At 38.6% G+C, this 68,181-nt stretch overlaps 2 protein-coding genes across 2 annotated transcripts in view; one reads left to right on the forward strand and one right to left on the reverse strand.

Moving 5' to 3' along the window:
* The window catches only part of SIMC1 (SUMO interacting motifs containing 1), a 36,180-nt gene extending 35,482 nt beyond the window's left edge, over positions 1-698 (reverse strand). The window contains exon 1 of the mRNA XM_044664430.1: positions 116-698. Coding sequence (XP_044520365.1) covers positions 116-487 — 372 coding nt within the window. The 5' untranslated portion in view covers positions 488-698. The remainder of the gene's footprint in view (positions 1-115) is intronic.
* A 28,332-nt stretch (positions 699-29,030) lies between these two features.
* THOC3 (THO complex 3) lies at positions 29,031-39,812 on the forward strand. The gene is made up of 6 exons (XM_044661646.1): positions 29,031-29,297; positions 30,141-30,297; positions 32,549-32,753; positions 36,375-36,536; positions 36,853-36,953; positions 38,512-39,812. Exons 1-6 carry the CDS (start codon positions 29,031-29,033, stop codon positions 38,673-38,675), a joined length of 1,056 nt encoding a protein of 351 aa, XP_044517581.1. The 3' UTR covers positions 38,676-39,812.
* Positions 39,813-68,181: the final 28,369 nt, after the last annotated feature.

A 68,181-nucleotide genomic window follows, 5' to 3' on the forward strand; every position in this document is an offset into this window, starting at 1 on the left:
AATGGGGGGAGGGAGAGAAGGGAGGGGTAGGATTGAGGAGAAGGGGAGAGGAAGGAAGACAGGGCAAGTGAGGGAAGCAAGTGCGCCAGCGGGTGGGGAAGGGGTACGGACTCACCACTGCAACAGCTCCTCGGGTCCGGTGTCCGTTTTGGGGTCGGGTCTTCCGGGACATGCAGGCTTGGTCACCGCCGGCGGCGATTCTGCCAGGCCCGTCAGGCTCGTCATCACTGTCATCCGAAATCACAATGGGCTCCGTCATGAGATCGGTTTCGGAGGTGCTCGGAGAAGCCACAGGCCCCACTCTCGGACGCCTCGGGCTCCGGCTGCGGCTGCGGCCATCCCAGCCTAGCTTGGGCCTCTCCTTCTTGGCCTCTTCCCGCTCGTACGGCTGTCCGAACTTCCGAGCCAGCGGAAGCCAGGGCCGTGGCAGGCGCGGAGGGGCCCGGTGCGCGCTCCGAAGCAGAGAGGGAAGTCCTGCTCTTGTCATGGGTGTTCGGGCCCAGGGCCTGGGTTCGTCTTCGGCCCGAGGCTGGGGAGGAAAGGGAGTGCGCTTAAGGCGAGGGCGGAGCCTCTTCGTGCCCGGGAGAGTCAGGATTTCTCTGGCTCCTCCGCTGGGGTTCCTACGGATAGGGGTAGCCAGGAGAAGAAGGGGGCAGAGGAAGGACGCTCCCTGGCGAAGGCGGGCCCCTTCTGCCAGCTGAGCGGCTGGTGTTAGGGCCTCCCAGGCTCTTTAGCAGGGGTTTCAGGATGTAGGGGGGTTAAAGCGAGGCGGAGCCTGGGCACGCGCTAATCTGGCGGGGCAGCGACTGGCGTCAGAACCTCCCTGTAACCTCTACCTCCCATCTCGAAGAGGAGATGAGAAGAAAGGGTTTCTGCCGGGGAGGCTTCCCTCGAATTGGGGAAACCGTATCGGGAAGCCGACAAAAATTTAAATTCTCAGCGTGTGTGTGTGCGTGTGTGTGTGTGGGGGGAGTGTTGAGGAAAGTGGGGAAAGTTGTGCTGCTGCTGCCCCAGCCATCAAACTTTCACATCGCGTCAGCTGTGCGGTAGGAGTTAATTTCTAACTCAACCAGCATTTTTTAAGGCGCTTATTCCCTTGTGTAGGGCACTATGATAAACTTTGAGGATGGAAAGGCAAAAATACTTCCTTAGCCCTCAAGGAGCTCACAGTCTAATTGAGGGAGACAGCGTGTAAACAAGATATATACAGGATAAATTGAGGTTAATAGAGGGAAGGTATTAGCAAAATGAAACAGATCCTGCCCTTAAGGAACTCAATAGAGATTACATCAGTCCACTGAGGGCACTGAAGATGAAAAAGAAGCTAGTCTCTCTACCTTGGAGGAGCTTTCAATCTAATCTGGGTGACAGGTAAACAAATATATACAAATCAAGCTATGGACTGGCTAAATGGGAAATACTTCGTGGAGGGAAGGTACAAGAATTAAAAGGAGTTGGGGAAGGCTTCCAGGAAAAGATGGGGTTTTAGTTGGGACTTAAAGAAAGATGGAGAAGTCAGTTGGATAGAACAGAAAGGGGAAAAGAACATTCTGGTCCTTGGGGACAACAGCCTAAAGGCCAGAGACACTGGATGGATGAGTAGTGAGAAATAAGTTCCTTGAAGGCAGGGACTGTTTCATTTTTGCCTTTGCATCCCCAAACTTTGGTGCGAAGTTATTTAAATAATGTTTTTTTTTAATTGCTAATTGATTGTTTGATGTATTCTAGTACAAATGAGATAAACGTTGTAAAATACTTAGCCTGGTAACCTAGTAGGGCTTAATAAGTGCTTGTTCCCTTCAGATTTCGAATGTCATGCATATGCTCTATTTCTGCAGTGTAAACAACTTTATCATGTGTGCTATGTATCTCATGAGATTTGTTGTAAAAATTCTCTTGCATGTTGGGATTTTGTACCCTAATGTCTATGCTGCATTTTTAATAAGTGGTATGAAGTTCTAATGTGGAAGTCATGTCTAAAATATCTGTTTGTGCTTTGAATCAAACCTGAGTTAACAATGTGATTTGCAAATTTCTATCCACTATTCTTTTGCTCCCATATATCTTTGTACCCTCATATGATTTGCCATGGAGGATGTAAGTGTAAGCTCAAAGACCTTTTAAGATTCTGCTTCTGGTGATGCATGTGAAAGGCCAGGTGTGTGACTAGGCAAGTAGGATGGATAATGGCCCTATACCAGTTTTGTTTTCATCTCTAAATGGTTTCCAGGTGAAAAAAAATGGAGAACTACAAATCTGTGCTTTTGGTCAAATATATATTCCTCATATGGGCTATTCTTACTTTCAGGTATACATTTTACCATAATTTAGAGTATAGGACATTAAAAGGAAAATTGTTTGGGCTTTCTCCTTAATGAGAATTAAAATAAGCTTATATTTTAAAATATTTCAAAATTTACCATGAAGGATAAGTGTAAGCTCAAAGACCCCTTAGGATTTTACTGACAGGCCGATCACTAAAGATCAGCAAGGAATTTAAAATGGGGCCAACTTTTATTGATAACTCTCATAATGAGATAGATAAAGATTGTTTGGATAGATCCAAGTCAGTAAAAGGAAATAGGAGATTGTTTCTCAGCTCCTTCCCAACTGCCAGTATGTGCTGACTGACATAGTGAGTGGCCAGCTCCATTCTGGATAGAAGATGATAACCTATAACTCCTGAAAAATTAGGGCAGTTAGAAGGAATATTCATATTGGGCATGGGTATGAGTTGAATATGATGGGATGATGCTAAAAAATTAAGAGGAATATATTGGGAGAAGGGGGAAGGGAGAGGTAGAATGGGCTAAATGATTTCATAAAAGAAGTATGAAAGAACTTTTAAGGTTGAGGGGAAAATAGGTGTGGAGGGGAGCGCTTGAATCTTTCATTGGAATTGGCTCAAAGAAGGAATAGCATATACATTGAGTTGGGAGGGAAGGGGATAAGATAAGGGGGTTCAACAGAAGGCATTGCAGATTGGGGGAGGCAATGGTCTAAAGCAAAACATTTTTGAGGATGAATGGTGAAAGAGAATAGGATAAAGGGGGTAAAAAAGAAATAAAAAGTAATCATGTCTATGAAAAAATTTATAATATATTTCTCAAATACATAGAGAAATTAGTCAAATATATAAGAACACAAATAATTCCCCAACTGATAAATGGTCAAAGGATATGATTATGTAGTTTTCAGATGAAGTAATCAAAGCTCTCTATAGTCATATAAAAATGCGTTGTCACTTATTGATTAGAGAAATGCAAATCAAAACCTTTCCCACCTATTGAATTGACTATTATGATGGAAAAGGAAAATGGAGGGGATATGGGAAAATTGAGATACTAGTGCACTGTTGGGCAACTTGTGAACTGATTCAGTCATTCTAGAAAGCAATTTGGAATTATGCCCAAAGGATCTTGAAACTATGCATACCCTTTGACCCAGCAATGACTTTACTAAGTCTGTATTCCAAAGAGATGAAAAACAAAAAAGGACATTTTTATACAAAAAAATTATAACAGCTCTTTTTGTGGTGGCAAAGAATTAAAAAATGAGAGGATGGCTATCATTTGGGGAATGGCTGAACAAGTAGTGATGAATGCTCTGGTGTTATAAGAAATAACAAGCGAGATGATTTTAGAAACATCTGGAAAGACATAAACTGATAAAGAGTGAAGAGAGAAGAACCAGGAAAATATTGTACACAGTAACAACAATATTGCACAATGATCAACTCTGAAGGACTTTGCTATTCTCACTAATACAGTGATCCAAGACTATTCCAAAGGACTCATGATAAAAAATGCCAGCTGCCTCCAGAGAAAGTACCAATGGAGCCTGATTCCACACCAAAGCATACTATATTTAATTTCCTTCATTTTTTAATTTTTTGTTCAAATTTTCTTCCACAAAATGACTAATATGGAAAAATGTTTTACATGATTGCACATATAAAAACTGTATCAGGGAGGGGGAAGAAGAGAGAGGAAAGGAGAGAGAGAATTTGGGACTGGAAATTTTTTCAAAATGTTAAAAATGGTTTTTATGTGTAATTGGGAAGAAATAAAATGTTATTTTTAAAAGTCCTTTGTTATTTCTTTTACCCCTTATCAGGCATTTATTTTTCTTTTTCCTATCTCCTTCCCACAGAGGAGGAAAAAAAAGAAAGCCCCTATAACAAATATGCTTAATCAAGAAGCAGGTTAGGTAGCTTAATGGATAGAGAGCCAGATCTGGAGACAGGAGGTCCAGGGTTCAAATGTGACCTCAGATATTTCCTAGCTGAGTGACTTTGGATAAATCATATAACATCAGTTATCTAGCTCTTATCAGATACCTAGTATTGATTCTAAGAAAGAAGGCAAATGTTTAAAAAAACCTACCACCAAATATACATAGTCAAAAAAAAAAGTCCATTATGTTCATGTCCAAAAAATGTATATCTTATTCTGTGTGTTTGATTCATCACCTTTATCAGAGGTGGGTAGTACGTTCCATCATGGGTCATTTGGAATCGCAGTTGATCATTATGTTGATCAGAGTTCTTAACGTCTTTCAAAATTGTTCATTTTTATGATGTTGGTATGGTATAAATTGTTCTTATGCTGCTCATTTGACTTTGTATCAGTTCATAAAAGTATTCCTAGTTTTCTCTGAAACTGTCTTTTCATTTCTCTTATAGCATAATATCATTCCATTATATCTATATACCATAAATGGTGAACCATTTCCCAACTGATAGGCCCTGTCTCAGTTTCTAGTTCTTTGCCACTATAAAAAGAGCTATGATAAATATTTACATATAGTACATTTTCCATTTTGGGGGGGCTGTTTTTGAAAGTATAGGCTTAGTAGAGAGTATTGGTGGGTGAAAGGGCATGCAGAGTTTAGTAACTTTGGAAGCATAGTTGCACATTGTTCTCCATGATTACTATAACAATTCATTGCTCCACCAACATACGTCAATGTTTTGTCCATTTATTTTTTATAATGTTTTGTTTTCACCCAATTACACATAAAATTTTTTTAGCATTCATTTAAAAAAAATTGGAAGTTCCAAATTCTTTCCCTCCTTCCCACTTTCCCTCACTTCCCTGAGACAGTAAGTAATATGAAATAGATTGTATATATGCCTTCATATATTGTATATATGCCTTCATATAAAACATTTTCCCATATTAGTTATTTTGTGGAAGAGATCTTAAAAAAAAGAAAAAAGGAGAAGAAAGAAAGTGAAATATATGTTTTGGTCTGCATTCAGACTTATCACTTCTTTCTCTGAAGGCAGATGGCAGCTTTTTATCATGAGTCTCTGGGATTGTCTTGGATCACTGTATTGCTCAGACTAACTAGGTCATTCCCAGTTGCTCATCAAAAAATATTGCTGTTACTGTGTACAATGTTCTGGTGCTGCTCATTTAATTTTGCATCAGTTCATGTAAGTCCAGGTTTTTCAGAAATTATCTCTAATTAATGGACAATCTCTCAATTTCCAATTCTTTGCTACCACACACAAAAAAGCTACAATAAATATTTTTGTATAAGTATGCAGTTTCAGATCCCTTTGAGCATTATGGTTCCGAATTGCTTTCCAGAATGATTGGGTCAGATCTCAACTCCATCAACAGTGCCGTAGTGCTCCAATTTTCACACATCCCTTACAAATTTCTCACTTTCCTTTACTGTCATATTGGCTAATTTGATAGGAATGAGGTCATATCTCAGAGTTACTTTAATTTGCATTTCTCTAATCAAAAGTGATTTAGATGGGGCAGCGGGTTGGCTGCAGTGGATAGAGAGCCAGGCCTAGGGACAGATGGTTCTAGTTTCAAATTTGGTCTCAGATGCTTCCCAGCTGTGTAACCATGAGCAAGTCACTTAACCCCATTGCCTAGCCCTTACTGCTCTTTTGCCTTGGAACCAATAAGTATTGATGGAAGGTAAGGGTTTGTGTTTTTTTTTTTTAAGTGATTTTCATATGACTACATAGCTTTGATTCCTTCATCTGAAAACTGCCTATTCATATTCTTTGACTTATCAATTGGAGAATAACTTATATTTTTATAAATTTGACTTAGTTCTCTATACACCTGAGAAATAAGACCTTTGCCAGAGATACTTGCTATAAGAAATTTTATCCAGCTTTCTTCTAATTTTGGTCACATTGGGTTTATTTGTTCAAAATCTTTTTAATTTAATATAACCAAAATTACCTATTTTATATCCTATAATATTCTATATCTCTTGTTTGGTCCTAAATTCTTCCTTTACCCATAGATCTGACACTAAAATAAATAATTCAAAGCTAAGCTAAATTTCAATTCTACAGATAGGTAAGGAAGCAGCTCAGCAGGTCTGAAATGCTCTCCACGAGATTCACAAACCAACTGACTTTTTTCCCTCAAGATTCCAAACCCCTAACTGATTACAGAACTCAGCCAAAGCTTGAAAAAACTATCATGACCCCCTCTCTCTATACTACACCTATAATATTCTATATCTCTTGTTTGGTCCTAAATTCTTCCTTTACCCATAGATCTGACAGGTAAACTATTCCATGTTCTCTGAATTTGTTTATGATATCACCCTTTATGTCTAAATCATGTCTATGTTGATCTTATCTTGGTATATTGTGTGAGATATGATCTATCCCCAGTCTCTGCCATATCATTTTCTAATTTTCCCAATAGTTTTTGTCAAATAGTGAGTTCTTGTCCCAGAAGCTTGGATCTTTTGATTTATGAAACACCAACTTTCTATGATAATTTATTACTAGGTATTGTGTACCTAATATATTCTGCTGATCTACCTCTCTGTTTCTTAACTACTACCAGATTGTTCTAGTGATTACTGCTTTGTAATACAGTTTGAGATCTGGTATTTCTAGTTTACTTTTTCTTCATATTTTTTTTTTCATTGATTCCTTTGATATTCTTGACCTTTTGTTCTTCCAGATGAATTTTATTATTTTTTCTAGCTCTTTGAAATAATTTTTTGGTAGTTAGATTGGCATGGCACTGAATTGATAAATTAATTTAGGTAAAATGGTCATTTTTATTATATTGCCTCTGCCTTCCTATGAGCAATTAATGCTATTCCATTTGTTTAGATATGAATTTATTTGTGTGAAAAGTGTTTTATAGTTATGATCATATATTTCCTGGGTTTAATATTTAAGAATGTATCTAGTATTGTCCATGGAATTAACTATTAGAGATAATGTTTGAATTCATGTATCCTTATTGCCTTGGAACCCAGTTTCTAAATCACAATGATGACTTTCTAATGCAAGACTGTATTTTATATTATTTACCACTTATCTAAACAGAATTTCTTTTTCTATCTCTTGTTGTTGGACTTTGTTGGTCATATATAGGAATGCTGATAATTAATGCTAGTTTATTTTATATCCTTCAACTTTGCAAGGCGGTTAATTATTTCAACTAATTTTTTAGTGGATTCTCTAGGATTCTCAAGGTATATATCATCATGTCATCTGTAAAGAGTGTTAATTTTGTATCTTCATTGCCTATTCTAATTTCTTCACTTTTTCTTCTCTTATTGCTATAGCTAGTATGTCTAGTATAATATTTAATAATAGAGGTGATAATGGGCATCTTTGTTTCATCCCTGATCTTATTAGGAAGGATCCTGGTTTGTCCCTATTACAGATTGTGTTTCCTGATGATTTTAGATAGATTTTATTTATCATTTTAAGGAAAGCTTCATTTATTCCTGTGTTCTCTGGTGTTTTTAATAGAGGAATGGTTATTGCATTTTCTTAAAAGCTTTTTTTTGCACCTATTGAGATAATCATATGACTTTTGTTGGTTTTGTTATTGATATGATTAATTATACTGATAGTTTTCCAAATATTGAACCAACCCTCCATTCCTGGTATAAATCTCACCTGGTTATAGTGCATGATCCTTGTGATTTATTGCTATAATCTCCATGCTAGTAATTTACTTAAAATTTTGGCATTGATATTCATTAGAATGATTCGTCTATAGTTTCTTTGTTTTTTGTTCTTCCTGGTTTAGGTATCAGCACCATATTTGTGTTGTAAAAGGAATTTGGTAGGACTTCTTCTTTGTCTATTTTTCCAAATAGTTTATATCGTATTGGGATTAATTGTTTTTTAAATGTTTGGTTAGAATTCACTTGTGAATTCATCTGACCCTGGGGATCTTTTACTAAGGGAGTTCTTTGATAGGTTCATTTTCTTTTTTTAAGATGGGATTGTTTAAGTATTCTATTTCCTTTCCTGTTAATCTGGGCAGTTCATATTTTTGTAAATATTCATCTATTTCATTTAGATTATCAAGCTATTATTTTTGACACTGGTAATTGGATTTTCTTCTTTCCTTTTTTAATCAAATTAACCAATAATTTATCTTATTTTATTTTTTCATAAAACCAGCTTTTGGCATTATTTTTTAGTTCGATCATTTTCTTACTTTAAATTTTATTAATCTCATCTTTGGTTTTCAATTTGATGTTCAATTGGGGCTTTTTAATTTTTTATTCTTCTAACTTTTAAAATTTCATGTCCAATTAATTGATCGTTCTTTAATTTATTGATATGTGTTGAGATATATAATTTCTCCTAAGTACTACATTGTCTATATCCCATATATTTTCAGTTTCATTGTTATCATTCCCTAATGAAATTACAGATCATTTCTATGATTTTGTTGACCCATTTAGATTTAGGATTAGATTTTTTAGTTTCCAATTAATTTTTAATGTCTTTCCATTCTTTATTGAATATAATTTTTATTGCATTATGTTCAGAAAAAGATGTACTTAATACTTTTCTGCATTTGTTGTGAGGATTTTAGACTCTTAACACATAGTTAGTTTCTGTCTAGATGCCATGTACTGCTGAGAAAAAGGGATATTCTTTTCTGTTCCTATTCAGTTTTCTCCAGATGTCTATTACTTATAAATTTTCAAAAATTCTGTTCATCTGTTTTTACTTCTTTCTTGTTCATTCTTTATTTGGATTTATCTAGTTCTGAGAGGGGAAAGTTGAGATCCCCTACTACCCTTCTATTATAGTTTTACTATCCGTTTCCTTCTGTAAGTCTTTCAATTTTTCTTTAAAAAATTTGGATTATACCACTTGGTACATATATGTTTAGTAATGATATTACTTCATAGTTCATGTAATTTTTTAATAAGATATAATTTCCTTCCTTATCTCTTTTAACTATATCTATTTTTGCTCTAGTTTTTTTCTGAGATCATGATTGCTACTTCTACTTTTTTTACTTCAGCTAAAGCATAATAGATTCTGCTCCAGCCCCTTTCCTTTACTCTGTGTGTGTCTCCCTGCTTTAAATGTGCTTCTTCTTGTCAACAGGATTCTGATTTTTGATCCATTTTGCTATCTATTTCCATTTTATGGATGAGTTTATCCCATTCATAATGTGTTTGTTTATTAATGTGAACTAATATACTTTAAGGAATTATTAGGTAATCTAGCATGTATTGGAGTGGATAGATATTAAGACTATAGCACATTAGATTAAAATTAGCCCTTAGACACTTAATAGCTATGTGATCTTGGGCAAGCCATTTAACCCTATTTGCCTAAATTTTTTCATTTGTAAAATGAGCTGGAAAAGGAAATGTCAAACCATTCCAGTATCTTTGCCAAGAAAACCCGAATAGGGTCACAAAGAATAAGACATAACTGAAATGAATGAACAACAAATATATTTTGACAGAACACAACTGAAACAAAAACATTTGGTTTTTCACGATATCAACTTGTTTGTACCGCCATCTAGTGTTCTTGTAGTATATAGATTATTATTTAAGTTTTCTCCTTCCTTTCCCACCTTGAGATATATACATACATATATATTCATGAACACACACATATATATGCATATACAAACATACACATATGTAGATATAAATATAAATGTATGCATATATGTATGTTTTTTTGTGGGGGAGGAGGATGGAAAGCAGGATATTGCGCTGAAACTCTAAATGAATTGATAACTATTATATCAGTGCTTGGAGATGTGTCCTTGGGATGTGCTGAAGATACAAAGAAAGGCAGAAGACAGATTTTGCTCTCAAATAGTTCACGAATAACTTAGAGGGGGAGACAATATGCTGTCAACTATGTACAGCCACGTTATAAATAGTATAAATTAGAGATGATTAACAGAGGGAAGGCATTCACATTATGGGGAGCTGGGAAATGCTTGTTGTGAGAAAATTGAGGGAATTAAGAGGTTTGGGGACAGCAAATGGCTAATTGTGGGAATTGAGCAAACCACACTGAGTCTATCTTGTGACTTCTTGTCAATATCTTGTCAATTCTGAAGCTAGTTTGGTTCTATCTCTGTTCATTTATGGGTCTAGTCTAAATTCTGTCATGTGAGACAATTTTATTCAGTTGTGGAAATTGGGAAAAAATTTTACTGTATTGGCTGAATCCAACCTTGTGTAACTAGGAAATTGGACCTGCTGTTTAGAGACTTAAGCAAGGACTTAGTTTATGTTGACCAGAAGTTCAATCAGATCCCTATATATTTTTTTAATCTTTTTTCCCCCTTTAAGATGATTTCCAATTTACTGTAAGACAGTTCTAACAAATTCATTTCTTGTTCACAAAAAAGAAATTGTTAAATATTTCTGCCAATAAATAACATTTCCCCACTATTTTAATTAGCATAATAAAAAGCAGGAAAAAGGAAGCAATCTCCAGGGAACAGGGATGTAATTCATCCTTTAGGAGAACCAAAAATACCCCAACTACTTGTACCACTACCTAATCTCATGCTTTCTAACCAAGTCTTTCAGGCAGGTAAGTTCAGAATCCTCTTGGGATGGAGCTGGTTGAAAATCTGTTAGAGAGAAATCTCTGCTGATCATAGTGTTTGGAGAAATGACAACAAAGGTGTTCAGGACAGCATCATTGTAAAGGTGGAAGATAAAAATGTATCTTTGTTTCCCAAGCCCCATTGCAAGCTCCCTTCTTATTACATGTACTTTGCTATAACATGCAAAAAGATTAATTTGGGGAATTCTGAGAGAGGCCAAGGGGGAAGAGGACCGACTTCAAACTGGCTTTTATTGGCAATGGCAAAATTGTGGGTAGGTATAAATCAAATCAAATCAAATAATCAAAATAATATCAAACAAAAATCAAAATAAATAAAAATTAAGGAGTTTTCTCATAGTTTTACATCTCAAGCAACCTGTACATCTTATCTGAAAACTGGCCCCATACTAATCAGTCACTTATTGTTTCTATGTTCCCTTGATAGTTGCAGAGGAGTAGGCCATCTCTTTTTCTGAATTCAGTGAATTGTATCTGTTCATTCTCTCCTTTCCAACTTAGAATGTCCCTAATCTTTCCTCCTATTAGAAATCAGATTACCTAATGTTATATTATTTCCTTTTAACTAATTGGTCTTATTTGATGAATTGTTTTTAACGTATTAAAAACACTAAGCTGAGGAAGAGACTTGCTCTTGATTTGTTAGACAATTGACATTCATTGCTTAATAAATCAATATGCTCAGAAGATCAAACTTTAGTTTCCTTAGTCATTTCACTTTTTTTTATTACATTTAGAAGATGGCATTTTAGATGGGACTTCAAGGAGGGCCAGAAATGCTAGGAGGCAGAGATGAAGAATATGAGAATTCCAGCCAGTAAAAAATGCATGAGGAGATGGAAAATCTTATGCAAGGAACAGCAAGGAGACCAGTGTGCTGGATCACAGAGTACATGGGTCAGGGAAAGTGTAAATTGAAAGAAGATTGGAAAGGTAATGGCTTAGGCACTACCTAGCAATGTGACCCTGGGCAAGTCACTTGACCTCAATTGCCTATCCCTTACCTCATCTCTATCGTGGAACCAATACTTAAGATAAATTCCAAGACAGAAAAGGCTAAGGGTTTAAAAAGAAAAAAGTAGGAAAGGCCTAGGTTATAGATTGCTTTGAATGTCAGAGAAAATTTTATCTGATCCTGGAGGTGATAGGGAACCACTGGAGTTTATTAAAAAAGGGGGTGAAATTATCAACTCCACAATTTAGGAAGGTCACTGGAAAATGGACTGGAGTGGAGAGAGACAGAGTAGGGAGAACAAACAAAAGGCTATTGCAGTGATCTAGGCATGAGATAATGAAGGCCTGCACCATGGTGGTAGCAGTGTCAGAGGGGACATAATGTGAAGGTAAATTGGACAAGATTGTATAGGGGATTGACAGACAAGGATAATACCTAGGTTGTGTTATGAAAAAGTAGGCAATCTAGCAGGTCTCAGGCAATTAGGATAGTGAGGAGGGATAAAAGGTGATGAGGTGAATTGGAAGGGGAATGAAGGGGATAGCTGAGTATATGGAAGGGATGAATGAGGTGGTATATAGGAAGGTAAGGGAATGACAGGGAATATACAGGAAGGCAGCTCAAACAGGCTTATTCACTGAGGCTGGAGACAGAGGATAATGAGGAAATAAACTGGGTTCTTCAGGCAGGGAAGATATCTCTGAGATACAAAAGGAGTTGGGCCAGTCAGAAATATTTTAAATCTGGCTGGAGGGCTTCTCTTGTTAATTTCTAAAATCCCTTGAGGGAGGACTCCTCCCTGCCAGTGAAACTGATGGCTGCAGGAAGTCTCAGGTAGGTACTTCCTGCCAAGATGGATGCCTGCGGTACCCTCAAGAAATAAAAAGAAAATAATTCCTTTTCTCTTCAGCCCTTGCCTTAATCTTTGATACAATGATTCACCAGAGGCTTTGAGTAGGTAACAAAGGGGATTTATTAATATCAGGGATAATCAGAAGGAGAGAGGGGTTTAGGGTTTTGTAACAGCTGCCAGGGAGAAAGCTGATGGTGGGGGAAGGGTCACAGGAGGGTTAGACTGAGAGAGCCTGCTATCCCAGTCAGGAAGATTTGACTGTCTTAATGTAAAGTATTTACTAGATCAATAAAATAAAGGATAGCTTGATTTAAGGATGTCCTACTTGCCTACAAAAAACTAAACCCACATTATCTAATCACCAAAAACCCACCCTTCCACCCAGGGCCCAAAGGGAAATTCAGGGAAAATAGCAGGGATGTAATATGGAGAGGTCAGGGAGAGGTCCAGAGAAAACATTTAGGTCCAAACGCCCCCAAAGACATAAACACAGGCCAAGGCAGAGCCAAAAGCAGAGCCAACAGGCAAAGCCAAAACCAGAAGGCAAAACTTCAGCCCTATTTATAGCCTTGGGCTCCAGTTGACTTTCTGAAAATTCTAAGCTCCTAACTGCCAGGGCTGCTTTACAGTTGAACTTAGCAAAAACAAAAGCTTCTGTAGCATCCTTGCATTACATTTGTGACTTTGGATGATTAGGAAGAAGGTGATACTCTTCATAGTAATAGGGAAGTTAAGAAGAGGAGATGCTGTGAGGTATACCATCATATCATCTGCAAAGGGTGTTAGTTTTTTTTCCTCACTGTCTAATTTCTTCAATATATTTTTTCTTATGGCTAAAGTTTGCATTTCTAATACAATATTAAATAATAGTGATAATGGGTATTGTTGCTTTACTCCTGATCTTATCAAGAAGATTTCTAACTTTTTCCCATAGCAGATGGTACTTGCTGATGGTTTTAGGTAGATACTACTTCTTATTTTAAGGAATGACCCATTTATGCCTGTAATGCAGGTTTATCTCCTTTATCTCCTTATCTTTTTTGGCCTGTTTGAGTTGTTTAAGGTCTGCAATGACTGCATCCTTATCCGAGTTAGACTGTCTAGCAGCCTTTTGATCTTTGGTCCTAGAATCATGGATGTACGATGCATGCTGATGAATGTCCTCAAGGGATAGAGTTACCCTTTGAGGGCAGCTTTACCTAAAGTATTGTTGAATAGGCAGGAGTGCACCCTTAACAAACTGCCTCCAAATATGGTCCACAATCTCAGGTGACTGGATGTCTCTTAGGCCTAGGACTATCTCAGCCACCTCAATTAATTTATCCAGAAAGTTGCTAGGGTGTTTGTCTTCCCCCTGCTTTAACCTCTCAAATTTTGACCACAAGTTTGGTCTTCTGGCATGTAGACACATAGCCTTGAGGAGATCAGTCTGGCATTGTAAAAGATATCTCATGTTTGTATGAGATATTAACTCAAGGTCCTGGTGCAGTGTGGGCCATGCCTTCAAGTTAGGGTTGATTCTAGTTTCTTGGAGGAATTTGTCCTTTTCAGAAGGAGAAAAGAACTCTCCCAATAAAAATTCTACATCCACAAAACTAGGGTTAAAGAGGTTAAAAGCTTTCTTCATTTCCTTTATACTTTTGAATGGGCTTAGGTAAAATTTTGGGAAACAGTGCCTGAGGACTTCCATATCATTTGGGGTAAAGGCTTTGTAGGATTTTACATGCAAAATGCCCCCTTTCAGTTGCAAAATTGTCTGATCCACAATCAGGAGAACAGAAATGGTGGTCTCTGTCTCTGTAGCCTTGACCTCAGTTGTTCTAGCATTAAACTTGCCCCTGTACCCATTTGGTTTGTTTCAGTGATCTCCAGCTGGAGGACGAAATGCTCATCCAACTGTTTCCCTTCACAGATCTGTTTAACCACTTGGACCAATAACCTGACTTGCTCTGTGATTTCTTTGACCAAGTAAGCATTAAATCATTAGTGTTGTTATCAGAATTAGCATTGGGATTAGCTGTTTTCACTAATGCCCACACATGTCCACAGACTTTTTTAAATGCCCTAAGACCTTGGGAAGCTGTGAAAATAATAGCAGCCATAATTGGTAAGGAACAGACAAATTTAGCCAAAGTCACTGGAAACCATCTATAATAGTCATAAATCAAAAGCTGCCTTAACAAAAACTGAGGGAACATAAAAAACCAAAATTAGTAAGCTCCCTGTCCATAGCAACAAGCAAAAACTGCTTACTATGAAAGCCATCCTAGCTATAGCCATTTTTATAGATGTTTATTAGTTCAGAAACAAAGTAGGTTATTGAGCTGTGCTCGCCAAACTATAATGCAGGGGCTAACTGCAATACAAGGGAATGGAGTGTAGATGGTATAAGGCCAGGCCGAGGGGCCCTTAGGCAGAAGTTGGTATGTTTAACAGGGGTCCAGCTCCTAAGCTGAATGAAAGGCAGATGAACTCCCTCACCAGTAAAAGCTAAAACCCTTTTAAGATCAGGATTCTCTGCCTCTGCCCCTGGGAGTTGGAAACAATTCTATTGGACAGTTGGTATAGTTTCCAGGAAGGAAGCTGGGACTTCCTGAAACTAAACTGTTTGATAAAGTTTGCTAACTAGAGCTAATAATCTGATCTGACTGCTGGTGATATTTGGCCCTTGATAAAGGTAAAGGCAACGGCTTCAAAGATCTTTAAGCTTGAGGTTAAAAGGGTTTATTGGCAATTAAATTGAATCAGGTAAAAGGGAGTTGGAAAGTGGGTGAGGTAAGCTAAGATCTTGATTAAATAATATCACTAAACTACTTTAGGAAATATTGAAAGGTCTTTTTAGGTGCAGCAGGTTAAGAAAGCCTTGAGAGCAATCTCAACTCTGATAATTTGGTTGCTGACCCAGGACTGCCAAGCCCTGGTTCAGAGTTTTGATGATAGAATTTATCTCTTACTTATAATGAGGGTTGTTGGGTATGCGAAAGAACTGTTGAATTTGGCTAGCTATGGTAGTTGTTCCTACCTGCCTAAAGAATCTACCCCCAAACCACTCTGATCACCCTTTTCCTCCCTAACCCTGAAAATCAGAGCCAGAAGTGAAGTCAGGGGTCTGGGGACCCCCTTTAATACCCTTACTTCAACTGTCACCCTGGCACCCAGCCTGGGTCCCCTGCCAGGTTCTGGGTTCTAAATTGGCAATGGCCAGCTTGCAACCCATGAAAACATGGTTGCAGGATTTTATCCATAACATGTCTATGCTTTCTAGTGTTTTTAACAGGAATAAGTGTTGTATTTTGTTGAAGGTTTTTTTCTTGCATCTTTTGAGATAATCAGAAATTACATAGAGATATTAGAGAAACAGAAATGACATTTCTGTTGGTTTGATTATTGCTATGGTTAATTATGCTGATAGTTTTCTAATATTAAACCAGTCCTGCATTCCTGTTATAAATCCCACCCGTTAATGTTGAATGATCCTTGTGATATGTTGTTGTAGTTACTTTGCTAATATTTTATTTAAAATTTTGGCATCTATATTCATTAAAAAAAATTTTTTTTTAAATTTTAAACCCTTAACTTCTGTGTATTGGCTCCTAGTTAGAAGAGTGGTAGGGGTGGGCAATGGGGGTCAAGTGACTTGCCCAGGGTCACACAGCCAGGAAGTGTCTGAGGCCAGATTTGAACCTAGGACCTCCCGTCTCTAGGCCTGACTCTCAATCCACTGAACTACCCAGCTGTCCCAGCATCTATATTCATTAATTAAATTGGTCTATAATTTTCTTTCTTGATTTTTGCTCTTCCTGGCTTAGGTAACAGTACCATATTTGTGTCATAAAAAGAATTTGATAGGATTCCTTCTCTATTTTTCCAAATAATTTATATAGTATTGGGATTGTTTGATAAAATTCATTTGGCCCTGGAGACTTTTTCTTAGGAAGTTCACTCTTGGTTTATTCAATTTATTTTTCTGAAATAAGATTATTTAAGTATTCTATTTTTTTTTTGTAATCTGGGCAATTTATAGTTTTGTAAATATTCATCCATTTCACTTAGATTGCCAGATTTGTTGGTATATAATTGAGCCAAATAGCTCCTAATAATTACTTTAATTCTTCATTGGTGTGAGTTTACCCTTTTCATTTTTGATATTGATTATTTGATTTCCTTTTTAAAATCAAGTTCACCAATGCTCTATTTTATTTTTTCATAAAAGCAGCTTCTAGTCTTATTTAGTAGTTCAATGATTCCCTTACTTTCAATTTTATTAATTTCTCCTTTAATTTTTGAGGATTTCTAATTTAATCTTTAATTGGGTATTTTTAATATGTTCTTTAGTTGCATGTCCAGTTCATTGATCTGCATTTTCTCTGTTTTGTTTGATGTAAGTGTTTAGAGATATAAATTTTCTCCTAAGTACTGCTTTAACTATGTCCCATAAATTTTGATATTTTTTCCTCCTTATTGTCATTTTCATTAATGAAATTATTGATTGTTTCTATAATTTGTTCTTTGATCTACCCCTTTTTCAGCATTAGGTTATTTTGTTTTTTTATTTGTCTTTCCATGAACCCTTATTGATTAATTTTTTTGTTGTGTTATGATATTAAAAGGATGCATTTATTATTTCTGCTTTTCTGCATTTGGTGATAAAGTTTTTATCAATTTTTGTGTAGGAGCCATGTAATGCTGAAAAGAAAGTATATTCGTTTCTATTCCCGTTCAGTTTTCTCTAGATATCTATTAGTTCTAACTTTTCTAAAATTTCATTCACTTCCTTTACTTCTTGTCTATTTTTTTGGTTTGATTTATCTAGATCTGAAGTAGAAGTCCCCTACTAGTATAGTTTTACTATTTTCTTCTGAAGCTAATTTAATTTCTCCTTTAAAAATTTGGAGGCTATATCATTTGGTGCATTTATGTTTAGTATTGATATTACTTCATTGTCTATAGTACCTTTTAACAAGATGTAATTTCCTTCCCTATTTCTCTTAATCAGATCTCTTTTTTGCTTTAATTTTGTCTGAGATCATGGTTGCTACTTCTCTTTTTTTTTTCAGATGATGCACAATAAATTCTGCTCCAGCCCCTTACCTTTACCCTGTGTTTATCTCTCTGCCCCAAATGTGTTTCTTGTAAACAAAGTATAGTAGGATTCTGGTTTTTAATCCACTTGGCTATCTGCTTCTATTTTATGGGTGAGTTCATCCCATTTATATCACAGTTAAAATTACCAATTGTGTATTCCCCTCCTTATTTTCTCCTTTTCATCCTGCTTTTTCTCCTTTCAGGCTGTCCTTTTCACACAGGTGTTTTGCTTTTAATTACCCCTTCTACTTCCCCCTCCCTCCTATTATCACACCCCTGCCTTTGTCTTATTCCCCTTCTATTTCTCTATAGGGTAAGATTGTATTCTATACATATAAAGTTATTTCCTTTCTGAGCCAATTCTGATGACAGTAAGGTTTAAGCATTGCCTATCACCACCCTCATCCTCCTCTCCACTTTAATAACTTTCCCTACCTCTTTAGGTGAGATAATTTACCCCATTCCACCTCTCCCTTCCTTTTTCTCTCAGTGCAATCTTCTTTTTTACCCCTTGATTTTTTTTCACATATCATATGATCCCAATCAACCTACTTTCACATTCTTTGTCTATGTCTACTCCTTCTAACTGCTCTAATACTGATAAAATTTTTTGAGAATTACAAATATCATCTTTCCACATAGGAATACATATAGTTTGACTTCAGTAAGTCCCTTCAATTTTTTTTGTTATTTACCTTTTTATGTGTTTCTTGGGTCTTGTATTTGGATGTCAGATTTTCTGTTTAGGTCTGATCTTTTCATCAGGAATGCTTGAAAATCTTCTATTTTATTAAATGACCTTTTTTTTTCATTTTTAAATATCCTGAAAGAATATATTCATTTCTGTTGGATAGGTGATTCTGGGTTATAAACCTAGATTTTTTTGCCTTCTGGAATATCATATTCTAAGCCTTCCAATTCTTTTTTTTTTAAACCCTTAACTTCTGTGTATTGGCTCCTTGGTGGAAGAGTGGTAAGGATGGGCAATAGGGGTCAAGTGACTTGCCCAGGGTCACACAGCTGGGAAGTGTCTGAGGCTGGATTTGAACCTAGGACCTCCCGTTTCTAGGCCTGACTCTCAATCCACTGAGCTACCCAGCTGCCCTCCCTTCCAATTCTTTCATGTGGAGACTGCTAAGTCTTGTTTAATCCTGACTGTAGTTCTGTGGTATTTGAATTGTTTCTTTCTGGCTGTTTGCAAATTTTCTCTTTGGCTTAGAGGCTCCTAAATTTAGCTATAATATTCCTGGGAGTCTTCATTTGTTGATTTATTTCTGGAGGCAGTCTGTGGATTCCTTCAATTTTTGTTTTACTTTCCTGCTCAAGAATACTATGGCAGTTTTCTTTGATAATTTCTTGTATTATGATGTCCAGAAATTTTTTTTTTATCATGACATTCAGGTTGTTCAATAATTCTTATATTGTCACTTCTGTATCTATTTTCTAGTACAATTTTTCTTTTAATTTTTGTTTTATTGCTTCTTGATGTCTCATGAAGTCATTAGCCTCTATTTGCCTAATTCTGATTTTTAAGAAATAATTTTCCTCTGTGAGATTTTGAACCTCCTTTTTCATTTGGCCAATTCTACTGTTTTTTTCTTTTTGCATTGCTTTCATTCCACCCCCCCCCCCACCCATTTTTCCTGTTTCATGAATGATTTTTGAAATCCTTTTTGATTTGAACCTGAGACCAATTTCTATTTTTCTTTGAAGTTTACATGTGTTTGCCTTGCTTTCACTGTCTCCTGAGTCTGTGTCTTGCTTTTCTTAATCTCCACAAAATTTTTCTATTGTTATGTGTTTTTTTGTTTGCTCCTTTTCCTAGCCTTTTTCTAGACTTTCACTTTTTTCTTAAAGATGGCTCTATTCTCAGTGTTGTAAGATTTAAATTTAGGTTTTGACTCAATATGAGAATTATAAAAGTGATGGCCATTTATAAAATATTAGCCCCCAAGTCAAATGACTGTTAGCAACTTTTATTTACAACAAGGTAGAAAAAGTTAAAGTGGGAAATGTAGAAAAAGACACAGAGCCTTAACAAGTCTACCATCCCTAAGAGCTTCTCTGGTGAAGTCCAGCTCAGCATCCCTCCCCCCCACCCCCAAGGGCTTCCTCTAGTCCCAATTTCCATGTGGATTTCCCTAGGTAGCCCTCAGCCAGAAGTCCTGGTGGTATCTTCAGCCAGAGTTCCACTAATGCAAGCCTCTCAGTCACTCACCCAGCAAGCCTCTCCAGCTCAAAATGTTCCAGCCAAGGATGATTCTAGGATAATGGGACTGCTTCCAAGAGTCTTCCTCCAGCCTGGCTCCCCAACACAGAATGAATGAATCCATCCTTGGTCTTGGCCTTTTTGCAAGTTACTTTCTGTTTCTCCCCCTCTTCACAGGAACCAGTGTGCTTGTGGCCTTTGGGGGTATGAACTAGTAAGTGACTTGTGAGCTCTCTTACTTACTAGGTGCTAAAGAGGGGTACTTTATTTTCTTGATTTGATTAGCTAAAAATAAATAAGAGGAGAGTTAATTCTATCTTCACATTATAGAGAAGATACTCTCTTAAACTTCAGTTCTTCCTTCATGATATCCTTAGCTTTTTTTTTTTTCCTAGGTTTCTACAAGTTTTACTATTTCCGAGGTAGTATGAAGGCCTGTGGACTGGGAACTCTGAAAACTGCTGATTCAGTCATCCCTTGAGACTGCTGATGGCTTGCACAGTGAACTACACTGTGGTGTGGCTTAAAGTCTAGCCTCAGGCCTAGGTGGGGGCTTTTGGTCCTGTTCTGGGCTTAATCAGGTCAGGCACATTGGGGCCCTGTAATTTTGCCTTGAGCTTTGGTGAGGCCTAGTCAGATGTGGGCTCACACAGGCCAGTGTGCTGGGAACTGGCCTCACTCTGGGCCTACATAAATCAGGTGTGTGTTGCAAACTGCTTCACTCTGGGATTCCAGACCTTACTACAGGCTTGGACTTGGAACTTTACAGGGTGTGTGTGGGGGCTTGCATTGCTGTTAGCTTAGGCAGGGTTTCAGGGTCTGAATGTTGGGTTGGACCTAGGTTCAGAACCTGGAACAGTAGATGTGGGGTGTCAGGGCTTGCTGTTGTCCTGAGCCAAGACTCTTTGGTGTAGTCTCTTGGAGGCTGTTCTCTGCTCTCACCCCAGTGAACCAGACCCTTTCTTTCTGCCTACCTTTCAAGTTGTTCTCTGCATGAAAGTTGTTTTCTCTGTTGGTTCTTTCCAGTATTCCAGTATTCCAGTATAATACTTTGCAGTATTCATTTTGAGGCATTATTTTAAGGTTGGTTGGAAAGAATTGTCATGGTGGTTTGAGCTTTCCCTGCTTCTGCTCTGCCATCTTGGCTCCACTCCTCTTTTTTGTTTAAAAAAGTTCTACTTTCGTGTTTAACTGGGTTCTAAAAATTTATTGCTTTTCTAGTTTTTATTTTTTATTTTTTTTTTTTTACCCTTGTACTTGTATTGTCTCATAGGTGGAAGATTGATAAGGGTGGGCAATGGGGGTCAAGTGACTTGCCCAGGGTCACACAGCTGGGAAGTGTCTGAGGCTGGGTTTGAACCTAGGACCTCCTGTCTCTAGGCCTGACTCTCAATCCACTGAGCTACCCAGCTGCCCTTTTCTAGTTTTTTTTTTTAGTTATATGCCCAATTCATCAATCTGTTCTTTTATTTATGAAAGTATTTAGAGATATAATTAGAAGAAAAATTTCCAAGGACTGTTCTAGCTATATCCCTCCAATTTTGGTATGTTCTTTATTTGTTGTCTTTACCTTTAATGAAATTATCTGTTCTTTCTCAGTGATTGGACCCTGGGCTGGGGGAAGAGAAGATGAATTTAGATGTGGCCTCAGGCACTTTCTAACTGTATGACCCTGGGCAAGTAATTTAACCTCTGGTTGTCTAACAAAAGACTCTATTGGATCAGTGGAACTGTGCTTTTGGATATGGGGGTGTGTGTGAAGGTGGGGTGAAGTGGAAAGTAAAAACAGGAATCATGTAACCACGGAAATTTTTTCTAAAAAATAAAATATTTAAAATAGAAAAAAAAGACTATTGGATCCTTTGGAGAAGGAAATAGCAAATCACTCCAGTATCCTTGTCAAGAAAACCCCATGGTTTTTTGTTATAAAGATTTTTTCCCCCGGGTTTGTTGTTTCCTTTCTGATTTTGGTTGCATTGTTTTTGTTTGTACAAAACCTTTTTAATTTAATGTAATTGAAATTATTTATTTTTCATTTTGTAATTTTTTTCTAACTCTTGCTTGGTTTTAAAATCTTTCCTTTCCCAGAAATCTGATAAGTATACTATTCTGTGCTCATCTAATTTTCTTATAGTTTCCTTCTTTATATTCAAATCATTCACCCATTCTGAATTTATCGTGGTATAGGGTGTGAGATATTGATCTAAACCTAATCTCTTTATAACAAAAAACTCTGACAAAGGTCTAATTATTCAAATATACAAGGAACTAAATCAATTGTACAAAAAAAAAATCAAGCCATTCCCCCAATCAATAAATGGGTAAGGGACATGAATAGACAATTTTCAGATAAATCAAAACTATCAATAAGCACATGAGAAAGAGTTCTAAATCTCTAATAATTAGAGAAATGCAAATCAAAACAACTTTGAGGTATCACTTCATACCTAGCAGATTGGCTAAAATGATAGCAGGGGAGAGTAACGAATGTTGGAGGGGATGTGGCAAAATTGAGACATTAATGCATTGCTGGTAGAGTTGTGAATTGATCCAATCATTCTGGATGGAAATTTGGAACTATGCCCAAAGAGTGCTAAAAGATTGTTTGCCCTTTGATCCAGCCCTACCATTGCTGGCTTTCTACTCCAAAGAGATCATAGGGAAAAAGACTTGTACAAAAATATTTGTAGCCATGCTCTTTGTGGTGGCAAAAAACTGGAAGATGAAGGCATGACCATCAATTGGGGAATGGTTGAACAAATTGTGGTATATGCTGGTGATGGAATACTATTATGCTCAAAGGAATAAATAAACTAGAGGAATTCCATGTGAACTGGAATGACCTCCAGTGTAATGCAGGATTTATGCAAGATCTCTTGCATTTGCAAAATTACCCTAGGCAATCCTGTCAGTTAGGAGAATGGAACTCTGGCCAGGCAGGTGCCTGTCCCAGGAGCTGGCAGTTTGAGCTGGGACTATAAAAACCCCTGCAGAACCAACCTGGGGGGTTCTGATTTCCTTGACCTCAACCAGACACCCAGCTACCCCTGACTTCCCTTTGGGGACTCCAGGAGGTTGAAGGGAGGTTGAAGGGAGGTTTGGGTTGTGGAAAGTGGGCAGGATTTAGATTAGAGTAGCCTAGCAACAGGGACACCCCTATACCAATTAACAACATCAGGGCAATGCTAAACTATCTCTGGCTGAGGGCTGGTTCCCTCAGCCTGGCCTTACCTTCTAGGACCATAGCCAACACTTGCCAGTCGCCCCTAGCAACAGTCTCTCAAGAGCCCTAAACCCTGTTATCTCAGTTTTCCCTTCCATGTTAAAATAAACCCTTAGCCTGAAACTGTGAGCTTCTGTAGTTATTATAACATCATCTTGGGCTAAGGGCTTGAGGAGAGGGGAGAATAGCAACCACTTGACTTTAAAGGAAGTACTGGGCAAGTATCCATTTTATTCAGGAAGTGTGTGAGCTTCACTTCTGTTGAGTTCTGCTTTCACTCCAGCAGGGAGGGGCCCCTCACTCTCCACCTTAAGGGAGCCTATAGGTAGCAGGGAGACTGAATGGGCATCATAGCTCAGGCTACACATCTCTGACAGTCTCAAATCACCTGTTACTGTAGTTACGGGCTCCCAGGCCCAGGTGACTCACTTGTACCACCAGCTCCCTATTAATAGCCACGTTATCCACTTATTACACCAGGAATTGATGCAGAGTGAAAGGAGCAGAACCAGGAGAACATTATACACGGAGACTGATACGCTCCGTGTATGATGTAATGGACTTCTGTACTAGCAGCAATGCAATAACCCAAGACAATTCTGAGGGATTTATGGAAAAGAACGCTACCCACATTCAGAGGAAGAACTACAAGAGTGGAAATACAGAAGAAAAACAACTGCTTGAACACACGGGTTGATGTGGATGTGATTTGGGAAGTAAACTCTAAACAACCACTCTAGTACAACTATCAATAATATGGAAATAGGTCTTGATCGATGACACATGAAGAAACCAGTGGAAATGTACATCAGCTTCAGGGAGGGTAGGGGGGAGAGTAAGAATATGAATCATGTAACCATGGAAAAAATTTTTCTAAAAAAATAAAATAAAATAAAGAAAACCCCATGGATAGCTATGGTCCATAGCAGTGATGGGCAACCTTTTGAGCTTGGTGTTTCAAAATTCACCAGAAAACTGAGCATAACTCGGGTGGTGTGTCACTTCAAGAAAAAAACCATAATTTTGCGATATTTATAGTTTAAATAACAAAAATGTATAATTGTAATATATAACTATTTAATAAACCAAAATAGGTAAATCAATATCGGCAGAATTGTCATCTATAGTGCACAGAGTGTCTACACTGCACTACGGCAAATGTTTCATCCTTGGCATGCGCCCCCATTCTTCTCTGTATGTGGCAGCATGCGGCTGTGTGTCAGTGAAAATGGATATGGATGTCAGTGCTTAGGTTTGCTGTCACCGGTCTAATAGGGCCAGGAAAAATCAGACAGAACAAAAACTTTTCAGCATAATGTAGTCTCCCTCTATTTTTTTAAAGTCTATTTTTGCTGTTGCCTTGTCTGAGATCATAATTATTTGGCCTGACTTTTTGAGTTTAGTTAGTATGTAATAGATTTAGCTTCAGCCACTCATTTGAACTCTGTGTGGATCTTTCTAAAAGCAAATTTAAAAAACAATAGCATTTTTGGATTCTGCTTTTCATCCATTTTTCTATTTTCCCTTTTGCTTGTGAGCTTATCCCATTCACATTCACAGTTATAATTTCTAATTGTATATTTCTTTACATTCTGTTTACCTTATATGTTTGTCTCTCCTTTTCCTCTTAGCCCTCTTTACAAAGAAGAGGGAAGTGAGAGAGGCGTGTGCTTAGCTCTAGTGCACTAAAGTTTTATGCCATCTGCTTCTGCTCTCTTTTCTTACCTTCTCCCAGAGTTCAATCATTTTTCTTCCTTTTAAACTGCTCTCTTGATCTCTCTGAGTTTGTTTTGCTTAGGACTAATTTCCCTTCTCCTCTGCCTCTTTACCTGCCCTTTCATTCCCCTCTTTTCCTTCCCTCCTTTCCCTCTTGTTCCCCTGTGAGATATCTCTCAGGACCCAATCATTTGTGTGTTTCCCCCCTCCTTTGATTACTTCATGTTGTGAGTTTCCTCCTATCTCTTTTCTCCTTGCCTGTATAGTCTTTTACTTGCATACTGACTTTTCCCCTAGTATGTTCCTTTCCTCCTCCCTTTCCCTTCTTTAAGATCATCAAAACATTACAAAATCACTTCTAGGCCCTCTTATTTGACAGCTAAGAGCCCTGATAATATTTGGATTCTGAGAGAATACTTGTATAATTCCCCCATTCAAATGTAAATACCTTATTCTTAATTAGTTCCTTGTGCTTGTTCACTCATTTTTACCTTATGTTTCTTTTGACTCATGTTTATATTTCAAAGTTTCTATTTAGCTTTGGTCTTTTCATCAGGAATACTTGGAAGTCTTTTTCATTTAAGAACTTGAACAAGGCAAATGTTCACATGAAGGTCAGAAAAAAAAAAACAGTACAAGGACACTCTTAAGGTTTCTCTGAAGCACTTTAGTATATTGTAAGACATGAACAATGATAGTACAAGATCATACTGCATGGCATACCCCTCATCAAAGAAGACACTACATAAACAAAGCAGAATTGCAGTAGCCCAAAGGTAACATGAAATGGGAAAATCTAGAGACATCTCTGTCCCAAATGTTCCAAAATGGTAGTGAATAACTACAAGGCCTCCCCCAAGATAGAAGCTAGTCTCTTAGGAAACTAGAAAAGTAGCCAGCCCTTTTCACTCACCCAACAAAGTAGTCCAGGAATCAGAATCTAAATTGAAGCCAGGATTCATGCCTCAGTCTCCAGTGAAGTTCCCTCCAAGACTTATCTCCAGGAGATACTTTCCAGGAGACTCAACTTCACTAGCCTTCTTCAGCCTCCAGATTTCATGTCTTTTATGGTGGTTTCCTGTTCCTGCCCCTCTTCACAGGGGCCAATCACAGTTTCCAAATTGTCCAGCCCTGCACAGAGGCAGTGTCTGTGGGATTGACTTGTCACCTCTAAAAGTGTTAATTCTCCTCCTAGGATTCACACATTTCTAAGTTGTTATCCAGTTTGGATTCAAATATTACTGAGTTATTACTCAGTTAGCATGTAGGTTGCAGACTTCCACCTACTTAACGTTAAGTAGGAGTATCTTCCTTTTGGAGGTGCAAACTCCAGTAGAAAGAGTTTCCCTTACTTTAGTGTTAAGTATGGGTGTATTGCTTTTGATGATTAATTCAAAAGTAGAGAAAGGAGAGAGTTAATCCTGTCCTCACAATCTAGTGAGGTACTAAGTAGGGGTACTTAAGTTATTGTTAACCAAAGCTTTAACTCTAACTAGGCAAAGAGAATAAAGGATTCCCTTTTCACCAGCATAAATCCAGAATAGGCAAAGAGAACCAAGAATTTCCTTTCACGTTAGACAGCACTTTAGCACTAAGTTTGGGAGGCCATTTTAAACAGTGAAATCAATGAAAGACACAAAAATTCAAAAAACAAAATATAATTGTTTACAGTACAAGAACTAAAGAAAGCAGGTCTCCAGAAGGTTTTTGGACTTTGGCTGGGAATATGAGTGGCTCAAATTTTTTGCTGCTTTGTGCAAGTCCAGGAATGATTACAAAAGTCCGAGTACTGATTTTTTGGCTTACAAATAAAAGTTAGCAATTAAATGAAGTCACAAATATGGAATCTGAAAATAATGAAGATCAACTGTAATTCTTGTACAGTACACCCTTCAGGGATTATTGAAAAGATTGCCCCAAAAAATAACCCTTTTGTGCTTTTCAAGGCAGACATCATAGTCTCTCTTGGATAGGGTTAGGCAAGATTTCAGAGATCAATCAGACCTCTGGAGAGAGCTGCATTTTGACAGTCTATATCGATGCCATGTCTTACATTTTATGGAGGAAACATGCCCATATAAAAGTATAATCAAAGTAAATGTGAATTGATTTGTGGAAAGGTGTTTGGAGTTGGAAAGGTTTGGGGGTGATTTGGAACAGAGGTGGAACATGAGGTTGGAAGGAGGGAAGGAATACATTTCAGGCTTGTTAGTCACTGCAAAGGCACTGAGAGAGGATGCCGTGTCACGAATGAAGAGAAACAAAGCAAATTTCAGTCCCTGTAGAACTGTAAAGGGAAGAAATGTGCAATCTATACAGTAGGGATGATAATAATGGCACTTAACTTCTGAGGGTTTTGGGGAGATACAAATTACATATTTATAAAGCATTTTGCAAACCTTTAAGTACTATGCAAAGGCTATCATTACTTTATTATTATTATATTATTGCAAAGCCTGTAAAACAGTCACTAAAGGTCATTCTTATTAAAAATTTTTTTTCATTTTTTAATAACAAATATCCACATAAATTTTCCAAAGTTATATGGTTCATCTTGTCTCCCTCTCTTCTTCCCTTCCCTATTCTGGAGCTGACAAGCAGTTCAATCTGGGTTAAACATGTATTATCATGCAAAAAATTTCCATATTCCTTTTTGTAAGTGAATAATTTTCTAAAACCAAAACCCCCAACTGTATACTCAAATAAACAAGTGATAAATCATAGGTTTTCATCTGCATTTCTACTCCAAAAGTTCTTTCTCTGGTGCTGGATGGCATTCCTTGTCTTAAGTCCTCAGAATTATTTTGGATCATTGCATTGCTGTTAGTAGCAAAGTCTATCACATTTGTTTTCCACAGTATTGTAGTTCCTGTGTATAATGCTCTCCTGGTTCTGCTTATTTCATTCTGCATCAGTTCATTTAGGTCTTCCCAGCTCTATTCTGAAATCATCCTGTTCCTTATAGCACAATAGTATTCCATTCACCATCACAGAACACAATTTGTTGAGCCATTACCCAAATGAGGGACATCCCTTTATATTCCAATTCTTTGCCACCACAAAAAGAGCAGCTAGAAATATTTTTGTATAAACAGGTCCTTTCCCATTTTTTAAACTTTTTGGGATACAAACCTACTAGAGGTATTAACTGGATTAAAAGTTATGCATTCGTTTATAGCCCTTTGGGCATAAGTTCCAAATTGCCCTCCAGAATGGTTGGATAAGCTCACAACTCCACTGCTTAGACATGTGTCCCAATTTTATCACATTCTCTCCAACATTTATCATTTTCCTATACTATAATATTAGCCAGTCTGATAGGTGTGAGGTGTTACTTCAGAGTTGTTTTAATTTGCATTTCTCTAATCTAGAGGGATTTAGAAAAATTTTTTACATGATTATTGATAGCTTTGATTTCTTCATTTGAAAAATTCCTATTCATATCCTTTGACCATTTATCAATTGGGGAATGATTTAGTTTGCTATAAATTTGACTTAGTTCTTTTTATGAAGTCACTCTTAATTCCCTTAACTTCTATTTTCACATTCATTGACAACATAACCCTAGCTGCTTTTTAGCTTCACCCTCTATCAAAATTTCTGCCCCGCTCCCAGGGTCACAGCTTCTTTTCCGACTCTTAGATGTAGTTAATGTCCTTTTCTGTTTCCAGGCTGTTCTAGATTACTCGCTCCTGTTTAGCTTATGGTATAATGAAGACTGTAAGATAGCAGGGGAAATTTAAGACTATCAAAAGCAGGATGTGAGCAGACCCAGAAGGACGATTAACATTAAATAGTGTCAATAGGAGGGATCACTCCGAATGATGGGATTTGTAGTCTTGTAGCGATTGGGATTGTGGGAGTGCGCTTGCGCCACTTGGTTCCTGAAGCTTCCATAAGAGGCTCCCCTCTCCTCCTCTCAGGGCGGTTGGGCGGGGTGATTGCGCTTGCGCTTGCGCTTTTCTGGTCGAAGACTGCGTGGCTTCTTGCTCCTCCCCGCCGTGGCCGTTGGACGGAGGGAGTGCGCTTGCGTGTCTCCGCCCCAGACTCCGCTTCTGCGCGTGGTTGACGGTTTGTCCCGGTCCCGGCTACGCGGCGCGGCTCGGCTCTGTGCGCGGGATGGCGAGCGCATCTGCCCTCGCGGGGAGCTCTGCCCTAGGGCTGGGCGCCGTTGGTGGGGCTGGGCCCTGGGGCAGCGCGGCCGGCGGCCCATCCCGGTATGTGGCCGGGATGCAGGAGCTGTTTCGGAGCCATAGCAAGACTCGTGAATTCCCGGCGCACAGCGCCAAGGTGCACTCGGTGGCCTGGAGCTGTGACGGGCGACGCCTGGCCTCGGGCTCTTTCGACAAGACGGCCAGCGTCTTTTTGCTCGAGAAGGACCGCCTGGTGCGCTCGACCCCGGGGGCGGGGGGTTGGGGCTGGAATCCAGGAGTTGGGGGGCTTAAGGAACTCCTCCTAGGGTGGCAGAAGCAGGAGAGAGAACGCACACTGGACCAGCCAAACTGCCCTACTTGGTTTTTTTTCCGTACACTACATTTCATCTCCCACTTCCACGTCTTTGCATAAGCTGTTCCCTATGCAGATAATGAACTTGACCCTCAAGGTTTCCTCCCTCTTTCCCCAATAGTTAGGCTCAGGTTAGGTGTCATCTCACACAAAATTTGTTTTTTGTGCCACTTCCTACTCCTTCCCCCAATGTTACCGCTTCCTTAACAATTGTATTTACTTACATCTGAATTTGTACTCCAAAGACCCTCTTCCCTTTCCTCCATATAATTTAAGGGCATGACTTTTGTTTTTGTATTTCTCATTCATCATACCTGTTGCACTAGCAATGGTTAATAAATTATTTTTGAGCTGAATTGGAATATCTAGAGCTTTGGGGAGTTTAAAGTGATGGGGATCTACCTAAAAGATGGAGGAGGATTAAAATCGGGGCCTAAGAATTGTAGGGGCTAAGGATTTAGGGGTGGAAGGATAAGGGAAGTGGAATATTAGAGAAGGTAAAGGATCTGAGAGAGGCATTGTGATGAGGCGTTATGAAATACAAGAGAAGATCATGGGGCCAAGGGCTGAAGAAGTGATGGACATCTTTGGAAACATCCTGGGGCCCTTCAGAGGGGATAATTGTGGTGTTCTGTTTCAGCGACCCTACAATATTTTCAACGGATCCATGGAAATATTACATTAATATTATATTCAGTATTATATTTGACACCCTTATTTTAGGTAAAAGAAAATAACTACCGAGGTCATGGGGACAGTGTTGATCAGCTTTGTTGGCATCCAAGTAATCCAGACCTCTTTGTCACTGCATCTGGGGACAAAACTATTCGCATCTGGGATGTTAGAACTACAAAATGCATTGCTTCTGTGAATACTAAAGGTGACTGTCAAGAGGGCATGAGGGAGGAAGGGACTTTTGTGGTGTATAGTATTAAGAGCATTATATGGAAATTCCAGTAGAAGATGTAGGTTAAGTGCCAATTTTGAAATTTAGCAAGTCGACCTTGGAAAACTTAAGTTCACCTGTTTCCTTGTCATTAAATTTGTGATAGTTATTTTCACCTCTATCCCACAGGTTTTATTGTAAAGCAGTATAGAAATGGGAGCTAATATTTTAATGCAAATTAGTCACAAAGAGAAGTAATTACTAAAAGCAATTTTTTCTTTTCTTGTGCATATATGTATTTTTGTATATATATGTGTATATATATATATGTATATCTATATATATATATCTGTCTGTCTGTTTGTCTATCTGTCTATCTGTATATCTGTATATTTCTGCTGGTCTAGTGAAAGGAACACTGGATTTAGAATTCAAATTTTGTGGGCTCAAATTCCAAGTCTATTGTTTACTATGTGTTTGGATAAATTATTTGATCTTTCTGGGCCTCAGTTTTTTCATCTGTAAAATGAGAATAATGTTTGGACTGTGCCTCACAGATAGCGGCAGGGAAGCCAGCAAGACTTGAGTTCAAATATCATCTTACCTGGGGCAAGCTACTTGGCTTATTACTGCCCCAGGCTCATGGAATCAAACTCAGAATCCTTGCAGGTGTCATATTGATTTGGAAAACCATAAATTAACTTTGTTGTCTTTAAAAAATTTTTTTGTTAAAGCTTTTCCTAATTCTATTTTAACTTGGTTGGGCAGCACTTATTTTGTTGGTGGAGGGTTCGACACCTGTTTTAGATAGCTCTTATAAGACTGTAAGTTGCAGAGGAGATGGCTGGTTAGTAGAGGGAATCAATTCACCCCTCTTCTTTTTCTCTATCGTGTTTCCTATGTGGTTGAGTCCTTATTCCTTCCTATTTTCCTCTCAAGTTTGTTATGAGTAAAGTGTTTTGTAAATCCTAAGTCACTATAGAAATGCGTTTGAGTTGCCATATTTGATAAGAGGTCATTAGATTTTTAGAATATTTAGCAGCTTATTCGATAGATTCCTAATACCAGGCTTGCTAAAAAACGTTTTGATCTTGGGTTATTATGATAACCCAACTTGTATTTATACAGTGCTTTAAACTTTACAAAATGCCTTCATCACAGTGAACCTTAGGTGTGATAGTGCAAAGATTACTATCTTCATTTTTATTGTCTAAATCTTGGAAGTTATAATGTTCCTAGGGTCACACAGCTAGTAAATATCAAAATTGGCATTTGAACCCAGATCTTTCAATTATACATCCTGTGTCCTTTCCATTGTCCTACAGTTCTCTTTGGGTTCCCCACTTGATAAATGGTCAAAAGATACGAATAGACAGTTTTCAGATGAAGAAATCAAAGCTAACAATAATCATGTAAAAAAATGCTCTAAATCCCTCTAGATTAGAGAAATGCAAATTAAAACAACTCTGAAGTAACACCTCACACCTATCAGACTGGCTAATATTACAGTATAGGAAAATGATAAATGTTGGAGAGAATGTGGTAAAATTGGGACACTAATGTGGAGTTGTGATTTTATCCAACCATTCTGGAGTCCCAGAAGGGCTATAAAAGAATGCATACCTTTTGATCCAGTAATACCACTAGTAGGTCTGTATCCCAAAGAGAGTAAAAAAAAAAATTATGGGAAAGGACCTGTTTATGCAAAAATATTTCTAGCTGCTCTTTTTGTGGTGGCAAAGAATTGGAAACTAAAGGGATGTCCCTCAATTGAGTAATGGCTCAACAAATTGTGGTCTATGATGGTGAATGGAATACTATTGTGCCATAAGGAACAGTGAACAGGATGATTTCAGAATAGAGCTGGGAAGACCTAAATGAACTGATGCAGAGTGAAATAAGCAGAACCAGGAGAGCATTATACACAGGAACTACAATACTGTGGAACACACATGTGATAGACTTTGCTACTAACAGCAGTGCAATGATCCAAAATAATTCTGAGGGATTTAAGACAAAGAATGCCATCCAGCACCAGAGAAAGAACTTTTGGAGTAGAAATGCAGATGAAGGCCTATGATTTATCATTTGTTTATTTGGGTATATGTGTTAGGGTTTTAGTTTTATAAGATTATTCATTTAGTAAAATGAATAATATAGAAATGTGTTTTGTGTGGTAATACAAAAAAAGATTATTTGGTGGATTTTGGTCAAGTCAGTTTGCTTATTTTTTTTTCCTTTCTAGGGGAGAATATTAACATTTGCTGGAGTCCTGATGGGCAGACCATTGCTGTGGGCAATAAAGATGATGTGGTAACTTTCATTGATGCTAAAACCCATCGTTCAAAAGCAGAGGAGCAATTTAAATTTGAGGTCAATGAAATCTCCTGGAATAATGATAACAATATGTTCTTCCTTACTAATGGCAATGGCTGTATCAACATTCTCAGGTAATTGGTATCACTCAACATAGGGTAATTTCTCTCCTATTTATAGCCCGTATGAACTTATAGAACATTAGAGGGGGAAGGAATTTTAGAACCTAGAATGTCTTGTTGGATTGCTTAATCAGTTCACATTTAAGGTTATGATGGTTAGGTTTGTGTTTTCCTCTTGTTTGTATGGATTTTTATCCTCATCTTTTAAATCAGTACTTTCTCCCTGTTATTACTTTTGCTGCCTTGATGGTAGTCTTACAGATTCTTCCTCCACTCCCATTTACCTGTCTAATTCCAAATTCCTTGAACTTACTTACTTTAGAACATAGAATATCAGATGTGGGAAGGGGACCTTAGAAGTCATGAAGTTCAACTTCCTCATTTTACAGATGAGGAAACTTAGACTCAGAAAATTGATTTGTTCTAGGTCACACTGTTGGTTAATGGTAGAACTGGGATAGTACCCAATGCTTGTTCAGTTATATTCTGTTTCTGAACATTTCTTTGGAGGTTGGGACCCATTGAATATGGAACTAGATAATATATCCCTACCTGGAATCCCTGTAATAATTAAGACTTAAAATGAATGCTGTAGTGAGTGAGAAATATTTCAACCTTATTCCCCTTCATGGAGTTTGTTAAAATAGTCATTACTTGGGGAGAGAATATATTTTGATATTTTTGAAGCATTACTTGTCAAAGTCACTCATTTGTAAATTTAGAGAAGGTAGCATAGTAAGTACTAGATTTAGATTCTGATGATTTTAGATTTGAGCCCTATCTATGCTTAGTTAACAGTTGTATCCCCTTGGACAATTCACTAAACTGATCTGGGTCTTAAGTTAATTCCTCCATAAAACTAGGACTAGATAATCTTAGGTCTCTTCCATTTTGTATCTTGCATTTTGGTTGCTTTTTTCAGAATTCATAACATGAAGATATTCTCATTCATTGTCATGGTAACTTAGATTTATGTGGTACTTTATAGTTTATAAAATACTTTACTCATAACAACTCTGTGAGGTACTTCTAGTGCCAGCATTATCACCCCTAATTTGACATGTATAAAACAGGTCCAGAATGGTGAAGGGTCATACAGCGTCTATGTAAATGAAAATGTGTTGCATTTTGAACCAGACTTTATGATTCCCAAGTCTACTGCTCAGTATACTAGACCATGGCATTTCTCTTATTTATTAAATATTTGTGACCTTATTGTATAAATTGTGCTAGGTTCTGATCCTTGTCCTCAGGAATCTAGAAAATTAAATTAGACATGAACACAATGATAATCTAAGTGTCACGCAAATGATACAAAGTGTGCTTTGGAAGTTAAGAGAGGAAGAATGATGATTTCATATTGATATCATAAAAGGAATATAGGCCAGGTGAATTTCAAAGAAGGTAGAGATGTCACTATAGTGATAGATACATTCATTGTGCTCTTGTGAATGAACAATATACTCCCTGTTCAACAGTTGGAAGAAGCAAAGACAAGGATCTAATAACACATGCTGTGATAGTTTGAGCAAGTCACTTCCCCATGTAGTCTTCAGTTTCCTCTTTTGTTAAATGAAGGGCTTGGGCTAGATTTAGGATGATATATTTAGAACTGGAGGGGACCTTAAAGTTGTCTAGTCTAATTCTTTTATTTTACAAATGAGGCAACTGAGGCCTAGAGCAGTTAAGTGACTTGCTCAAAATAGCACGGGTAATAAGTAGCATACCTAGGATTTGAACCCAAGTCCTTTGACTTCAAACCTAGTACTTCTTCTACTGTACCATGCTCAAATCTTTCTTAACTTTTGTATTCCATGATGCTCTATTTTTTTATATCCCTGTTTGTCTTGAGAGTATCACTATTCTTCCAGACACTTTCACAACATAGGATTCTTTCTTGATTATCTTTCTTGCTTTTCCCTTTTCCTCTCCTCTCCCCTCCATGAGTTTGATATTCTGTTGTTTTGACATTCATAAAATCTTTGACATTATCTACTCTAATCCAACAAGTTTTAAACTTTTAAAATTATGTTTTTATTGCAGCCTATCATATTTACATCACCAATATTTCTCACTTTACTCCTCCCCCTTTCTGGGAGCCATCATTTATATTGAAAAATAAAATAGGAAAAAAAGTCAAGTAAAACTCACCAGCATATTGAAAAAGACTGACATTATGTAGTGTTCTATATCCATAGTCTTCTACCTCTACAAAAAAGTAGAGGGGAAGTATATTTTTTCTTTGGGGTCAGGTTTGGCTATTATAATTTTGAGGATTCAATTTCTGCTGTTTTCCAGCAATCATTTGAGGATCTTAAATTCTTAGTTAACAAGCATTTAAGTGTTATTATGTTCTAAGCACTGTGCTAAGTGCTGTAGATACCGAGAAAGGCAAAAATAGCCCTTAAGGAACCTACATTTTAATGGGTGAAAACAAGTAAATTATTTTATACCTAGAAGATAAATTTAAGAGAGATGAAATTCATTTTGAGAGGGGAAGGCACTAACTGCTGAAGGGAAAGGGAAAGGCTTCTTGTAGAAGATGGAATTTTAGCTGAGTTGTGAAAAAAACCAGGGGAACCACTAGGTAGAGTTTGGAAAGGGAGCTTTCCAGGAATGGGGAGAGCCAGTACAAAAGAAAGGAGCTGGTAGATGGTGTGTCATGGTTAAGGAACAGCAAGTAGACCAGTATGGATGAACTATAATTCTCTTTGTCTTTTCACTCACACCATCATAGTTCAGTTCTTTTTGTCTTGCTTGAATTATTTTAGTAGCATTGATTGAGGCAACTCGGTGGTACAGTAGATATAGAGCTAGATCTGGAATAAGGAAAGCTTGAGTTCAAATTTTGTCTCAGATACTAGCTATATAACTTTAGGCAAATCATTTAGCTTTTCTTAGCCTCAGTTTCTTTACTTGCAAAATGGGGATAATTATGTACCTTCTGGGGTTGTTGTGAAGAATATGATATAATATAGATTGTGATAAGGTTTAATAAGAGGTGAGAACAAAAAATACTGTAGCTCACATTTGCTTTATAGTTTAAAAAAGATTTTCCTTAAAATAATACTATGACAGAGATAATCAACAAGCACATTTTAAGTACCTACTATGACCTGGACACTGGGAATACAAAGACAGAAATAAAATAATCTCTGATCTCATGGAGCTTACAGTGCATTTTGTTGCAGAGACAATATGACATTTAAGTTATATGCAAAATACAAATTAATTGTGGAGGGAGGGAACAGGCTGTAGTGACTGGAAGGATGAAGAGCATCTTCATATAGAAGACGATGCCTAAAACAAACTTTGAGGAGTAGAGAAAAGCATTCATGAAGCATTTACTATGTGTCAGAGTGAATTCTAGAAGGTGGAGGTTAAGAGAATAGTGATGGAAAAGGGAGTGGGACAGGTAGTGTAAAAAGGAAGGGTATTAATGAATATTATTCCTCAGTTTTACTGGTGAGGAAAATGTGGTTCAGAAAGGCCAAATGTAATTGGTTGGGTTGCCCCACAGCCATTTAGAATTTGGGTCAGTTCCCAATCTAATACCTTCGCTAATTTAGATCCCAGGATTGAGAATGTGGATAAATGATTGATATGCCTCTTTCTGTGTTTTTTTCTTCCTAGCTATCCTGAGCTGAAGCCTGTGCAGTCCATCAATGCCCATCCTTCCAATTGCATCTGCATCAAATTTGACCCCACAGGGAAGTACTTTGCCACAGGAAGTGCTGATGCATTGGTTAGCCTTTGGGATGTTGACGAGTTGGTGTGTGTGAGATGTTTTTCCAGGTCAGTGCACTTCCTGATCATTCATCCCTTGTGCCTGTATTTTGTCTAGACCTTCTTTTATAAAGATAGTAACCCCTCCTTTGTGCCATTCTTCTTTGTTCTCTGCATTTCTTAGATGAGTTTCATTTTTGGTTCTATATTTTGTATATCAACTCGGCACTCAGGTTGTTTCACCTATTTTGTTGGTGGGATTAGCCTATTTCCTTTTCTAGTCATACATGTGTGTTATTCATAAAAGAATTTCTTTGAATCCTGAGTAAAAATTCTGCCTTCTCCAGGGATCACTTATGTCTCCTTTGATTATCCTGTACTACAGATTGGACTGGCCAGTCAGAACCCTCAGCTTTAGCCATGATGGGAAGATGCTTGCATCAGCATCTGAGGATCACTTTATTGACATTGCTGAAGTAGAGACAGGTAAAAAAGTTTTGTTTGAGGAGATTAGCATCATGTCTAGTGATACATGTTTAATAGATCCATTTCAGAAAATCACAGAAAGAATAGCTGACAGAGACCTTAGGTCTCTGTCCCAGCTTTCTTTTTTACAGATGATAAAACTGATATGAAATAACTTGTCCATGGTATCACAACTAGTAAGTGGCAGAGCTGCCAGTGAAAGGTTTTTCTAAAGCTAAGAATCAAAGGACCACTTTCTGAGTGAACTGTATTATCTAATCTCTCCCTTCCCTTCAGTAATTTTACACTAACAGAAACAAATTAGTGGGAGTAGAGAAGTAGATTTTGTCCATTTATGTCTTAGAGTTGCATTTTGTATCTATCCAAAAACTTCCTTAGGTAGTCATTTAATTTGTAGGTGCCTTTTACTTCTGCTTATAAAGCCTGAAAATGTTCATTATTTTTAGATAAAAGATTTTATAGTTATCTTTGACACCATTTTAGAGTACTGTTGACAGATATGCAAATTTAGAGTTATTTTTGAAGATGATAAAAGCCTCAATCAAAGGTATCAGAGAAGAAGTTTGAGTAAAGCACTTTGACACAGTTTTGGCAACTCTTTGAAATGCTAATATAATGGTGAATAGCCACTACCTTAATTCATACTAATTCATTGTTAAATCTTTGAGAGAAAGCCACCTTGTGTGGATCCCAAGAAGCCAAATTGAAGGAATCTTTGAGGCAACTTGATTTTATATCCATTGATTCATTTTAATTTGAGGGAATGACTAAACACTGTAAGATTTTATTATTCTTATACACTTTAGATCTGGGTAAAAACCCAAAGCAAAAGCTAATCCTTTTTGATATGCAGATAACTTGTCATATTCCAAGATATAAAAATCTAAATAAGTGACTAAGAGAAAAGATGGCTGAAAAAGCACAGGTTTTACTCTCAGAAGACTGACTCTGGGCAACTAATTGTTTTGTTCTTCAATTTAATCTGTAAATTGAGGAATGATTCATATACTATCTACTCCACAGTATTATGAGGAAACTATTTTTATAAACCTTAAGGCCTTACATATGGGTTTTTATTGACTCATGTTGCCCTTGGTGGGAAAATTCCAATCCTTTAAACATTGTCAAAATTTATTTCAAAGAATTTTAGTTTTCAAGTTCCTTTTTTGTGTCCTTATGTTTCAAAGGAGAGTAACTTACTTTTCTCCAGTGTTTTTTGTTTTTTTATTCTTACAATTTTAATAATGGAGCAAAGATTAGCTAATCCAGTCTATATTTTGGAAACAGTGGGGTAGAGTAGAAAGAGTATTGGATTTTGTCGGAAGGCTTGAGTTGTGATATTTCCTAGCTCTGTGACCTTTGGCAAGTGGTTTTTATCTCTAAGCTTCATTTTTTTTACTCTTTGAAATGAGGATAAGCCTTACATATTATATATCTCACAGGAGTGTGAAGAAGTACTTTTTGGGTCTTAAAGTGCTATAGAAATGTGAAATTTTATTTCTAATCAATCTGTATGTGAATATATCTGACTTATGCTTTCTTTGTATGTTGATTGTAGGTGATAAGCTCTGGGAGGTGCAATGTGAGTCACCAACGTTCACGGTGGCCTGGCATCCCAAAAGGCCACTGCTGGCATTTGCTTGTGATGACAAAGATGGCAAATATGACAGCAGCCGGGAAGCAGGGACTGTGAAGTTGTTTGGGCTTCCTAATGACTCTTAAAAGGAAATTGGGAGGGTCCAGTGTACAGAGGGGAGTACAGACTCCCCAGAGAGGCTGGGGAAAGGCCTGAGAAAGTCAGGTATCATTTTGTCTAGTTTATTTGGTCTGTTTCTCCCTGAGTACGTTCTTCTCCATCCCTAAACATCCCAGTATAAAAAGAAAGTTGTCCCATGTCCACCCATTTGAATATAATACGGCTTCTGTTTGCAGTATTTTTTTGGGGGTGGTAGAGTGGTAGAGTTTCCATTGTAATCTGTTAATGGAAAAGGCACTGAAATTTAGAATCAGAGCAGTGGAAAGAAGACTGGATTTGAGTTTGGAGGTCTCTCTCTGTTCAAAACATATTTGTGCTATTACCTAGAACTTTGCCTCTCTAGGCCTTAAGTTTTCTCATTTTTAAAATGTGGGATTCAGATGACCCAAGTTCTGTTATCTTCCTTTCTCAGGGGATTGCCCTGTGTACTTCAAGAATCTTAGGAGTTAAAAAAAGAATCTTAGGAATTTCTACAGGTAATTGAAGAGTCTAACCAGTTTTCTCTGTTTTTCCTTATTGCCTTTAAGTTTGAAGTGTTGTAAAGCTTTGGTAACCTTTGCTGACTAAAAGTATGATGGTCTTAAGAGGTGACAATTTTACTTCCCCATCAAAGATGTCGTGGCCCATACTAGCAGTAACTGTGTCTTGAATAGAGATGAAAAAGAATGGTGCCTTTGTACCACACTCCTAAAAAATAATAGCTCCTTCCTCTGTAAAAAGAGGGGGTTGGATTAGATGACTTCTAAATTCCTGTGATCCATTTTTATAGCACTTGGTTTACACAATAATTTCCTCAACCCTAAAGGGAAAGGGGAGGTTATTATCCCTGTTTTATAGGTGATGAAACTGTGGCATAGAGAGGCTACATGGCTAGAAGAGTATTTCTACCTAAGTAACTGTAGGTGGTATAGCATGATTTCAAGATCCAAGTTGCTACCTCATTTGGGTATATCCCCATGTGTGATATGTGTCGACAGCTCTTCTCTGCTTATACTCTTTCTACTTGTGGGGGCCAGGGTTGGTAAAGAGGAATGTAACATTTTGGGGAAAGTATTTTTTAAGAATAATTTTGATATTTCAGCTTTTAATAAAAGTTAAAATTTTGGGCATTCTTACATTTAGTAAGGTGGTATTTTCTTTATCTGTGAGGGATGGGTAAATATGATTATGGGTAACCTTGATCTTAGCATTCTGATTTTAAACTCTTGAAGAAGCTGAAGCAAAAGAGTGATCATTTAAGCTATCATTTACTACCTTCCTGGTTCACATTTCTTTAATGAACGTTTTCAGAGTCTTGTGAAGTACAAAGCAGGGCAGAGATTATTTTACATGGGTCTATTTCAGCCAGGAGGTTACCAGTAGAGTACCCTAGGTCCTTCACTTAAAAAAAAAATTTCTTTTTTATTGATATCATTTGTTTTTACATTTTGTAGATTTCCCCTAGTATTCTTCCTCTATCCTTTTGTAGTCAGCCATTTGGATTTTTTTTTTTTAAGCCCATACCTTCTTAGTATCAATTCTAAGTCAGAAGATCAGCCAGGGATAAGCAGTGAGGGTTAAGTGACTTCCCCAGGGTTGTACAGCCAAGAAGTATCTTGAGTCCACATTTGAACCTAGGACTTTCTGTTTCTAGGGCTAACTTTCAATCCACTGAGCCACCCAAATGCCCTGGAAGAGAATATTTGAGAGAGAATTGTGGGGGTGGGGCTAAAAGATTGAGATTGCTGTCTTAAGCATTTAAGTAGCTTTTATGTACAAGAAAGGTTAGACTTTTTCCATTTGGCCACAGGGGGCAGGATGAGGAGCATTCTCTCTCTTGTTGGGAGGGGAATATTGATAAGGGGTGAGCAAGCATTCCTGACAGATTCATACTATGGAAAGAATGATGGATTTGGAGTAAAAGGTCTTTGGTTCAAAATAGTTCTTGCCACTTAGCCAACTGTGTGACCTGTGACCTGTCCTTTCACTTCCCTGGACCTCAGTTTTCTTCCTCTATAAAACGAGGGTTAGGCTGTATGGCCCCTGAGGTCCTTTTCAACTCTGAATCTTTGATCTTATGATTGCATAGCAAATTTAGGATTTATAAAGGATAAACTAACAATTGGAATGCTCCCTTAGTGGAATGTACTGCCTCTTTTGTAAAATGAGAGGTAATGGTTCCCCTTTCATTGGAAGACTTCAAGAAGAGATGTCACATATTTGCGAAGAATGTTATTGTGGGGATTTCTTTGGGAGGATAGGTTTGAATAGGTGTCTCTCCTATCAGACTCTAAAATTATCTTATTCTGTCAGGCTTGAAGGAGAAGTTCTGTGATTTGCCCATGCTAACACAGCAGGATAGAGACAGGGCCCAGATTTAGAATCTCCAAATGTCATAGTTGGGAGACACCTCTGAGTTCATCTGTTTGCTGTTCCTCAACTTTATGGATTGGGGGGATGGAAGCTCAATTTGTGACTTGCTCCTGGAGTCTCATTGTTGGCTGAGCCAAGACTCGCCCTTGGGACTTTAGAATTCCATTCCAGTGCTGTCTGCTGCTGCATACTGCTTTGCCTTATGCTTGTACTTTATGGGTTTCAAAACACTTTTCATATCCAAGACTCCTTTTGAGTCCTGTGGGGGCAGGCAGAGGGGTGGTTTTTACTAGTAATTAACAGATGAGGAAACCAGCTGAGTAGAGGAAATGACATGCCTGCTGCCATATAGCTGGTTAGTAGCAAAATGGGAACTGGCATCTACGTCCTGGGACTCAAATCAGTGTTTTTGCCATGCTACTGCACTGCCTTGTGACCACCTACTCTTGTGAAGTGCAAAGAACACCGAGTTGAGAGTCCTAAAATTTACAGACCGTAGTTTTCAGTCCTGACAACTTGTGTGATCATGGGCAAATTATTCCCCTTTTCTGAGCACAAATCTCCTTACTTATAAAATAGGGATGGTCATTGTTGCACTGTCTACATCATGGAGAATATGGTAAGGAATAGTCAGTCCTTCATTCCCTAGAGAAACAAGGGCTATTACTTCTTACGTCATATCACTGTACTTGAAGAGTGAACCCTCCTATGGCAAATTGTCCTGGCCATTTATATTGCCAGCATAGCCACTCCTTAAATTTCTGGTGGGTACCTTCAAAGAGGAGCTTGCTGGGTCCGTTGATTTTGCACTTCTCCAGAAATATTTTGGGTGACCAGCCTTTCAAGTTGATTTGAAAACTCCCAACTAACATTCAGTTGTGTCTAACAGTGACCCCATGGACCACTGCCACTAGAGTTTTCTTGGTAAATATACTGGAGTGGTTTGCCATTTCCTTTCCTGATGGATCCTTTTGCCTGGAAGTCAGTGATCAGAGTGACACGCAATTTAGGAAGTGTCTGAGGCTATTTGAACTCGGGTCTTCTGACTCCAGGCTCAATCCTTTATTCACTGAGCTACCAGTTGCCTCATGTTACCTTTAGTCAAAAGTAGGTATGAAATGAAAGGTGTAAGTAGTTTGCCAAATTGAGTTGGTCTGAGCCCCTGCTTAAGGAGTCATTACCTAAAGAGAGGGAGGGGAACAAGTTTTACAATTTAATATGCTAATTTTAATGCCAGAGAATTCTCTTCATGGGATATCAGAGTGATGTAATTTCAAACCTGACATGAGGATGCACAAAAGCTAGGTTTCAGCTTAGATGCTAGATCTGGGGTTGGTGGAGGTCCCTATTGTATCATAGCCATGCTTGCTTCAACAATAACATTAGGAGGAACAAAAATAACATATTTCTTTTTTAAAATTCCCACACAAGTTTTCTGAAGTGATATGATCCATATTGGCTCCCTCCCCTCTCCCAGAGCTGACAAGCAATTCAATCTGGGTTATACATTTTTATCATTTTTGTAAGTGAATAATTTTATAGAACCAAAACCCCAAAACATATACTCAATTAAATAAGTGATAAATCATGTTTTCATCTTCATTCCTACTCCCAACAATTCTTTCTCTGGAGGTGGATAGCATTCTTTTTCACAAGTCCCTCAGTTGTTCTGGATCATTGTATTGCTAAGCATAACACATTTCTAATGTGCTTTTAAGTTTACCAAGTACTTGGGTCACTCACTATACACTTCCTTCTTATCTGATCCTTTGGAACATTCTCAGCTCAGTTGCCATTTTCTCCAGGATACCATTTGAGAGTAATCCCTTCTACTGACTAAAAGTGTTCTCTTTTAGAAATTTCCTTAAGAGTATTGGGTCAAATTTTCCTTTGTTGCTATCACACACTATGATCTTTTGTATATAATCAATAAACATGAAGTGCTTACTATGTGCCAGACACTGTGCTAAGGGCTAGGGATCCAAAAAGGCAAAAGACAGTCTCTGCTCTTAAGGACCTTACAATCTAATGGGTAGACAACATGCAAATAAATATATACAAAGCAAACCATATACAGGGTAAGAATTAACTGAAGGAAGGCCTTGGAATTAAGGGTAGGGGAAGACTTCCTATAGAAGGTGAAATTTTAACTGAGACTTAAAGGAAGCCATGGAAGTCAATAATTGGAGTGGAAGGAGGGAAGAAGAGCCTTCCAGGTATGGGGGACAAGCCAGAGAGAATGCCCAAAGACAAGAAATCTTGCTCCTGGAACAGCTAAGAGACCAGTGTTCCTGTATCAAAGAATATGTATCATGAAATAAGGGCTTAAGAAGACTGGAAAGGTAGGAGGGGCCTAGGTTATGAAGGGCTTCGAATGAAATAATTCTATGTTTGATCTAAATGAAGGGTGGATTGGAATGGGGAGAGACTTGGAGGCAGTCGCAATAATCCAGGCTTGAGGGGATGAGAACCCGCACTAGAGGTGGCAGAGTCAGAACAGAAGGGGGGGTTTTGATAGAAGCTGCAGAAGTGAAATTGACAGACCATGGCAACATATAGGTTGTAGGGGATGAGAGATAGTGAAAAATCCAGAGTGATTCCTATGAAATGAGCCTCGGCCCAGGAGGTGGTGGTTCTCTTTAGTAAAAGGGAAGATAGGAGAGGTAGGGCTTGGTGGGCAAGATAATGAGTTATATTTTGGACCCATTGAGTTTTTGATAGTCTTACAAATATCCTTTTTGAGATGTCTATTGGAGATGCAAGATTGGAGACCAGCAAAGACACCAAAAGAGGTGAGGTAGATATGAGAATCATTTGTGATAATCAAGTCCATGGGAGCTGATGAGATCGCCAAGTGCAGTAGTATAGAGGGAGAAGAGAAGAGGGCCCAGGACAGAACCCTAAGGGATGTCTAGGTCAGAGGAGGATACAGCAAAGGAGACAAGAAGCTTGAACCAGATATTCTAGGGTCCCTTCATCCAGAAGCCCTGTGAGCTTGGTCATCAAATGATTCTAATTTTACATAAAGCTGAAGCTCGGTATGACAGCTCTATGAAAGAAGCTTAATATTTTTACTTTTTATAGCTCTAGGATTTATCACTGTGTCTTGTACATGTTAAATATTTCATATATACATATATAAATATGTATTGGATTAGATTACAGATAAAGAAAAAGCAAAAGAATTTGACATGCCAAGGGTCAAAAAACTAGTCAGAACTAGATAAGAGCTCAGACAAAGCTCTTTCACACACTTCCATCTACAAAGCACCTTAAGTTGGCAAGAAGTATGATATGAAATTAATAATATAGTGTAATGGGGAAAATTCCAGACTTGGAGTAGGAAGACCTGGCTTTGAGTTCCAGCTCTGATGTTATTTGTGTAATCTTGCCAGTCCCCTCTGGGCTTCAGTTTTCTTTATAAAATGAAGGGGTTGGACTTAGATGGTGTCTAAGATCTAATCTAACTCTAAATCCCGTGATCCTATTTCTTTACTGACCCCACTTTGCTTCTTTTCTGAGAAGGACAGAGTGTCTTAGTTTTAAGTATTGGTCTACAGTAATTCAAAGAAAATTTACTCGGGTTTCACAGGGATCATGAATGCATATTGCTACAACGAAATGATGTTCTGTATAATACATTATACAGCATCTGCCTAAGGTCATTTTGTAGAGGAACCCTCATCAACTATTGGACAGGATTGCCATGGCAACCATGAATTTTACCTATTATTCCAGTGTTGGCTGCTCTTTGCTAGCGAGGTTGGGGAGGAGACAGGGATGGATTTTTAAAAGGTTCTCTGGTTCACAAAAGTATTTGATATTAAAGTTCCTAAAGGCTTTGTTTATGAAGAAAGTCTTGAAAGTTTAAAAGGGAGCATTTGCTAGATTTATAATTGTATCTTGTCTGGCAGCTACCCATTTTTGACCTAAGGTTTTCTTTATAAGCAACATCCTTAGGAACTTTAATCCCAAACAACTCTTAGAACCTGAGAATGGTTTAAGAATCCATTTTCCTTTCTTCCCTACCCTATTGATAAGGAGAAGTAAAATGAATACATCATAGAATTAGAAAAAGTAGAAAGAGCTGACCTCCAAGGGAATGAGTTCCCCTTCACTGGAGGTGTTAGATCAGAACACCTCCTGATTGGATGTTTGCTTTTTGGGATGCTCTCCAGAGCCAAACTGAATTAAAATTCTGACTCTGACGTAGCTATATAACAACCCTTTACAAACTATTTAACTTCACTGATCCCTGGTTTTCTTATGTAAAATCTGGCTCCTTCTTTGGCCCAGCTCACAGGGTCACAGAATGAAGGGAACTTAGATCAGTCAGTTTGTACCTCTTACTATACTAGTGAGGAAGCTGAGATTCCAAAAAGACAAGCCAGGAAGGGGCTTTGTAAACCTGAATGCAATGTAAATATGGGACCTATTGTTCCTCTTATTTGGGGAAAGGGATTCCTTTTTGGGTAGCTGCTAGTCTAGATAGATGTCTCCTGAGGTCCTTTCATCAGCTCTGATTCCTTGAACCGTGGTGGTGAGGACCACAATTTCTCAACTAGCTGCTGTGGACCTGGCCTGGCTCATCTGCACGGTGCCGGCCACCAGGGGGCAGCATAAGCACAGCAACCAGTACCAGGCTGGCAGGTGCTTATGGATCTGGGGGCCTCAGGCTGTGTGGTCACAGTCCCTGCCCTGTGATCAATGTGAGAGCGACAGCCTCTCATCTCTCCGTGCCTCCCCCACATTCCCCTCGAATCTTGGTGCTGCTGTACGGATGGGTTCTCCTTTGCCCTTCTGGCTCAGGCTTTGCTCAATGCTCTTGGCTGGGGCCAGAGCTTTTTGAATGCAAACAGCTGTGTTTATTTCTCAAGGGCAGCAGAGAAAACAAGGCGCTTTTTGCCTCATCACTCCCAAGTCAAAAAATAACCAACAGTTGCTCTTCTCCCAGTGGAAAACTTGGATTATTTTGTGTTCAGCCTTTATTCCCTAGGGATCAGAACTATTCCCCCCACCCCGCTTTAATTCTTGGTGGAGTGGGGGGAGGAGAGGAGGGACAGAGAGGAAGAGAGAATCCCATCCTACATCCTGAATTGGAATTTTTGGAGTGGACCGAACTACTTTGGTTGTGAAACATCTTTCTACTGTTTTAGTCAGGAAGCCCATCAGAGACAATGGGGAGCAATGGAAAGAGCCCTGAGCTTGGAGTCAGGAGAAATGGGTTTAGTTGGGAACCTGCTGATTGCCTGCTGTATGACCTTGAACAAGCTCTAGGTTTTCTTATTTGTCTCCCTCAGCTAAACATAGGGCCTTGAACATAGTAGGGAATTTGTACATATTTGTTGAGTGAATAGAAAATGATGGGGCAGGATGATAGAAAAAGGTTTTGTTTGTCTTTTTGGGGATGTGACCTTTATGAAGTGAAGTGGTTACATGGAATCTAGTGGGAAAGATAATGCATTTGGAATCAGAAGACCTGAGTTCTAATTCCAATTTTAACACATTTTATTTTTGTGACCTTGGGCAAATCATTTCACGAGCCATATAAAATGGGAAGAATATTTACACCACCTACTTCATAGGTTTATTGTAATCTTAAAACACTCTAGAAATGTGAGCTGTTATTAGATGATCTCTAAAGCCCTTTGTAGCTCAACATTCTATGGCTGCATCTTTTAAAAGCTGAGGGAGAGAGATTTATGGTCCTTTAAGAGTAATGAGAGAGAATATGTACCCACAATCAAATCTGTTATATATGGCATTGTCTGCTCAGGTCTTTCTATATATGATCATTATGGCCATACCCAAAGTAAAATTACTGAACCACAGAATAACAAGAGCTGCAAAGTATCTTGGAGGTCATGTCAAAACCCCTCATTTTGCAGATGAGGAAACATGCCCCAAGAATTAAAGAGTTATCAAGTGAATTAATGGCAGAACTAAGACAAGAACCCAGATCCTCTGATTCCCAGGCCAGAGCTTTTTCTATTCCACCATGACCGTAATGTAAATAAGGTTGAGACCCAACAGATATTCAGTCTTTCTTGTTTGCTACCTTTGGGGGCTTCTTCCATAGCATGGGAGTGCTAGGGGTTCCTTATTTTGCCATCACACCAGGAACTTAGTGAGAGGTAAGAGGTAATAGTCTAAGAGTGCAGGTGTCAGTGGAGGGAGACTGCAAAGCAGGGCAGATGTTCCTGGCTCTGAAAACAATTAAAGCCATATCAATATGGATCCAGAGCTGGTTTGGCAGGTAGCCCATGTACCCAAAGAACAATTTCTCCTGGCTCCGGTTACTAATTTCCTCCATCTCGGGTGAAGCCACTTTGAAGTTTCATCTTTTTCTATTAATTATCCTTCGAACTTTACAACTAGCCTGCTTTTCTTTGCCACAATAAGGATTTAAGCCAGAATGTTTGAACAGAATATTGTTTTTTCCATGTTAACTGTTCCTCCCAGTTGCTGGCAAAGAGCTCCGGCTTAGCTCTGGCTTAGGACAAGTTGTAAGTAAACATGGACTTATTCCCAGCACAGACACTCCCATCCCCGCCTCACCCTCACCCTGTATTTGGATATGCAGTACAGTTTCTAAGCTTAGTATCATACCATCTTAGAACTGGAAAGAATCCTTGATTCAATTTAATTCAACTTGTAGTTATGGCGATGACTAGACTATAAGCTTCTCAAGGTCGTGTCTTAGCTAAACTTGCATCTTCCCTAGCACTTAGCACAATGCTTTGGATATGGTAGGGACTTAATAAATATTTATTGAACGATTGGCCTTAGAATCATCTAGCCCTGCTCTCTTATATACACAGATGAGATAGCCAAGGCTCAGAGAGGGGTAGGAACTAACTCACAGCCAAAGAATCAAGAGTAGAAGCTGTAGTAACCTTTCTCCATTACAAACTCATTGGCAAGTTTGTGCCAGAATGTTCCTGTGACTTCACTTTCTCTACATGAATGTTTCTAAAATTTCTAAAATTCTAAAATGTTTCTAAAATATTCAGCCCTGATCTCTTTTCCTGAACTTAAGATCTGAGTCTTGAAGGATATTGACATGGATGTTTCTCCAGCACTTCAGAATCAACAGGTTAAAATCTGATCTTTCTCCCCAAATTTGCTCCTCGTGACTATTGTTTCTGCCTATGGTACAAACATTTACTCTGTATCCTATTTTTAAAACCTTGGAATTATGTGTGATTTTCCCTTTTGCCAGACTATGTTTCAGTTTCACATCGATCTGGCTACCCAGGCTTTCTCACCTTTTGCCAGCTATGGCTGTCCTGTTCCTTCTTAGCTGGGCCCATACTTTCTAATATGGAATTTCCCATAAAGGACTTTCAGAATAGATACCCTCAGTCCTGAAGTTAATTCACTCATTGATTGGTGACCTTGTACAAATGAATCCATTTAGCCCAATATATCTCCTGGCTGGGTTTAGACACTCAATTATACTTCACATAATTTCACATCCTTTTCACCCATCCAACTAGGTTATCTCATCATCTGCTCCTATTTTAGTCTCCCAAGAATAAAACCTTCCTTGATCACCATTATTCCCCTTTATGTTGTCTTCCCTTGTTAGAATGTTAAGATCCTTGGGGCAAGATTTCTCTCTCTTAAAAAGATTTCCCTGTTTCCAGTTCCCCCCTTCCATTCCATCATTCATGTATTGCCAGTCCAATCTTCCTTGTTTACAGATCTAGTTGTGTCACCTCTTTTCCCTAAAATCCTTGGTGGTTCCTGATTGCCTACTGAATTTAATTCAGATTCCTTATCCTGGTCTTCAGGACTGAGTACAATCTGGTGCCATCCTATTTTTCCAACTTTATTTTATCATACTCCTATATAAGAATTCTATGTACCAACCAAACAGGACTATTGGATTACTTTCTACCTTTTGTCCTCCTCCCACTCTCCCCACTTTCTTTCTATGCCTTGGCTCCTACTTTCCCCTCTAACTAAAATAGCTTTCTCTCTCTTTGTTGAATTCCTGTCCACCCTTTAAAGTGAAATCCAGATATATGTCCTTCAGGAAGCCTTAGTCAATATTTCTAAAAAGTAATGACTTTTCCCATTTTCAATCACAGAAAATGCTGCTTTGTACCTCTCTGCTCATGTTATTCTGCATAATTTGTTATTTGGTATAGTGATCTGTCTGTCATATCCTCCTACAAAACTGCAAGCTGTGTCAGAGCAGAGATCATGTCTCATCTAATTTTGATATCAACACAGTAGGTGCTTAATAGAAGTTTATGTAATTGAATCTTGAATCTTCACATAGGCAGCTAAGTGGAATAGTGGCTAGAGACCTGGATCTAGAATCTGGATGACCTGAGTTCAAGTCTGGCTGTTGACACTTATTAGTTATATCACCCTGGGCAAGTCACTTAACCTCTGTCTGACTCAGTTTCCCCATCTGTAAAATAAAGATGATATTAGCACCTACCCACTTGAGATGTGAGAATCAAATGTGATAATATTTGTAAGGCACTTTGAAAACCTTAAAGTGCTCTAGAAATGTTGGCCTTTAATATTCTCCCAACTGAGCTATCTCGTGTCTAAAAGTAAAAGTCTAGTTCTTGTAAAGTGGGAGAACTTAGATGCCTTATTGGACTTGGTGTAACTGTGAATTTAGTTTTTTGTTTATTCTCTCTAGGCATGTTTCTTTTATTAATAGGAAGGAGTTGGATTAGATAATCTCTCGGGTTACCTTTGATCCTCCTTGTGGGGGCTATAGTATTATGTAAGAACATATTTTTTTTTTACATTTTACATTTTATAATTTATATACAATTACATATAGATACATACATCTATATTTACTTAACCTTTTTTTTTTTTTAAAACTCTTTGCCTTCTGTCTTAGAATCAGTAAAAATATTGGTTCCAAGATAGGACAATGGTAAGAACTAGGTAATTGGGGTTAAGAGACTTGCCCAGGGTCATACAGCTAGCAAGTTCCTGACCCCAGGCCAGGCATTCTGTCCTCTAAGTCACCAAGCTGCCCCTTATTTCATCCTTTGATAAAAATTGTCAATTCATTCTCACTCTCATTTCCACCCACCTCCCCCCATTAACACAGGGGAATAGTACATTCTGGTTCACAGGGAGGAACTGACATATGTTCAAGTCACATTTTTTTTTTAAACCCTTTTAGTAACACGTCCAAGACAGAAGTGTCTTGCCTAGGCAATTGGGGTTAATTGACTTGACCAGTGTTACACAGCCAAAAAGCATCTGAGAGCAGATTTAAACCTAGGTCCTGGCACTAGGTAGCCAGGTTGCTCACTGCCCTGGGAAACACATTTTCTGAGACAATACATTAGGGCAGCAATACAAATGAAATTTTAAACAACCATAGAGTCTGAGTTCTTTCTTTTGGAGTGGCTTTGTGGACTATCTCTATAGTAATGGAGATTTACAACCACTGCCTGGTTGGAGAATTGGGGGTGTTTTGGGGGAAGGTCCAGGAGGAAGAATGTGGGCTTGAGGGCCATGTGGGGAAGGGAATTGTGGACAAGTGCTGAGCAATGACAGAGTTGAGCAGGGGTGTTGGATAGGGAGTAAGGGGGAGGGAAGCTGGCACAGATCCTACCTACTCTGTTCTTTCAAGTTCACATTATAGCCCTTTTAAAATGCTCCTTTCTCCTTCCCCTCCCCCTTCATTAAAAAAGAGGTGGTGGGGGAAGAGTGAATCGGAGAGAGCTGGGAGCAGTGAGTAGGTGAGGTGTTAAGGAGACAGCTTGATTGGGTGGGCAGTACAGATGACAGGCGGGTTTGGAGGGAGAGGGAAGTGGGAGGTGTATGCTCTGCCTTGCACCAGTGGGGGCTGTTTGCAGGCTTGGCCCAGGCTTTGTCCCGAAGAGATGTTCCCCAGTAGAAGGGGATGCAGAAGGGAAAGGGAATAAATTCTTGGAAAGAGGGTGGGATTCAGACTCACCTTGGGAAGGGGTAAGGGAGGGAGAGACTTTTCAAGGTTAAGGACCTTTTAGCACTTTCAAAAGTCACATTTTCTAAATCACATAAGCATGCTTTAAAAGTTTTTTTTTTTGGGGAGAGGGAGAAAGAACATTTATATCATAAAGGGGATATGATTAAGCTATAGATATAAATTGGGGGAGATGATCTATTTTTCTGCCAGTGCTAGAAAATAATGGCTCTCTTATGTGTATAAATGCTGTTATAAGAAGGATCTCTCATGTGAGTGCCTTTATCTCATAGCCTTCTGATTATGAAGCAATCAACCAATACTTTAAGCTTCAATAATTTCAACAGGGTGTATGCTCTGTCCATTCACATAGTCCGCATTACTGTATTAACTTTGTAGTTATTTGAGAGTTTTGAAGCCTGAAAAATGCATTTCTCCAAAGCCAACCTGGTGATGACCCTCTCTGAAATTAGGGTGACTCTCAGCCAATAGTCCTGTGGTTCATCTTTTAATGTTTCAGTACTTTTAAGGTTTCAGTACTTTTAATGAATCAATTAATATTTTTGAGTGCTTGTTAAGTGCTGACTCAACATATAGACCAGTGGTTCCCAAACTTTTAGGCCTACCGCCCCCTTTCCAGAAAAAAATATTACTTAGCCCCCTGGAAATTAATTTTTAAAAAAATTTTAATAGCAATTACTAGGAAAGATAAATGTACCTGTGGCCATCACTGTGCCTCTGGATCGCTGCAGCACCCACCAGGGGGCGGTGGTGCCCACTTTGTGAATCACTGATATAAAGGATTTGTGATCTGCATCACTGGAGGAAATAAAAATCACAGAACTTTATTGTTGAAAGGGACCTCATAGAGTGTCTGGTCCAGCCTCTTACTTAAATAAGAATTGCTGGTAAGGAATCACTTAGCCTTTGCTTGCTGACCTTGAGCCATGGGGAACCCACTGCTTTCCAAAGTAGACCATTCCAATTTCAGAGAGCTCTAATTGTGAGGGAGTTTTTTCTTAAGTTGAACATTTGATTAGTCACATGGATGAAATCATAGATCCTGGTAGTATTAATAAGAAGACTGAATGCTTAGATATAGGATCCAGCTTTAGCTCTGTTACTGATTAGCAATATAATTATAGATAGGTCATTTCATCTTCCTAGGCTTTGGTTTTCTTATCTGTTCTTTGGGAGTTACAAATAATAACAAAACATAGTATGTCCTGCCTCTCTACTTTTTAAGGTTATCAAACAGGTTTAGTGAAATTGCAGATATGGAGAATACAACATAATGTGTAAAATGTTATATGTAGGTAAGGCAGAATGTGATTTGGTTGTAAGAACCCTGTATCTGGAATCAGAAAACTTGGTTTGAAATCTTACTTTTGCTACTTACTTTGTGATTTTGGGCAAGTTACTTCAATTCTCTGGAGCTTAGTATCCTCAATTGGAAAAGGAGTAAGATGTCCTAGTATTGGAAGGCCTTGTCCCCATTTAGGAAATGACAAGTTCTTTTAAATATATTGATATAATGAGAAGTTTATTCCAGAATTTGAAGGTGTGTGTGTGTGTGTGTGTGTGTGTGTGTGTGTGTTTTTATGTGTGGTGATGCTCAGTTTGGATAAGATAAGTTTCAGGGGGACAGGATAGGGAATTCATGTATTTGAAGGGCTGTCATGTGGCAGAAGGATTAGATTTGTTCTGTTTGATCTATTGGGCAGAACTAGGAATAATGGGTGGATGTTTCAAAAATTTAGACTTGAGGTCAGGAAATGCTTCCAAATAGGTAGGGCCTTCCCAAAGTCTAATAGGCTGCCTTAGGGACTGGTGGGTTTTTCCTCTGGAGGTCTTTAAGCAGATAACTGGATGAGCATTTGTCAGTAATGTTACAGTAGGAATTCCTTTTTGGTATAGGTTGAACAAATTAGTCATTGAGTTCCTTCTACTTCTCAGATTTTGTTATACTGTAGTAAGAAGCTAAGTTCCCTTCCAGCTTGATATCTTATGATGCTATGTAAGGGAATAAATTATTTAATAGTATAAAAATTCCTACAACTTGCTTCCTCAGTAGACAGTTTAATCAATTGCAGCGACCAAAGAATCAAGGTTTCTTGAAGATGGAAGAACTGTGAGAAGACCAGTAAAATTTTAGCTGCTGACTATGGAGTGAAACATTTTTTATTAAATTCTTTTTATGTTTGAAACGTTGTGTTAAGTACTGATGATATATAAGCAGAAAACTGATAAGTTCTTGCTTTCAAGCTCATATTCTATTTGGGAAAGATCACACATAAAAGAGCATTCATATTTATGTTCAATACATGGCAGATGGAAAAGCTGGTTCATAGTTAGGTGGGAAAAGTAGCAGGGCAGATGGTAAGGCCTGAAGGAACCTGGGGAGCAATGTCAGAGAAGATGGTCCCCTACCTTTGCTTGGAATAAAAAATGATTGCCATTGACAATCTGGAATACTGGACTGGAAAGAGTAATGACTGATGGAGCTTACTCTTTTATTCAAGGGTATACTAAAACATTGTCAGAAGAAGTCCAAGTGAGCCTAGGGATTTTCATCAGACCACAAATCATCACTCAAAAAATATTCAGTTTTTTTTTTATATTTCCAGTGTGCCTGAAGGCCTTGACCAACATTTAGGAAATGAAAAATTCTTATAAATATACAGATACAATGAGAATCCTAATTGTTTCAGAATTACAGTAATTCCCAGATCAAAATGATCATAAACCTACATTGTATAGGGTTAGAAAACTTATATAAGAGCTCAAGATAAACATGGTTTATTGACCTAGGATTTCACCTGATTTAAACCTTATGAGTTTAATAAATAAATAAATCCTAACTATGGGTTTGGATCAAGACTAGTCTTGGAAAAATGAACTGTTCATCAAAGGTTTAATTAATATTCAATGCAATAAAAATGTGGTTTCATGATGAAGAATTAAAGAATATGTTTTGAATCTTGTGAACTTGCAATACTAAATAATGTAAAAAAGTTTAGCAAACCGATTTTGAAAAATTCATAAAAATTTATAAGGTTTATTATATGTCAATCAATTTATTTTACTTTTTTCACTTCATTTTAACATCACTGTAATTATATAGTGGGGAGTGGCTTATTTATCATCTTAGTTGATTTAGAAATAGACTGGGAGATGGTAAGGGATGGGGCTTGTATCAGTTTCCTGAGGAAAAGTGGGCTAGATCAAACACAGAATACAACCTATTCTAGAAAAGTTATCACTGCAGGCTTGGGCTATATCAGACCAGTTAAAATTAAAGAATCATCATGGAATGATAGAATGTTGGAGATTTTTGCAGACTTACAGAAATGGAGGCCCAGAGGAGTGTGGTGATTTGCCTTTGGTACAGAGATATTCAATAGCAGAAGAGAGACTAGAATTTAGAACGTCAGACTCCCAGGCCAGGATTCTTTCTCTTAAAGAGCAGAAAATTTTGTTTTACAAATGGAAAAAACTCAAGTAAATCTCCTCCGGGCACATGGTGAATCAAGGACAAAATTGGTAATTGAGTCCTTATCTCTAGAGAGAATCCTTCTCCCTCCAGGACACATGAGTGCCTCTGGTTGGTATTCACATTAGTCTGGGCTTTCCATCTTTTTTTATTGGGTTGGCAGATCTGCAGATTCTCTGGATCTGCTGGCTTTGAATACTTTCATCAGTATTTGTTGTCAGTTGCAGTTTCTACTTGGTGGGTTTCCATGTTAGGGAAGGCTGGACTCTTGGAAGGAACTCCAGGGGACAGGAGCCAGGAGGGTCCATTGGGAAGAGAGATGCTACATTCTTTCAGAGGCAGAGGCCCTGAGGCTGCCTTTTCCCTTTTGAAGGCCTCTGCTGCTTTCTCACTTTGGACCATGGACTCTGGGCTGAGAGTGAGACCCTCTTGGTTATAGCCCAAACACATCATTAAAGGGAAGATTAGTCTGTGGGTAGACATTTAGCTCAGCAGCTGAGGGCTGAGGGGAGCTCCCTCCCTGGACACAGTCCTATTTGCTCAGTGCCAGCTGTGCAGCTCCTGGGCTGTGCCATGTAGAAAGCTGTCTAAATGTTTAACCCTCCCTGTGTGGTTCCTTCTTGGTCTGGAAGATGCCTGAATGGATTTGGTATTAGGCTGTTTTTCAATGTCACCCTCTGTGGTGGAGGAGGTTAGAGGGAGGAGGGAAGAAAGAATGGGAAGAAAAAGGGAGGAGGAAAGGAGAGGGGGAGGAATAGGAGAGAGGAATTGGAAGGAAATGGAAGGAGAGAAAGGGGAGAAGGAAGGAAGTGTAAAGGAGTGGGGGAGTGAAGAAGGGAGGAAATAGTAGAAATAAGAAGAGGGAAGGAGAGAGGGAGGGGAATGTAAGGAGGGAGGAAAGAAGTGGGGGAGAGAGAGAGACAGTAAGAGAGGGGAGGAAAATGGAGAAAAGGAGGATGGAGGAGAGGGAACTGGTATGAAGAGGGGGACAGGGGATAGAATTTGGAGAAGGAAGCAAGAGAGAAGGAATCCTGCTCCCTTGAAGATGTTAATTTGATCAATTATAGGATGAAAGACATCTGCTTCACAGGGTTTTGAGGTGCAGCAGTTATGACCTGCCAGGAAAAGATGAATTGCTCAGGCCTATGAAGACTCTTGGTGAATTATTCCCAGCTTTATTTCACAGGCTTTTGTGAGAACAGACTTAAGGAAGGGAGATGGGCAGGTGGAATGAAAGATGAACCACCAGATCTAAGAGAGAAACCCCCTATCATAATTGTTTTGGACCTTCTTCTTTGTTTCCTCTCTTTTCTTCCCATCTTTCCCTTTCTTTGTTTCATCCATGTGTATCCACCAGAGTGGGGCTATAATGTCTGGATTCCTTTTGTGCCAGCCTTTTTTTTTTAACACAGGAGAGAGCAGTTTTTTGTACGTCCCTGGAATGTCACAGGTCTTAACAAGGGCAAATGGCTCTTTGGTCCGTGCTTTTCCCACTGGGGAGCACCAGCGTACAGCATGTAACACCATGGAGAATAGAACCCTAAGGATGAGAATGAGGCTGTCTCTGACTGCTTGCCTGACATACATAGGCCTCTTTGGGTAGCAGGAGAGACTAGGGTTTGACCTGCTATGCTGAGGCCAGAAGTAGATTCTTCCTTCAACATCTGCTCAAGTTCTTCTCAGGAAACATCAGGGAGAAACAGTAGGAGGCATCCTTGGGGTCAGATGGGAAGTCAGAGCCATTTATATACTCTTACTTAGTATGGGGATTCTAAGTTTTGGCCTCCTACTTCTGGGCCTCCATGCATGCCCCATTCCTGCTCAGAGCTGATCCTCTTTGGATTAAGTACCTGTCTAGGGGCCAAATAACGATAATTCCATTCAACAAACATTTATTAAATGCCTACTATTTGCAGAACACTCTCCTAAGGGCTGGTCGTGCTATAATATAAATAAACTAAAAAATACAAATCTTACAAATAATAATGGCTTACATTTCAGTTGCTCTTTACAAGTTACTTGACACAAGTTACCACAACCCTGTGATGTAGGGACCTGTTATTTTCCAGATTTTACAGATGGGGAAACTGAGGCTCATAGAGGAGAACTAACTTGCTCATAGTCAAACAACTTGTACTTGGTCAAGTCAGAACTGGATCTAGAGTACCATAGATCATAGGAATTCAGGATTTCTGGCTCCCAGTCACAGACTTTCCACTCTACCATGTGGTGAAGTGGAAAGTAATAAGTGCAGTGTGAGGAGTAATAATGTAGTCTCATACAGTCTTGACATAAAAACTAGGCTGCATTTCACAACTCTGCAAAACAGATGTCTTTCATCCTACAAATGACCAAACCAGCTTCTTTAAAGGCAGGAGGGTCCCCCCCCCAATATCCTCCTCCTTCTTCCTTCCTCCAATCTATCCCCTATTCCTCTCCACACATTTTCTCTTCCCTTTCTTCTTTCTTCATCTTTCCCTCCATCCTCATTTCTTTCTTCCTGTCTCTCCCTTTTTCTTTCATTGTTCTTTTCTCCATCTCTCTTCTCCCTTTTTGCACAGTGCCAGTGGTTCAAGGTTTATCCTCAGACCGATTAAGTCTTCTTAAACATTTAATTTTTATCATCAGTTCCAAATACTCTGCCTCCTTCCACCCCCTCCCCACCCATTGAGAAGGCAAGAAATATAATACCCATCACACATATGAAGTCACACTGAACATATTTTTGTATTACTGATGTTTTGGGGGAAAAAGTAAGAAGAATAAAGAAGGGAATAAATGTTTCAATCTGCACACCAAATCCATTAATTCTTGATCTGAATTTTCATGGTAACTGTTGGCTTTTTTGTCACATGTCTGGATTTTTGGAGGGAAGGGAGGGTCAGTTGGTCTGGGTATTTGGAAGGAAGCAGCTGTTGCCTATCACCTTGATAAGAGCACTAGTTCTCCTTTTCCTATGAGGCTGCCAGTAGTCCACCTATAAAGATAGAACTAGCTACAGTCTCTAGATAAAAGCACTAATGATGTTGCCAGGAGGGAGAACAAGAGAGCCAGAGCATCATAGTGATTCACAGCTCTGGGGAGTCTGGTTACCTGGGAAGCTTTCCCTGTGTGTCTTTATTTGTGTTCCCCTGTGGTATGTATGTGTATGTATGTATGTATGTGTGTCTGTATGTGTGAGTGTGTCCCTGAGGGGAATCTTGTACCGAGAGGTGTACTACTGGAGGTCTTACGATACAACATGCACCAAAGGTTTTAGGAACTTATGCTACTATATAACAAGGTCTTTCATTATTGCATCTTTGACAGCACTAGTTCCTTAGGTATGGCCTAAGGACCACATTAGCCATGTTTTAGGGAAAAAAGTAAGAAAAATATTTTTAAATTTGTATTCTGAATCCATTAGTTCTCTGACAAGATGAATAGGATTTTATATCCTTTGGAATTGTGGTGGATCATTGTATTCAATAGAATTACAAAGTCTTTAACTGTTGATTATCCTTATAATATTTCTGCTACTATGTAGATTATTCTCCTGGTTCTGCTCGATTCACTTTCCTTCAGTTCATTGAAGTCTTCCCAGTTTTTCTGAAATCATCCACTTTATAATTTCTTATAGCACATTAGCATTCCATCATTTCAGATATCGTAACTAGTTCAGCCATTCCTCAATTTATGTCTATCCCCTCAGTTTCCAATTCTTTGCCACCAGAAAAAGTTTTTATAAATATTTTTTTACATATGGGTCCCTTTCTTTTTTCTTTGATCTCCTTGGGATTATAGACCTAGAAACAGTATTGTTGGGTCAAACAGTATGCACAGTTTTAAAGTCCTTTGAGTATAGTTCCAAATGGCTTTCCAGAATAGTTGGATTCATTCATAGCTCCATCAACAGTACATTAGTTGGGGCAGCTAGGTCTCTCAGGGGACTAAGAGTCATGGAAGAGTGGGAAGTCCTGGGTTCAAATTTGACCTCAGACACTTCCTAGCTGTGTGAGCCTGGGCAAGTCACTTAACTCTCATTGCCTAGCCCTTACTGCTCTTCTGGCTTAGAATCAAAGCATAATATTGATTCAAAGATGGAAGGTTTAGAGTTAAGAAAAAACCCAGTCCATGAGTGTACTTGTTTTCCTTCATCCTAGCTGTAAATCCCTTCCCCCTTTCCTTCTTTTCTTCTAATTTAGACTGCATTGATTTTGTGCAAACCCTTTTAAACTTTGTGATCAAAATTATTCATTTTATCTCCCTTGAACTTCTCTATCTTGTATGGTCATGAACCCTTCTCCTATCCCTAAAATCCCAGTGGCACAGATCCCAATGACCTCCTAAATATCCTAAAAAGACCTAAGCAATTTATTCAGCACAATATCTTGGACAAAATATCTGTTTGAAGGGTTACAGTAGTTGGTGGGTCTGGCTTTCACACCCAAATATTAAAGTTATGCAATTAAAAAATGACAGTTTACCACATTTATCCTCTTTAGAGGATGGTTTTTAAAGATGCAGAACACATCCATATCTATCTCTAGTTGATGAATGTTCAGACAGTTTACTTTCTAATTCTACCCTGTTAGTGGGAGGCCCCTCTTGGTGTGTGGCTAGAATCACTGCCAGAAGCAATGGGGCCATGGAATGATGAATTTTCATATCAAGGCCTATGATTACCACAGACTCCCCTTCTTCTGCATACCCATTCTCCACCTTTAACAAGGTCATTCTGTTCTAATTCTGTCTACTAAAGCCCAATGTTGCAGGTGAAGTCTGAATTCAGACTGGTTCAGTGATTGGAATGGAATAAACTAAAACAAACTAAATGAAACAAACTAAATCATTTAGTAGTTAACAAAGGGAGGTTTGCTTAACCCTAATCCCTCTTAATCCCAATGCCTTTCCTCTCTTAAATATTCCTCTTAATCCTCCAATGGCTTGCTTCGTGTATATTTGTCTGCATGTTGTCTTTACTATTATAAGTTCCTTGAGGGCTGGAACTATCGTTTGTCTCTTTTTATTTCTCCAGTTTTTAGCACAATATGTGGGACATCATAGTTACATAATAAATGTTTGTTGGCTGATTAATTGAAAGGACATTCAGAAAGATTTTCTTTCTGCATTCATGGTATACCCAGTGCTTAGCATAGAATAGCAGCATTGATTCAGTTGCCAGAAGGTTCCCTGCCTTTCTGTTGGCCAACCTGGTGTACCTTTGAAGCCAGACCCCAATTGGAGCTTCTGACTCTATTTGCCCTGGTTACCAGGAAGCTATAGCAGTGTTTCTAGCCTTACCTTTCCAGACCATCTAAGTCTTTTTTTTTTTTCAAGACCCTTACCTTCTGTCTAAGAATCAATACTGTGCATTTGTTCCAAGGCAGAAGAGCAGTAAGGGCTAGGAAAATAGGGGGTCAAGTGACTTGCCCAGGCTCACACAGCTAGGAAGTGCCTGAGTTCAGATTTGAACCTAGAACCTCCCGTCTCTGGGTCTGGCTCTCAATCTACTGAGCCATCCAGCTGCCCCTCCAGACCATCTAAGTCTTGAAGATAGCTTAATACCTTTTAAAGGAACAACTAACTTAGGCTGCCTGGGTAGGGCTTTAGGAAAAATTGAATTCAGACTTTGTCTCCATTTTGAATTTGCTTTCCTTCCTGGTTTCCATCCCTCACAGCATAAGCTCCTCATTTCTAACCTTGTCACCATGCTGCTAATTTAAGCCCTGATTACTTGATAATTTAAGCCATCTCCCTACCAAACTCCTCTTGGTGCCTTCTTTATAGAGGGAAGAAACTGAACTCAGATCCCTCCACTTTTCTTCTTCTGCTCTGCCTGATTTATACTGCATGGAACAAGATCTGCCCCACACCTGCCCTATGCTGGGTTGTTCCCTTGATGTTCCAACACCCCTGCCTCTTTTTTTTTGCCTTCTTTTGTGTCTTGTCTCACCCCTTGAGGTCAGGGACTGTCTTTTTATTCATGGTATACCCAGTGCTTAGCATAGTGCCTGACCTGTCTCAGGTGCTTAAATAACTGTTTATTGGATTGGATTATCAGAGACTCTGGTAGATGATGCTCCAACTACATATTCTCTTCAGCTATTATGTTTTTGTGAGTTGCAAAGATGAAAAAGGCCCTTAAAGAATTCATAATAATAGAGTTGTGATGTATACACAAGTCAGTATGATATAAACTCAGATGTGACATGGGCAGTGAGAGAATATGAGGGAGGAAATACTTTTGGTTAAGGGGATCAGGGAAAGCTTTATGAAAGAGGGGTTACCTGAGATGGCCTTCAAAAGAAGAGATGGATCTTTACCTGGAAGAGATGTGGAGAGAGAGAGTGCCTTCTAGGCATGGAGGACTAACTGTGTATATGCACAGACATTGGACCAAAAAAAGAATATAGTTGGAAAATAGTTATTTTAGCTGAAATAAAGAGCATGTGAAGGGAAGTGGCATGTAGTAAGACTGAGAAGGAAGGTTGGAGTTGGACTGAAGAAGACCTGATCGAAGATCTAATAAAACCTTGCCCTCATCTGGAGGCTTTGTGGAGGGAATGGGGCTTGACCTCAAAGGATGGGGAGCACTTTGAAAATTGGAGAGGAGGAGAAGGGCAGCCTAGGCAAAGGAAACAGCATGAGCAAAGGTGTGGGAATGAGAACAATAAAATCACTTCATGTACTCAACCCTCCTCTTCATTTCTTCCTCCAAAAGTGAGGTAACAGATACACATAGCCACAACATCAGGAGACATCTTTGATCTCCCCTTACCTAGATTATTATTATTTTTTTATTTTAAACCTTCTGTGTATTGACTTATAGGTGGAAAAGTGGTAAGGGTAGGCAATGGGGGTCAAGTGACTTGCCCAGGGTCACACAGCTGGGAAGTGTCTGAGGCCGGATTTGAACCTAGGACCTCCTGTCTCTAGGCCTGGCTCTCAATCCACTGAGCTACCCAGCTGCCCCTTACCTAGATTATTTTAATAGCCACTGAACTACTACCCTTGCTTCTAGCCTTCAATCCATTCTTCACACATTTGCCAAAATAACTTTACTAGAAATGGGTCTGACTGTGACATTCCTTCACTTGGAAACCTCAATTGGTTCCTTAGTCCTAAAATAATCTCTTCATGGTATTGAAAACTCTCCAAAATCTGGTTGCAAACTGTTTTTTCTGTCTTACTTCACATGATTTCACTTTACATGTTCTATGTTCCACCTAAACTGATTTCGTTCTTGGATGTCATTTTGCTGCCTCTTTCCTATAGGTATTCATATAGCCTTAACTCTATGCCAGAAGTCATCAAGAAACATTAAGTGCCAAATCTCTGGAGATAATAAAGAAAAGCAAAAGCTAGTCCCTGCCCTTGTGAAGCTCACAATCTAATGAGGGAAGACAACATCCAAATAACTATGCTCATATATGAAATGAAATATAAAAAATACAAATAATATGTATCAAATAACATAAAAAAATTCAGAACAGACAGAATAGATTAGATAAACTCAGAGGGAAGATATAAGCACCAAGGGCAGGGGTATGCTGGAGCCAGCTTATACTGACTTGTGAAAGTTATTGTTTCATTTTTAGCATGAAGGGCAGTTAAGTGGCTCAGCAGATAGAGAACCAGGCCTGGAGATGGGAGGGCCTGGGCTCCACTGTGGCCTTAGACACTTCCTAGCTGTGTGACCCTGGGCAAGTCACTTAACCCCTGTTGCCTAGTCTTTTCTATTATTCTGCCCTGGAACCTATACTTAGCATTGTCTCTAAGACAGAAGTTAAGGGTTTTAAAAAATAATTTTTGTAGTGTATTTATACCTTAGAAATTACCAGAGGCTACAAATGTGGGCTTGATATATTCTGTTGATTGTCTAGAATTTTAAAAAGTAATAGAGAAAATGTTAATAATGCAGATTAAAGTATCTTGTAAGCATGGTTTATTTATTTTGGAAAGCCAGTTATTAAACATTTATGAGTACACTCCTTAGTATGGGAGACTGGAAAAGCTTCTTACAGAAGGTGGGATTTTATCTGAGACTTGAAGAAAGCCAAGGAAGCAGAGGTCAGACATGAGGAGGGAGAGAATGAGGGACAGCCAGTGAAAATACTTAAGAGTCAGGAGATGGAATATCATATAGGAAGAATCCCAAGAAAGCCATAATGTATATGGAGCAGAATCAACTTTAATAGGACTGAAAAGGTAGGAAGGGACCAGGTGATGAAGAACTTTAGAAGTCAAATCTTGTATTTGATAATAGGGAGTCACTGTAGTTTATTGAGTAGATGGATGAAAGGGTCAGACTTGCCCATGGGGAGATCATTTTGATAGGTGAATGGAAGAAACTTCTGGAGTGAATTGTCCTTTCTTCAAGATGTTTCTTCCTTTAAGATTCAACTCGGGTGTTCTTCCTTCTATGAAGGCTTCCCTGCAAGTAAGTAGTATTCTGTTCCTTTTCATATTTTTCTAGAATATTTTTTTCTGGATCTGTCCTTTGTTCTTGTTAGACTCTACTTGTGTGTAAAGTATTTGTGTCGTTTCCTTTCCCTCCTTGGTGGAAGATAAGCTCCCTGGGGTCAGATACTGCCATTTAAAACACATCTTTGTATATACAACAACTAGCAGTCTACTTTTCTTCACATGCTCTATAGTATTTTTAGATATTCCTCAAATATGACGTTCTATCTGTTATGTACTTTTGCACAGGTTGTCCTTTATCCTCGGAACATGCTTTTTCCTCATCTCTGTCTCTTCCTGTTGTTCAGTTGTTTTCACTTCTCTTCAACTCTTTGTGAACCCATTTGGAGTTTTCTTGGCAAAGATACTGCAGTGGTTTGCCATTACTTCTCTAGATCATTTTCCAGATGAGGAAACTGAGGAAAACAAGGTTAAGTGATTTGTCAAGGGTCACACAGCTAATAAGTGTCTGAGACCAGATTTGAACTCAGAAAGAAGAATCTTCCTGTCTCCAGGACTGGCATTCTATCCACTGCACGTCCTAGTTTCTCTCAAAATTCAGCTCATTTCACCTCTTCTATAAGATGTTTTTCTTATTTTCCATTTGCTAATGACTCTCTTCCAAATTACCTTTTGTATATTTCGTTTGTACTTATTTTTTTTAAATAAACCATCTTGGAATCATTTCACTTTATTTTATTAGTATTTTTATTTTTTTGGAAAATTTTTCCATGGTTACATGATTTATGGGAGACCTGCCCCCACTGGTCCAGGTACTTCTTGGAGGTGGGGTGGCATCGGTGAAAGAAGAATGAGAGTCAGTCAGAGTTTCAGCCATGCATCACAGAGACTGTTCTGCTCTGCTTACTCTGAGTTTATTTTTTATATTTTTTTGATTACACGTATGATTATACGTTTTTTCATGTAGATAATGGATTAAATCACACATTAACTTTTACTAAATTACAAAATCATTTGATTGACAATCCATAATTATTCTATTTTCTTTGATTACACAAAAGATGTAAAGCCTTACAGGATATGTTCTCATCACGGGTAGTTAGGCTAGAAATTATTCTTCCACCCATCCATGAGGTACAGAACATGCGCCAACCAGTTACACAACTAATTAGACTTCAAAAGATACAATTACTATAACCTGGTCCAAATATTATTCCAGTAACAGCCTTTCATTTTTCAATATTTTTCAAAGGTAATTTTGACATGTTCTTTAGACTGTGGGATTAATGGAACAGTCCGATGTAGCGGGACGTATCAGCCTTCTCTTGGAAGGCAAACTCTCTCTATATTTCATCCATTGTCCTTCCTATGTTGACATTCCAGATCAGAGATCAGGGAGGCTCAGAAACAGTTTTGGCCTGCAAGCCTCTATATGTGGGAGTGAAAAATCCAGGTGCAGTTTTGTTGAGGTTTTAAAATCTTAAAATTAACTCACTATTTGCTGGTTTATTATGAGGTGACTTTCCCCCCCCCCCCCATATATTACATGTAAAGGTGGGACTTTCCTGGGAGTCTATAGGGGGCTTTGTTTCCCTGGGGCTGAATAGGGATATTGATCACAATAATTCCAATAATAAGGGGTGTTAGTAAGAGAGGAGTCACACGGGGAGTCTGAGTGGGTGTTTTCCATCCTTCCTGAGGCTGCTTTGCAGACCACAGGGTCACACCTTCCACCATGTCAGACAGAGTGGACTTAATGGCTCCCAGCAATGATTCATGTTTTTTCTCTACCCTTAGCTACCCCTTAGCGCGCTCCCCACCCCCCCATAGCTGAAGTGCATTTCCACTGGGTTTTACATGTGTCATTGATCAAGACCTATTTCCATATTATTGATAGTTGCACTGGGGTGGTCATTTAGAGTCTACATCAGAAATCATATCTGCATCAACCCATGGGTTCAAGCATTTGTTTTTCTTCTTTGTTTCTACTCCCATAGTAGAAACTTCCTCTGAATGTGAATAGCATTCTTTCTTGTAAGTCCTTCAAAATTGTCCTGGATCATTGCATTGCTGCTAGTAGAGAAGTCCATTACATTCGATTTTACCACAGTGTATCAGTCTCTGTGTATAATGTTCTCCTGGTTCTGCTCCTTTCACTCTGTATCAATTTCTGGAGGTCATTCCAGTTCACATGGAATTCCTCCAGTTCTTTATTCCTTTGAGCACAATAGTATTTGGAATCAACACTCTGTATTGGTTCCAAGGCATAAAAGTGGTAAGGGCTAGGCAATAGGGGTCAGGTGACTTGCCCAGGGTCACACAGCTAGGAAGTGTCTGAGACCAGATTTGAACCTAGGATCTCCCGTCTCTAGGCCTGGCTCTCAATCCACTGAGCCACCCAGCTGCCCCCTGTATGTACTAATATATGTAAACTTGATTTCTCTCAAGCCCCTTGGATGGTGAGAATTATTTATTTTTTGTCTTTGTGTCCCCATCATTTAGCATAGAGCTTGGCACATATTAGATACTTAAAAATGTTTGTTGGTTGACCCTTCCTCCATGAGATGTCAAGGGATGTTTCATAAAAAGAAGACATAATCAAAAGTCCCAAATAAAAGCTTACCAGCCTGTAAACTCATCAAAACAATTTAAGACAATTGTTTTAAATACCCCCTAATGTGCATTAAAATTTTTTTTAGCAGTGGCATTAAGGTAGGTCAGAGAAGATAGAACCAAAATCAGGATAATCAATTGGGAAGTTATTAAATAAGTGGAAATGAAGTGATGAAAACTTGAACTCGAGATGGAGGGACCATGGGAATAGAGAGGAGGGGATTGATAATCATAAGAGATATTGAGAGTAAGAATGGGGCAGGACTTGGTAACTGATTGGATCAGGGAAATTAAATATCAATGAGGAATCTGGAATTTGGAGCCTGGGAGGATATTGGTGCCGTTAACAGAAAAAGGAATTTAGGAGAGACAAGTTTAAAGGGAATAAAATAATGATGAATTCAATTTGTATTAACTTGAATTTAAGGATATCTAGAAGATGTCCAGCAGACAGTGGTAATTGTAAGACTAGAGCTCAGTGATAAGATCGAGGCTGGGTATATATAGATTTGGAAGATATTCATGAAGAGGTGATAATTGAAACCATGGGAAAATATTAGCTTGTCGAGAGGCAGAGTTAAAGGGCTGCCCACAGGGCCTTGGGAAGATGCCTAATTTTAAAGGGAGGGGAATAGCAAACCAGTGAAGTAGCCTAAGAAGGAAGAGTCAGGAAAATAAGAGGAGAGAAGAGTTGTGGGGAGACAAGGGAATAGAGAGGAGGTGGTCAATGGTGTTAAAGGCTCCAGTACTCATGGAGAATGAGGATTGTGAAAAGGCAATTAGCTTGGGCCTTATGTCCTTGGAGCTGTTGGGAGTGGTATGAGGCATCAGGTAGAGTTGAGGCAATGGAAGTTTCTGTCAGATTTTACTGATCTCCTTCCTTTTTTGAAATGGTAAGGCAACAACAGAAGGGAGAGATTCATAGTCAGATTTACCTCTCTCTACCAACTATCTCCACATGGGTTATTTTAAGTCCCTTGGATCTGTTTGGCTGTTTCCTATTGATGCTAAGCTTTGGCTTCCCTTCTCACTAGGGATGATAGAATCAAATATACCCCTGTGGTCCCAGAAATAATTGTAGGTCCAGCATTGGGCCACCTTGGGATAAGTGAATTTATTTATTCCTCTTTCCCTGTAGCTCCATAAATAATGATTGTAATAATAAGAACTCTACTGAATAGTCAAAATGAGAGTGGGGTTAATAGAACTAGAATGGGCCTTAGATGTCATTTAGTACACTCTGTCATTTCACTGTGAGGAAACACAAAGTGAGGAAATTGAGACCCAGATTGGTTAAGAGACTTGTATAAGGTCATCTAGCTAATAAATGGCAGGGTCTAGTTATGAACACAGGTCCTCTAACTTCAGAGTCATAATCTTTTCCCATAGCAATGTACTGCACTCCTTCTTACACTTTAAGATTTTCAAAGCAGTTTCCCTACCACATCTCTGGATATAGGAAAAGGAAGGAGGTAATGAGAGTATTACTGTCTCCATTTTATAGAGGAGTGAACCGAGTTTCAAAAAAGGTGAAGTGATTTGCTTAGATAGCTAGAAAGATTTAGTTGGGACTTGAAATCAAATTAAAAGTAGTGTAGTGAAAAGAGCACAGCACTAGAAATCAATAGATCTGAGTTCAAGTTCTGCTGAATCTGCTTTCTAGCTTTGTGACCTTGGACAAGTGAATTATGGGGATAATCATGTACCAGGTCAATGAGCCCAGCCTTGTATAGGAGAGCTCTGCTGATGCAATTCTTTGGAACATGTGCAGATATTCTGTAAGTGGTTCTGATTTGCCAACCATATGATGAGGCATACTAGTTAATTGAAGAGCTGAAACTGGAGTACATTCAAAGGCACTAGTCAGTCCGGGCCTACCCCTTGTTTTTGATTTGCTTTTTACCTCCCTAGCTGCAGTTTGGGTGAGGGAGACAATGATCTAAGAGAAGAGGGCTCCCTATCTGAAGGCTGCCCTGAGAATGGGCCTTTTGTGTGTGTGTGTGTGTGTGTGAGAGAGAGAGAGAGAGAGAGAGAGCCCACGCCTCTTTTCATTTATTCTTGTATTAGGTGAAGGAGATTGGAGATGGCTATGATTCTGTGAACTTTGGAAGAACAGGGGAGTGAGCCATCAGAAAGTCTGGAAGTAGAGTTTATGTTGGGTTTTATACTCAGTCAGTACTGAAGCTTCAAGGAATGTTCTTTGGAACCCAATCCAGTATATATGAGAGGAAAACTCTTCTAGCAACTATGTTGCATTTAGATGTAAATCTGGTGGGACTAATAATACTAGGTAGAAATTACATTGTCTGAGGCTACTCTCTCCAGGGACCAAAATGGGGGGGGGGGGAGGAACACGGAATAAACATTTATATATCATTTACTGTACTAAGAGCTTTAAAAGTATTATTTCATTTGACCTTCACAACAACTCAATGAAGTAGATGCTGCTAATACTCACAATTTGCAGCAGGGGAAACGGATAAATAGGAACCAAGTAATTTGGCCAAGGCCACACAGTCAGTAGATGTCTGAGGCTGGGTTTGAACTTAGGACTTCCGGGCTCAGCATTCTATCTGGCGTGCCACCGAGATGCCTCTAGAAGCTAGAGGGAGGGGGAGAGAGAGAGAGAGAGAGAGAGAGAGAGAGAGAGAGAGAGAGAGAGAGAGAGAGA

Source organism: Gracilinanus agilis, chromosome 2 (assembly GCF_016433145.1).
Source record: "Gracilinanus agilis isolate LMUSP501 chromosome 2, AgileGrace, whole genome shotgun sequence".
Taxonomy (NCBI): Eukaryota; Metazoa; Chordata; class Mammalia; order Didelphimorphia; family Didelphidae; genus Gracilinanus; species Gracilinanus agilis.

Excerpts from the sequence above, each read along its gene's own strand:
- THOC3 (XM_044661646.1), top strand. The coding sequence starts at position 29,031 with ATGGCGAGCGCATCTGCCCTCGCGGGGAGCTCTGCCCTAGGGCTGGGC. Across the intron at positions 30,298-32,548 it reads TGCTTCTGTGAATACTAAAG|GGGAGAATATTAACATTTGC; the intron begins GTGACTGTCAAG and ends TTTCCTTTCTAG. Across the intron at positions 36,954-38,511 it reads CATTGCTGAAGTAGAGACAG|GTGATAAGCTCTGGGAGGTG; the intron begins GTAAAAAAGTTT and ends TGTTGATTGTAG.